General features: G+C 32.2%; 4 protein-coding genes and 2 long non-coding RNA genes across 7 annotated transcripts; 2 read left to right on the top strand and 4 right to left on the bottom strand.

The window, feature by feature from the left end:
* The first annotated feature begins 2,393 nt into the window (after positions 1 to 2,393).
* On the top strand, positions 2,394 to 5,728 carry LOC145328778 (E3 ubiquitin-protein ligase HUWE1-like). Of its 2 annotated transcripts, XR_013882627.1 has the most exons (5): positions 2,394 to 2,526; positions 3,962 to 4,110; positions 4,668 to 4,804; positions 5,086 to 5,268; positions 5,636 to 5,728. XR_013882627.1 is itself a non-coding variant. In XM_080172633.1 (3 exons), exons 1-2 carry the CDS (start codon positions 4,040 to 4,042, stop codon positions 4,777 to 4,779), a joined length of 183 nt encoding a protein of 60 aa, XP_080028759.1. In that variant the 5' UTR covers positions 2,870 to 4,039; the 3' UTR covers positions 4,780 to 4,804; positions 5,086 to 5,225. The 2 variants fall into 2 exon arrangements, 1 of the variants encoding a protein (XP_080028759.1); XM_080172633.1 differs by lacking the exons at positions 2,394 to 2,526; positions 5,636 to 5,728 and having other exon boundaries at positions 2,870 to 4,110; positions 5,086 to 5,225.
* A 569-nt stretch (positions 5,729 to 6,297) lies between these two features.
* On the top strand, positions 6,298 to 7,221 carry LOC145328779 (uncharacterized). The gene is made up of 2 exons (XM_080172634.1): positions 6,298 to 6,425; positions 7,008 to 7,221. The coding sequence occupies exons 1-2, from the start codon at positions 6,400 to 6,402 to the stop codon at positions 7,162 to 7,164; spliced, it is 183 nt and encodes a 60-aa protein (XP_080028760.1). The 5' UTR covers positions 6,298 to 6,399; the 3' UTR covers positions 7,165 to 7,221.
* A 7,473-nt stretch (positions 7,222 to 14,694) lies between these two features.
* Positions 14,695 to 20,829, bottom strand: LOC145327827 (cathepsin L-like proteinase). Its single transcript, XM_080171374.1, has 11 exons — positions 20,182 to 20,829; positions 19,826 to 19,901; positions 19,504 to 19,600; positions 19,335 to 19,420; positions 19,173 to 19,271; positions 18,742 to 18,886; positions 17,404 to 17,561; positions 17,151 to 17,224; positions 16,822 to 16,914; positions 16,406 to 16,442; positions 14,695 to 15,306 (listed from the first exon to the last, which is right to left on the bottom strand). Exons 1-11 carry the CDS (start codon positions 20,328 to 20,330, stop codon positions 15,238 to 15,240), a joined length of 1,083 nt encoding a protein of 360 aa, XP_080027500.1. The 5' UTR covers positions 20,331 to 20,829; the 3' UTR covers positions 14,695 to 15,237.
* Positions 20,830 to 29,280: 8,451 nt separating this feature from the next.
* On the bottom strand, positions 29,281 to 37,626 carry LOC145327828 (uncharacterized). The gene is made up of 3 exons (XR_013882253.1): positions 37,547 to 37,626; positions 35,654 to 35,785; positions 29,281 to 30,168 (listed from the first exon to the last, which is right to left on the bottom strand). It is a non-coding gene; the product is annotated as an uncharacterized LOC145327828 (long non-coding RNA).
* Positions 37,627 to 37,870: 244 nt separating this feature from the next.
* On the bottom strand, positions 37,871 to 51,455 carry LOC145327488 (uncharacterized). Its single transcript, XM_080171035.1, has 6 exons — positions 51,450 to 51,455; positions 51,206 to 51,322; positions 50,440 to 50,590; positions 38,575 to 38,644; positions 38,006 to 38,085; positions 37,871 to 37,908 (listed from the first exon to the last, which is right to left on the bottom strand). Exons 1-6 carry the CDS (start codon positions 51,453 to 51,455, stop codon positions 37,871 to 37,873), a joined length of 462 nt encoding a protein of 153 aa, XP_080027161.1.
* A 27-nt stretch (positions 51,456 to 51,482) lies between these two features.
* LOC145327489 (uncharacterized) lies at positions 51,483 to 52,754 on the bottom strand. The gene is made up of 2 exons (XR_013882179.1): positions 52,194 to 52,754; positions 51,483 to 51,597 (listed from the first exon to the last, which is right to left on the bottom strand). It is a non-coding gene; the product is annotated as an uncharacterized LOC145327489 (long non-coding RNA).
* Positions 52,755 to 72,089: the final 19,335 nt, after the last annotated feature.

Consider the following 72,089-nt stretch of genomic DNA (forward strand, 5'->3'; position numbering starts at 1 on the left):
GAAAACTGGATATAATACGATGCTAGACATAGTTTTTTCGTATTCATAAGAACCGGTTCCTTTCCACCGGATTCATATGAATACGAAAAATTGTTATATCTAATGGTTCAGAAACGTAAAGGTTTTGTGATTTTATTATTTACATTCATATAGTTATTTAGCTGGTTGTATAGTATGTCTGTAAGAGTTACTAGCGGCTATTATCTCAGCTTATATTAGAGAGCTAAAAATTTTTGTGCATTTACCCTATTTGATAATGAATTTTCGACCTGAAGTGAGTCAAAGTCAAATTTCACTTCCTTCACCCTTTTATTTAACAACCTTTATTTTTAGGTCCTTTTTTACTTAAACATTTCAAACATTTTCTTATTTTTGAAGCTAAAAAACAATTTTTTCTCAGAAAATGTTTATCTTCATGTAAAGGGGGGGGGGGGGATGTGGTGACTCGTCACACGACATACCAGCAATTTTATTTTGGGTGCTTCTCCCTTAGTTTTAGAGATAATTGGATGAAATCTTTTGGGCTGGGTCACTAATTACCCCAACTATTGGTATCTTTAAAAAAAACGGCGGCGGGACCGCCGCTCCCGCCGCCCGCTGCCGTTTTCCGCCGCCACAAAAATTTTTTTTTATTGCATTTCCCAGGTTCTACGAAGTACCACAAAATTTCACCCTTTTTACCGGAAAAGTGGTAAAGCTGGTCAAGCTGGTAAAATTTACCAGTTTCGTGGTAAATTTTACCAGCAAAAATTTTAGCCAAGAAATTAGTAAAATTTTACCATTTTTTTTGTAAAATTTGACGAAACAAAAAACCCCGTTTTTTGTGTTTTAAATTAATTACAGCTCTTCATAATCAATTGTAGTACTTTAAAATTTTCTATACAATGAAGCCTAAATTTAAATTTTTTTTTTTTTTTAAATTTTACCACATTTGGAAGTTTTACCAAAAATGTGGTCAATTTTACAACTTTATTTTTCAGGTTAAGTCCGAATTTTCGGACTTAGACAAAAAACGCAATTTGGTCAATTTTTACCAAAAAGTTGGTCAAATTTGACAAGGTATTTTTTTGGACTCTGACAAAAAAATGAACTTTGTAAAATTTGACCAACTTTTTGGTAAAAATTGACAAGGTAAATTTTTAGGCTAAGTCCAGATTTTTGGACTTTGACAAAAAAAAAACTTGGTAAAATTTGACCAACTTTTTGGTAAAAATTTTTACTTTTTATTGAATTTTTTCGCATAAAAGAAGCTAACTTTTTTTTAAAACCTTGAAAATTATTTCATCATTTCTTTTAAAACATCCTCCCGCATCGTCAAAAATATATCAAATTTAATATTTACTTATTAGAGCTAGCTTCATACGAATTAAAATTAAAAGAAAAAAAATCCAGGTGTGTGTGTACGCAGATGTGCCGTGTGCATTTGAATTTATCGATTTTTCATCTTTAATATAAATATAAGCTTTCGTATATTCCCCTGAATGTTTCTAAAAGAAAGACAGAGATTTCGAATTATAGAGTAATTTCGCTACAAAACTTATATTTTTAAGTTTTGAAATTTATGGCACCTCTGTGCGCGCATGCGCACTATTGATAAGCTTATGATTATTTGAATATAGAGTGCCAAAAATAATTATTAGTTTTGATTCAATTTAATCAAATATTTTGAATCAAGAAGTAAATTACTACTAAATTTTCTCTAAATATTTAAATTTGTAGAATTTACAATTTGTTTGGAAGATTTTTTTTAAGCAAGATGTTTAAAAATGTGGCAAAATTGTGGAACAACAATGTTTCATGATTTCTATATTTATGTTGTCTTTGCCAACCGGAAATACCACCGAGATGGGTTTTTAAAAGATGAATGCCACATTTTTTCGGCGTTTTTTAGACATTGATTGATTGAACGTTGACGATAGAATTTCAAACAGAGTATATAACATAAAAATACTGAATTTTAAATTATTTTTTAAGCAATTTTTCTAATGTCTAACACAGCTCTAAAAAGATGCATTAATTAATATGCAGCAAAAATGGATTGAAGATAATCTTTTTTTTTCTATGAAGGCCGTACCATCAAAAGCAAAATAATTAAATAAATCATTGTATACTCTTTTAGATTTCGCGAATGTCGCGCTTGTTATTCATAGCGTAAAAAATGTCGAAAAAACGCGGCATTATCTTTTAAGAACCCGGCCGGAAGTAGATTCATATATATGGTTAACAACTATATATATTTAAATATTTTTTTTAATATTGAATGCACTATATTTTTTTTATATTCTATCGAATATATTTTATATGTCATTACAAAACTATATTACATTCAATATTAACATTAAAAAAAAATAACATCAATTTAAACTTTCGTAACCCTGTAATTGGTTATTGGCTTCAGTAGTTCAGTTCTATATAAACCACGGTCCACGCTTGAGCTAGCATCACCAGCATGGCTCTGCCTAGGCTTATAATTAGAAAGGCCAGGGTATTATTATTGGTTGAAAAGTTTGTACATTATTATTACAGGTATTGTGTCTTTAAAGGGACTGTGAACGTAAATTTTTCTCATCTTAATATCAAATCTTAACATTATCTCATTCATAATATCTCACAGATAGAGCAAAACGCGCTTTTGTTTGCTTAAAAAACGGCTTTTTCCGACGATTTTTATAAGGTACAGGGAAAGGAAGAAATTTTCCGTATTATATAAAATGTCCATTAAATTGATTTTTTCTCCCATTATAGCTAAAATTAAACTTTTTCACATAGTTCTAGATTTTTCCTAACAGTTAAGCTGACTTTTAACATAATCCTTGCTTTAAACCAATGTATAGTTACTTAGAAATTGATAAAATAAGCAATATTTTTTATTGAAAACCAAATACAATAACAAAGCCAGAAACAGGTTTTTTATTATTATCCAATTAACTTTAGATGGCCCATCTCTTGCCCACCTTTAATTACAAATTTGTAAATAATAAAGACGCTATATTTTTTTATAAACAGTCTGATAAAAGTGTAAACTAATTCTCCAAAGTGGGTTATTTATTGTCCAACACAATAAAAAAGGATATTATTATTTTAAATAACCTATGAGATTCAACCCTTTGTAGACAGTGAGGTATTTTTTTTGTCAATAATACGAATTTAAAATATGTCTTTATTACCTAACTACTACGTTATAAAAAAACTAATTGGCAATTTTATAGCATAAAATAAATCCTTAACAGTAAGTAAATTGTTTCAACTATATATGACAAGTTAAATATCCCTACAAACATTATAAGAATCAAAAACGTTCAGATTTTCCCTGTTTTTTCCTTTTTCCCTCTCAAAATACCATAAAATCAAGGCATTATTCCTGGATATTTTTGTTAATAGGACGTTTTTGGTTGATCAGTGTAGTGAAATGTGCTTAGTAAATGTTAAGATTTGATAATCAGATGAGAAATTTTTACGTTCACACTCCCTTTAATGGCTTTTCACATGTCTTATTTTATAAAGTAGGAAGGCTTTTTTTTGTCTGAAGCTTATGATCTCGGAATTTCACCTTGCATAGAGCATTCATAAAATGTACTGGGGTGCCCTTTCTTTACTGTTTAGTTTTAATAAGAATTAAAAAAAAAACAATATTAGGGTTACTTTTCCTAGGAGTGAGAATATATATATATAGTTATAAACATTCCCTGATCTTATGAGAAGCTAATTGAATAGGAGAACCATACAGATCGATCCAGCGGTTTGTAAGCTCAGCATTGTTAATTTTTAAAACATGCATTTTTAAACTCTCTTTACAAACTAGAATGGAAGAAAATAAAACCAAACAAATCAAATACATATAAGACCGATCTTTATTTATCCATCTTTCTTTATTACTTTAAATATATAATATTTATTTCCATATTTTTATTCTGTTCTTTACTTAGGAATGATAACTTTTTAACCTAACCAAAATATTCAGGGTCTGCTGTATTCCGGGCTGTTCCTGTACCACCTGGCGTCGTATGAGAGCGGCGGCGAGGCGCTGGTGTCCTGCGGCATGTTGGAGTCACTCCTTAAGGTCATACAGTTGGCCAGCAGTGAATTGGAACACATTACTTTTGTTACTAGGTATGTTTTTCATGGTTTGATATACAAGTATTACACTGAAAGCTAGGTAAAAAAACAAGGTTGACATCATCCATAATGTATATCATAGAAATAAAGAAAAATACGCACAATTTATAAAAATAAGTTTCTTTGTCTTTTAAAGCATGACCGACGGACGTAGTAAATTATATACTGGTTTCTCGCCGTCTGTCTTGAAAAGGATTGCATGTTAAAGATTGCATCACAGACGTATAAAGCGGACAAACAAAGCGTATTATAATAAAGTAGATTCTTTATAATAAGAAATATATTCAAAAGTTTAGAAAAATTAGTTTTTCATTCTTTTTCCAGCGTGGCTTCGAAACAAATTAAAATCGATTAGAAACGGTTCTCAGCCATAATGATAAAACATGTATACTGACCATTTTCCAAATAAAAATCATAATACAAGTACCAGTTTTGGTAGCCTAAGCCTTAAGCCTCTCAGGGCTAACAAAACTGGCTTTAATTATATGATTTTTATTTGAATATCCACAGAAAGCTATCTATAATACGATGGAATAAAAAATATTATTTAGGGCTGTAAGAGTGATAGATCTAATCACAAACCTGGACATGGCAAGTTTTTCAGACCCACGCGTGACTAACAACCTTCATCAACAGGCGGGAGTTAGAGGTGGACCACTGTAGGAAGCATCAACCCTTCCAGATCCAGGTATAACTTATTCCAGTATGGCTTCGAAACCGTAATATCTGGAGGATTAGAACTGGTTTTCAGTATAAGACTTTTCAGTAATTGAGAAAAAATCTTAGTGGGGGGACGGTATGATCAGGAATAAAACAATTAATTTAGACTTTTCATGGGTATGCTTCATGTCATCAAAAATTTAAAGATTTATATGTTTGGTACAATACCCCTAAGCGGCATAATAGTTGTGCCCTTATATTTTCAATTTTGAAATAGATGGTTTTAGTACATAAACAACAATCTTGTAGGTTGGAACTAAAGAGGAACGACTAACCAAAGTTATTGAGGAGGCAGAAACTATTCATGACGTAGCGGCCATAGCCGCTCAGGAGGAGCTGGCGGCGGCTCAGGATGCGGATGCTGTTGATCCCATTGCTGGTCCTAGTGGCTCAGGTTCTAGCTCTAGGCTAGCTTCTCATCTTATTCAACAGGTATGCATTGTTTATTTATACAGGGATCTTAAGGGATAAGACAATGGACGATAAGTTTTTTAAGTTGCAAGCCAACGAATGAGAGATGTGTTGATTAAACCTTCAAGACCAGTAAAACTTACAGTCCAGTGTAACTTCCTTTCCTGGCATTTATAGAAGTTGAATAAGAAATGATAAAATATTATAAAGATATGCGAAAATGTAAAAAAGAGATAGGATATATGAAGAAATATTGATTTTAATCTTATATTGTATAACACAAACTTTGCTTAAATAAAAATAAAATCCTATAACGTAGCCCTATACTATTGAAAATAGTTAAATGTAACAAAACATATTATTAATATCAATCTATCTGATTATTTAGGACGTACCCAAGCCTGGTTTGACCTGCCTACCCCAGCGGGCTGCCTTGCTAAAATCTATGCTCAACTTCTTAAAGAAGGCTATTCAGGAATGGGTTATTAAATTATTTAAGACGAAGTAAAATATTGTTTAAGTTTAAAAAAAGATTGTACTAAAATAATTTACGTTTCTGTAGACACAATGGGAAACATGGTTCTTATGGGATAGGACAAAAGACGAAGTATTGAAATTAAATCAAGATTTACCTAATAAAAATTAGGTACTCAAAGTTTTTGAGTTGACGAATAAGTAAACTTGTTTCTGAAACTTTGGATACCATTATGATATTTACACCATTTTACCCTCCCTGCCTGGGGTTTAGGTCTAAATTTATCTAATATTAGTACTTGTTTGGGACAGGGATCTAAAGGGACAAGACAATGGCGGATAAATTGATGTACATCAGCAATGATGATACACAAAATTACCCCTTCTGTGGAGTATAATTAGTTGTTGAAAGCTTTAGACACTTAACTTGATTAATCAACCATTCAAAATTCAATAAAAGTCCCTAGAGTTGTTAAAGCAACGAAGAAGAAAATAAAGCTTTGGGGACTAGTGTAATAAACAGTCCACTTCCTTCCTTCATTTAATCCTCCATAACTTAGGACCCCGTGTTCAGCAACTCCATACGCCACGTGATGGAGGGAAGTTTGCCCAACAGTTTGAAGCATATAATCAGTAATGCCGAGTACTATGGCCCCAGCCTGTTCTTGTTAGCCACGGATGTTGTTACTGCTTATGTTTTCCAGGTAAGCTTTCCCTTTATTTTTTCTCGTTCTGCGTTTTCAAAGATGTTTAGTTAGATAAGTTTGCTGATTTTTTTGCCACGTGTCAAGATGCCTGTAGGAAATGAATGAGGGGGGAGAGGGGGAGTCGAACCTACACACTTTTATTTTTGCTTTCAAAAGAAAAAATTTAGGTGTGAGAGTAAGGGGGGGGGGGGGAAGTTCTGACACATTTGCGTAAACAGCGAGTATAGGCTTTATCTTTGGGACGGACGGACAGACAGACAGACATCGTTCTACTTTGTATTATAGATTAGATATTTAGTAGGGAGGGATGGGACATTGGGCTGTAAATTACACTAGCCCCCAAAGTTTTCAAATAACATTTTCTTATTCTTTGGCCTAACAACCTTGGGTACTTTTATTGATTTTTTATTGGTTGGTTCATTAAGTTGAGTGTCCTAACATTTCAATCACTTATTGTAATCTACAGAAGGGGTAACGATGTGTATCATCATTAGAGATGAACATCAATTTATCAGCCATTGTCTTATCCCTTTATATCCCTGTAATTATCTAATTAACTAATGAGCAATTTTATTCCAGGTTGAATATCAGTGATACGAGGGAATGGGGCCGGTGCCCAGCAAATCCAGGAGGTTGCGCAACAGTTTTCGGCCAGAGCAGTAGAATCAAGAACACTTGTGTGTTTGGCGGCGCACCCAAGGGTCCTCAGCTGCGAGACATTGAGAACGGCTGCTGATTATTAGAATTATTATTTTATGTTCAAGTTAAATAAATATAAAAATACAACAAAAAATTTTATAATTTTTTCTATTTTTAAAAGCGAAGCTTCTCTATAATTAGGGTCAGTCGTTTTTTACCACTTTCTCACGATTTTTACCACCCGATTTTACCACAATTTTTGGTCAATTTTTACCCGATTTCCGGTAAAATTTTACCAATTTAGGACAAAAATATTACCAGGTGTTGAACAGTTTTACCACTTTTTCGGTAAAATCTTACAGAAATTTGCGGTAAGATTTTACCAAAAAAGTGGTAAAAATTGGTCAAAATCTGGTATAAATTTGCGTCCTAAAATGGTAATATTTTACCGGAAATCTGGTAAAATTTGACCGAAAATTGTGGTAAAAAAAGCTGGTAAAAACCGTGAGAAAATACCACAAAAAGTGTTTTTACCACGGTTACGGTAAAATTTTACCACCTTTTAAAACGTAAAGGCTGGTAAAATTTTACCGTAAAAGTGGTAAAAACTAGGTTTTTTTTCTGGTATTAATTCAGTCCTGGGTTCTCGCCGAATTAGGCCATTTGGAATCATTTGAGACCATGTAATACAGTAATTCTCCTGTGATTTTGAAGATATTGAAACAAAATCTTTTTAGGTTGGTAAGTAAAAAATATTTGAATAAAGAAAACGGCGGCGGGAACGCCGCTCCCGCCGTCCGCCGCCGTTTTCCGCCGCCACAAAAAAAAATTTATTGCATTTCTCGCCGAATTAGGCAATTTAGAATCATTTGAGACCATGTTATTTTTTTCAAAAATTTTTCCCCCTGCGTTTATGAAGGTATATCTTAAATACAGTATGCTACTCCCTTAGTTTTAGAGATAATTGGATGAAATCTTTTTGATTGTGTCACTAATTACCCCAAGTTTTGGTATCTTTCAAAAAAACGGCAGCAGCACCGCCGCTCCCGCCGTCCGCCGCCGTTTTCTGCCGCCACCAAAATTTATTTGCCGAATTAGGCAATTTTGAATCATATGAGACCATGTTATTTTTTCAAATTTTTTGGGGGGGCAGTGGCGGAAAACGGCGGCGGCGGATGGCGGGAGCAAGGTTGCTTGTAAGGGGAAATTTTTGAAAAAAAATAACTTTGTCTCATATTATTCTAAATTGCCTAATTCGGCGAGAAATGATAAAATTTTTTTTTTGTGGCGGCAGAAATCAGCGGCGGATGGCGGAAGCGGCGGTTCCGCCGCCGTTTTCTTAATTCAAATATTTTTTACTTACCAACCTAAAGAGATTTTGTTTGAATATCTTTAAAAGCACAGGAGTAGCTCTGAATTTAAGATATACATTGATAAACGAGAATTTGAAAAAAGTCCCCCCGCAGGGGTGCTTGTAAGGGGAAAATTTTTTGAAAAAAATAACATGGTCTCAAATGATTCCAAATTGCCTTATTCGGCGAGAAATGCATTAAAAATTTTTTTTTTGGTGGCGGCGGAAAACGGCGGCGGACGGCGGGAGCGGCGGTCCCGCCGCCATTTTTTATTCAAATATTTTCAAATATTTTTTTACTGACCTACCTAAAAAGATTTTGTTTCAATATCTTTAAAAGCACAGGAGTAGCACTGAATTTAAGATATACATTGATAAACGAGAATTTGAAAAAAATTCTTGTAAGGGGAAAAATTTTTGAAAAAAATAACATGGTCTCAAATGATTCCAAATTGCCTAATTCGGCGAGAAATGCAATAAAAAAAATTTGGTGGCGGCGGAAAACGGCGGCGGGAGCGGCGGTCCCGCCGCGGTTTTTTTTAAAAGATACCAATAGTTGGGGTAATTAGTGACCCAGCCCAAAAGATTTCATCCAATTATCTCTAAAACTAATGGAGTAGCACCCAAAATAAAATTGCTGGTATGTCGTGTGACGAGTCACCACATTCCCCTCCCCCCCCCCTTTTATAGTAGAAGTATCAAAACATAAATTTCGGCGGCTGCAGCTGTACTTGGCAGCTTCTAGCCGCCGCAGTCGGCGGGAAAACGGCGGATCTTAATGAAATTTTAATACGTTATGTAGACATGTAAGAAAAGCTTAAGTTTAAAATTTGAAGTCTCGTAAGTTAAAAATTGCGGCCACTGGAGCCTTTTAAAGATTTCTGGAGACCTGGAGGATCATACCTGGAACCTGAAATTGACTTGAACACAACTATAGAATATTATAGTATTTGGTAAGATAAAATGCTTTTTTTTAAGTCAAAAAAATATTTTTGCTCTTTACATGGATGACCTTGCCAGGTTTGCTGGCATCCTGTGCCCGCCAGGATGGAGTTATTTAAAATTTCCAACTCTCAGTTATGTGTCATACCCACACTTAAAAAGTCACGCAGTTTGGGCTCTTTATCTTTCACATACAGAAAATGAGATAGAAAAAACCGCAGGGGGGCCTCCCCCCCCCCCCTGACCGTTAAGGGTTAAGGAAGTTGTCAATGTTAACCTTGTTCGTTTTGCATATTTGTTTTTTTTTCTGTCCATCATTTACAATTTTTAATTATTGGAACTGAAACTTGGATAAAAGGAAGATAAAAACACAAAGAATTCGGCGCCAATAACCAAAATACCATCTTGCCCTCCACTTAAAAAAAATAAGAAAGGGGAAGAACTACCCAACACACTTTAGGGCGAAACCCCCAGAGGCTTTTGGTGAAGCTATTATTAATGTAAAAACGCAAAAAAACATTTATACCCCTTTATTAATATTTATAACAAAAGGTTTAGTGATTTTATATATTAAAAATGGATAAAAATTATAAAATATTGTTTTCAACCAAAAAGTTCTAAAAATAAAATTTTGTTGCTAGGTTGGATTCCTCTAGAGTCAAAGTCCCCAAAAGCTGAGTGCGAAGCCACTGGTTGAATATAAGCAAGGATGAACAAATTACTGAAAAGGATAAATGATAATCGTTATATCCTATTATACAAAGTAGTAAGCATTTTTTTGTCTGAAGCTTAAGATATCAAAAAACTATTCAACCGATTTGATTCTCTATTTCAGGTAAGGTTCACATATGTCCTGTTGTGGTTTTAGGTTATTTTATTTTGGTTTGGTTTCATGCTATTTTTCATTCCGATCTCTGCCACTTCTAAAGAGACTCCCTTAGATGATTGGGGCGTAGCCGCTAGTTAATAATAATAATATTGAACTAACTGAGAACAAAATTTTGAACCCAAGCTCTATGATTCTTAATATGATTTTTTGTTTAATTTACGTATTTGTAGAGTGGCTACACTAAAAAGTATGTCTATTCATTGTAAGAACAATTACATTAAATGAAAGTTAGGTGTCAAAAATGATAAATTATCAGCATTTATTTCTATAGTAGACCAACGTACTGTTTAATAATTATTAAATAGTTGCCACGCCTAACGTCCTTAAAGTTACAGGACATTCTTTAAATATTAGAAAATATTTGAAATGATATTGTCATATTTTTTCAAGTACGGTTTCGAAACCGATTAATATCAGCTGGATTAGAACCATTTCTTAGCCTTGCTGAAAAAATTTTTTACCAATAATATCTAATATTATATTTTTTTCATTTTAATAATATCCGCGCGGGTAAGCTCTCATTAATATAATGTGATAAATAACTATTATTTTAAGAACTAAATAATACGACCTTTATAAAGCAATTTCCTTTCATTTTGATATATTTTGCCTATAATAAAAATGTTTATCTGGTCAGGGGCGTAAAAATTTTGGGGGGGGGGTAATCGGCCCCATGACCCCCCCCCCCTTGGACGCCTATGAGTAGCGTGAGGTAGAGGGGCGTCAACACCACCCTTAAAATTTATCTTGGAAAGTCCTGTCTTCCGCCTTTTCGACCCAATAATGGTTTCACACCCCCTTGATCATTCGCTATGCACGCCACTGCATCCAATACCAGAGTGAAAGAGAGGGGACATTAGACTGTTTATTACACTAGTCCCCAAAGTTTTATGATAACATTTTCTTTTTTCGTGGGGATTTTTAATGAACTTTGATTGTTTTTTTTTTATAAAGGTGAGTGTCCATACGTTTAAACCTCCAATTATAAGCTACAGAAGGTTTTTATGTGTATTAACATTTTCAACCGTTGCATTGTCTTATCCCTTTAGATCCCTGATCCTATACCAATCTTGTCCTTTACACTCATTTTTTATTATTTTATGCTTCTTTGACTTTAAAATAGCGTTTAATAACGCGCGTAAAAAAAAAGAAATAATTTTCTATAATTAGGGTACGTCCGAACGTAACGGATAGCTCTTATCGATTTGCAAGATGATTTCTGTAACAGTTAGGTACAATTTAGAACTCATAGCAACACAATAATCTCGCAGGTTCATCCAAACATGTTGATTTTAAACTTTTTTAACGTTAATTTTTACATTTTAGGAGTATCATATATCATATCAATATTAAACTTTGCAAGATGATTCCTGTAGTAGTAAGGTACAATTTAGAAAGCATAGCAACTCTATAATGGTTACTACAATGTCCGTGCGTCTAATTTAAACATGTTGATTTTTAACAACTTTGTATGTGATTTAATTATCCGAATTATCTAATTTTTGGAATACGGAGTGAAGCATCTCTATAAGAAAGTCAAAAATGTAAGTATGTTCTTAAAAATAATCTTTTTAACAAAGTTATTTACTGGTTGCTCATTGAAAAATAAATATATTTTTAATAGCAGCAGAGAAAATAAAATATAAAGAACTACTTTTCCTTTCACTATAAACATAAAGTCCCTTAGAATGACAGGAAATATAATTTTGATCCTATTACCTACAAAAATTTTAAAAATAGGACCAAAAACACCTAACATAAGTGAAATAAGTAAAAAAAGCTGCTTTAAAGAAGTTCTAGCTTTGAATGGCAGCTGAGTAAATTTCATTTCTGCCATAGCATTACAGACTCATGGATGAACTGATAAACGGACATGTGGACAAAGTGAATCATAGAATTCTTCAATGACTTAAGGGGGGGGGGGGGGAGGGCTAAAAAGTTAACATCTCCAATGGTGATAAAGAAATTTACCGCTTCTGTAGAATAGGATTATTGGTAAAAACGTTTAGACAAATCAAAATTTAATAAAAGTACCAAAAGTTTTGGACCCTACAAATCTTTTAATGTGATTTAAAAACTTGGGTACTGGTATAATGAACAGTTTAATTTTACTACCTCCCTGGCAAAATTTAAAATAGGATTAAACTAGGATGATAACATACATAAAAGCAAAAACATAAAATGATTTGCCAATATTTAGACTAAATTAACAATGGCAGGGCAGCCACAGTGCAATCTAGTGGGACATCCAAAAAATTTAAAATCGACTTTTATCTATCCTAGGAATTAATAATGGCTATAAGTAGACAGCTAGAAAAGAAATTTTTAAAATAAATTAATTTTTGACGGATTTATGCCATTTTTTTAAAAAGGTAGTGAAAAACTTCTTGTCAGTTTTCATGATTTTCCAGATTATTTTACCCATTTTTTTCAAAGCAACAAAAAATACATTTACATTTAGCTTATGCAAATATTTTTTTCGGGGTGTAAAATTACATTTTGTGAGAAAATTTCACCAAAAATATTAAGATTTTAACTCCAAAAAATAAGTTTTCTATATTTTACCCAAAAACGGCCAGGAGGCCCCGGGTTTTGCAGTAATAATATCAATATGCAACATGTATTGTGTATAAAACAATTTTTACAATCTGGGGCCTCCCGGCCGTTTTTGAGTAATTGAGCCTTTTACATTGCATGGTTTGAACAATTTCTTTCTTGTTAATTTCAAATTTTCCCTTGTTAAAGGGTGAAGGAGTCATTTTAGAGCCAAAACTCATCTGTGCAATGTTTTACAACTTTTTTAGGCGGATCTTTCTTTACTTCTGCATTATTTGCCTCCGACGAACCGTTTCGCCGTTATTTGCCGCCATTGGCGTGATTTTTAACGATTTTTGCCGTTCTCGCGGTTTTAATGGACATTTACGTGTTAAAGGAGTCGTTAAATAAAGATGACTTATAAATACTTTTATTTTAGCAATTAAATTTGCTAAATTTCATATTTTCAAGAAAAATTTGTATTTGTAACCAGTTTCGGTCTAGACGAAATTCAAATTAGCGGATTTTTATAATATTTGCCAAAACCTTATAATATATGCGTGTGAGAGAGAGAGAGAACAATATGCATGTGAGAAGTAATTATGTTTATATTTTTATACAAACTTTAAATGAAGATAGCTAGACTTAGAAAAAAGCTATTAACACAAAATCAAAAGTTTAAAAAAAAATATGTTGTTGTTGTTTATTTCTGAAAAAAAATTATTTGAAAATATGCCATATAAGTGTCCTATTTTACTTATACTGGACCTACCTAAAAATGCCTGGACTCGAACTGGGTGCACCTATATTCTTATTAACAAACATTGTTTGCATTGAAGAAATATTCACATAGACGTTTATTTTGTTAAAATATGCCTATCCTAACTAAAGTTATGAAGGTTTATAGATTTTTTAAAAATAGGGTAGCTTTGCTCCTCTAAAACAGCAAGACGTACTTACCAAATGCACAATAGAAGTTAACAGAGGCAAACTTAAGCTATTTCCTAGCTAAAGCAAAAAAATTTCATTATTTCTTCAAATACAAGCTTATTTATGGAAGTTTACTTTTGTCTACTCTTAATGTCCCGATTTTTGGCAAAAGATCGCACTTTAATTGACCAATGGTAAGCCAGTATGAAGTCATTTTTTATAGGCACTTTAATTGACCAATGGTAAGCCAGTATGACGTCATTTTTTATAAGCACTATTAAAAGCTCCCATATGAATCTTTACACACAATTGCAGTAGACAGTAAAACAGCGGAGAAAAACATATATCTAATGAAACAATTTGATGAATTCTAGAGCAATACAGTCATACAGACGGACAAAGCAAAATAAAGTTTAGCTGTGCATTATTTCACCAAAACTGTCTAAAATCTTAAAGGGCGAATATAGGTTTGATATAACATGAGCTTATTTCAAAGGTGCCATTATATAGATTATAAATAACTTAATGACATTGACATATTTAACTGTATAAGTCTGTTTCTAGCCAAAAACCGATCCAATTCGTCGAAAGAATTACGTCATTTTGTGTAACCAATGTAGTTCCCTAAGAAATCCAAACATCACTGCATCACACAAGGCTGTGTCTGAAGGTTGAATTATAAAGCTTCTGTTCAATCATAGTCATAATGAAGAGGAAAGGATTTGACAGACATTGGATGCTGCAACTTTAACTTTTGATCAAATAAATTTATCATAAAATAATTATGTAAAGTACATTGAAAAAGTAAGGGCTGAACCACTAATTTCAAAAAAATATTTCAAAATTAAAATATTATTTTTTTTGCTAAAAGTTGCATCATGTTTGTGTGTGTGTGTTCGTGTTACATATCGTAATTAGGGTAAATATTTCATAAGGGATTAATCACAGATCCTCATAGAGAAAATAAATTTTAAAACGTATTATTTACCCTTGATGCTATATTTGAGGCACTCTTGCGTAAAATATTTTGACGGAAATTAAAAAATTAACAAAATAATATACAATTAAAAGAAATAAACATTTAAATTATCATATAAGATACATGCCAATATAACAATCAAATTAATTTAAGAAAAATAATGAAAAAAAGGTCCTATAATGGTTAAAAAAACTATTTTGTTGACTATCTGATTTATCATATGTTGAAGTGAACGCAAAAATTGTAAAATCTACTTAAGAATTTTTTGAATTTTTAAATTTAGCATAGTTATTTTAAAAGTATGTAATGGCACCTTTCATATAAGCTCATATCATATTGAACCTATATTTGCCCTTTAAATGGTAAATGAAGAAAATGAAAACAAAATGCCTAGGATATATTTTTTATGTATTTTTTAACATTTTGAACATTTTTCTGTTATTTTGTCATTTTTGTATTTTTCTTAATTAGCAAATAAATTAATACGCAATTAGCAAAGCTTGGGAGTTACAGCCTCATCAGCTGGGCAGCAATGGGAAGTCTTCTATGGAATTTTGTAAAGACCAATAGGATAGGTTGCTCTATACAATATTCCACACATTCCACAAACTGTCTGAAACAAAACTACTCTGAAAATAAGAGGATGATTTTATCCAGTATTACTACGAAACCGATTAAACTCTGGTGGATTAGAACCAGTGCTCAGTCAAACGGAAAAAGTATGTATAGCATCATATTATATCCAGTTTTCTACTAATATAAAAATGTACAATCATAAATTTAAACCAGTTTTCTAGCCCGTGCTATTGGTTTTAATATTATAATTGTACATTTTTATATCTGCAGAAAGCTGTCTGTAATTCATTAATCCAACAAGGATGACAACATCCATAAGTAGCGAAGCACAAAAATTCGTGGATGGGACTGACGGGCATTGTTGTTTTCTTCTAACGACGGGAAAATAAATTTTGATATCTTTAACTGAAAAAATGTTGAAAATCGATCCATAAACACCAAAAATATGAGAGAAAATGTAAAAAATATAAAAATTGCCAAAAACCTGCAAAAATGCAGTCTGACCGTCATTGTTGATTTCTTCAAATGACGGGAAATTTAATTTCGATATCTTTAACTGAAAAAAATTTGAAAATCAGTCCATAAACACCAAAGATATGGGGAAAAATTTATAAGATATAAAAATAGCCAAAAACCTGCAAAAAGGCAGTCTGACCGTCATTGTTGTTTTCTTCAAACGACGGAGAAATTTAATTTTGATATCTTTAACTGAAAAAATTCTGAAAATCGGACCATAAACACCAAAGATATGGGGGGAAATGTAAAAAATATAAAAATAGCCAAAAGCCTGCAAAAAGGCAGTCTGACCGTCATTGTTGGTTCTCCGAACGACGGAAAATTTAATTTTGATATCTCTAACTGAAAAAATTTTGAAAATCGGACCATAAACACTGAAGATATGGAGAAAAAATATAAAAATAGCCTAAAACCTGCTAAAAAGCGGTCCGACCGCTAATGATGTTTTATAGTCAATTGTGCTCCTTAATGATGGGAATGTTGTCAAAAAATTTCAGCATTCTATCTTTTTCTAGGAGCTGAGTAAATCCCATTTCCCCCATAGCGTTACGGATGGACTGACGGACTGACGGACAAAGTGAATTATAGAGTTATAGAATTATAAATATTTTAAAAGTTACCTCATTACTAAATAACTTCTGGCCACATATGTTTTCTCTATAATATTTCAAATATAAAAACAACAACATTAATTTATAGTTGTTTTTCATATTTTCTTTATCATATTCAATATTTTACATTTAAAGCATGTCTTATAATAGAAATTTTAAAATAAGTTTTCAAATTTTTTTCTTGTTGGATTTTTTTAAACCTTAGTTTTAAGTAAATGTTTAATGCCTTTTCTAAAATAGATATCTAATAACATGAAAACAAGATTAGTCTTCATGAAAAATTGTCCAGGCTTGATTATTTGGTTAAAGAATTGTAAGATTCATTCATCTAGCTTTACTATTACCAAAGTTGGAGTTCTTGAAAGAAATGAAAACTAAACCAATATTTTCTACCAAATTAGTTTTTCTATAAATATTTAAATTACCTAGACAATCTGAAGTACCCTTCCTCTCCCCAATTTTTACCCCATGAGTTTCTAATTAACCAGTAATCTCCATATTTGCTATCTGTACCATATCTAATATATATTCATTGAAATTATTTATTGTATAATTGAAATTTCTTATACAAATCTTTTGCTTACTGTTTATCTAAATCTATGATCAGACATATAGTTGAAAATTGGATTTTATAGATCTCATCAATCAATAAAATTTTGTTAATCCATTGTAAAAATGCTTATTGTATGTAAGTAGATATGTAAAAGAAAAGTTTAAAGTATAGAAAAGTTTAATGTTCATGTTTTATTATTACCCTACAATTTGGACAGCATGGCTGAACTTTATTGGTTCATCGAAGTTACACTTAAGTACTCCACTTTTATAATTCTAAATAAGAACAAAAAGAAATGGTTTTAAGTTTCATATAAATTACAAAATCTAATAAATAATATATTTTTGAGGAAGAAAAATTTTTTTTCGTAATGATATATTATATTTCATGCTACTAAGTTTAATTCTAAAAGATTGAAATAAAGTCAGGTGAGGTATTAATGTTTAAGTCTTACGTGTAAAAATTTAGCTCCACCCATCTGAACCCCCAATGGACCAACATTTGCAATATGGTTTAGGACTGCATTCAAATCATTACTTTCAAGTTCGCCAAAGTCTTGGATACCAATAGCTGGTTTTTTAATGTTATGATTGCAAATTACCATATCTCTATCTGTGGCACAGGATTGGCAAATATTGTTGAATCAAGTAAACATTTAATTGACACATATCTCTACCAATTTTTTTTTTCATAGAACATAAAACTGATTATTAAACTGTTTTTAACCTATTTTTAAAATGTATATCAAAAATATACTATGACACCAGTAGAATCAGACTGCAGACTCCAAATTTGAATTAAGTCCCCAATAAACTTTTTTAGGGGGATTCAAAAATTAATTATTAAATAAATGGGTTTTTGTTTTCTTGGGGTAATATTGTGGCTTAGAGAACAATTTTATATAATTCACGTTATATTGATACAATAACAAAAACATTATTCTGTTCAATGGAAATAATTTTTTTTTCTAAAACAATTAATTTCAGTGAAAAATTTAACATAATACAATAAAACACATAATGCTAAAGTCAAACCAATAAGATTTCTTGTTTCATTTCAATTCTTTATAATTTTCGAAAGAGTGTTTTCACAAACTGACTTATTCATAATGTAGTTAAATAATTTTTATTTAATTAAAATGAAAAGAATGAAAACTATACACGTAAAAGATACATACTTTTTAAAAATATTTAAAAAAAATAAGTTTGAATAATCTTATTTGATATCATATTTGTAATTGTGACAAAAATAATTTTGTTTTATTGCATAAACATTTGTTGTCATCTTGTCATGTTGTCATCAATTTTAACCTTTTACAGCCAATTTTTATGTGTTTAAAATAGGTGATAGAACACAAACATGTTAATGTTAATTCATTGGTATATTGTAAAGATTTAACTTTTTAGTGAATTTTTATAGTAAAATCATAAGGCCTAATTTTACTCTTTACCAGAATACAATATTTATGAAGCAAAACACTCTAAAAGCTACGAATTTTACCCAAATAAAAAAAGACCTTTTGCTCTGGTCAAAATGACCACGGCAACAGTAAAAATTAATATTTAAATCCCCCCAAAAAAGTTTATTGGGTACTTAATTCAAATTTAGGCTCTGCAGTCTTATTCTACTGGTGTCATAGTATATTTTTTATATACGTTTTAAAAATAGGTTAAAAACAGTTTAATGTGTTGATGTCTTGGTATTTTACCAACTGGAATTTTCACATATCTCATCCAATCAAACATGATCTTTAGAAAGCTATGAGGTTACTTTAAGTTCAACAATGTGATACCTGGATTCACTAGTGATGAGGTGTATGGATACTGTTCAGATGTGGAAATTCCAAATAACTTGACATAATTATATGCCAACCAGTCATTACCACCTCTACAACCTCCAGACGAAATATTCCTTATGTTTGGCACACAAGAAACAAGCTGATTTCAATTATATTTTTTAACCATAATGTAATTTGGCAATCTGTAACAATGAAGTCTCTTTGAGAAAATTGAGTGTTTATCTTGCTAACATATGTCATATGAATGTGACAAGGATAAGCAGGTAAGAGGTTTTGTGACATATCTGCTTAGTATATTGATTTAATTGTCAGTTAGGCCAGTATATCCCTGTATAAAACAATCTTTTTTTTAACATCTGCCTCAAGCAATAAGTTGTGTAAAATCCTATAGTAAAATTTTAAGGATAAAAAAATATTTTCATAACCTCTTGAACGCTCAACTCAGCTTTAGAAACATTAGCTAATGCAGCATAAGATTCAAGTTGTTCTGTTGCTCTAAATGCCCAACACGAGCCACAAGTACCCTAGAATATGAAGAAGAAAATTTAAACTTATAATTCATTAATTAAAGTGATAACTAAATTTACCTGGTCTTTAACTTTAGTGACTACCCCAGATTGTCTCCAATCAACTCTGTTTGGAATTTTCTCTAAAAAGCTTTCAGAAATCCTTTCTGCAATAAAAAAAAACAAATTCTAAATTTTATCCATGCAATTTAAATTACCTTTGAAGCTTGAATAAGTATAGAATTCTTACTTCTACTTTGTTCTCCTATTGTTGAGTCAAAAGTATCAATGTTGCAGGTGTATGTTTGTTCAAATTCTTCATCAGTTAAATCAGAGAATTGATTCACCTAATACATTTTCATTTAAATCATACTACTTATTCAGAACAATAATTTTTTTTATGGGGGAGGGGGTGGAAGGTAGTAATCATCCTTTATATTGATCAATACTTAAAAGTTGTACCCCATTCTACAACTTAATCAGACCCCTTTTATCCTAGCAATCAACACCCCCCCCTTCCTCTAACCTTTAAGGGTTAATGAATAAAATATGTACTTCATTAAAATACAAACCCCCATTGTCCAAGTTCTGTTTGGATTAGAGTTGTGGTAATTTATCTTAACTAAGTTGCTCTGGAACAATTTGAACCTGAAATTGGTATTCTGATGCCTATTAGAGATATCTGTGATAATACTACAATTAAATTTATCTTATCTTGATAAATCAATAAATGTGTAATTAAAAGGTCTTGAAATATTTGTTCCTTTACAGGGTCCTTGGTTTAGTTATATATCAGAGGCTATCAGATTATTCAAAGAAAGACTTATTACAAATTCAGGGTCATAAATCATCATAAAATATTTTAATACCTTTAGAGTTAAATTTTCAATGGTTCTGATAATATAGATAATGTTTTAACAGAATTTACCTTTTATAATTCTCAAACTTTCCATAGAATTTTCTGTAGGTTTTCTTAAAATCTTGAAACTGCATTTGAGCCACCCTGAGGAAGTTTGAATGATACCAAGCAGGATGCTGAGTATGTTGTGAAATACTGATATCCATGTAGAACAACATAATTGTGGCTGTTAGTAAAATCTAATAATATCACACAAGAAAATCTAATTTCATTAATGTCAAGATTAAGAAATGTAAGAAAAAAAGGGTCATGGAAAGAAAACAAAGTAGCGGGTTTTCTTCGTATTTTCTTAGTACCTTTTGATAGGTTATTTTTTAGGTTAGGTAAATGTTAATGATTGTCCCACAGGGTTAAGAAATAGGCCCCGCAGGTCTAGAGTCATAGGGGCTAGAAATAGGAGAAAAGCTACTGTGAAAATGCGACAAAACACACTACTGTGTTTTCTTTCCATGATCTGAAGAAAAATTTAATAAACCTATGTAAATAAATATCTTTTTTATATTGGAGTTTTTCATAAGATTATCTTATTTTATCATTAAATTAGCATTATACAAACCAAAGAAGATACAAACTTAAAAAAATTTTAGTAATAAAATAAAATATGAAATGATTTAAGTGTGAATATTCCTTCATTGTGATGTGCTGGTCAAATAAAGACTGAACACTTTAATTTACATATTATTCCAAAACAATCCTTTATAGTTATCCATTAAGCTATAAAAATTGAAAAGGATTTTAATGAATATAATAGATTTGAAATCTGCATAAAATTTTAAGGAATTTTTATAAAATTCAATTTTTGTATAATTCTTTATCTATAAGCGCAAATACAAATTAAGTTAAATAATTTTGACATCAGTGATTGGTGGATTGAAAACTATCTGCGCCCTGATTGGAGAAGCTTAAGTGACGTACAGTATTCAACCAATTAGAGCGCAGGTAGTTTCCAATCCACCTATCCTATTGGTCGAAGTTTATAAACTTAAATTGGATTTGCCCTTTTAAATAATAAATTATATAAAAAACGAATTTTATAAAAAATCCTTAAAATTTTATGCAGATTTCAAATCTATTATATTCATTAAAATTCTTTCCAATTTTTATAGCTTATTACTCATAGGGTAAGGCGAGGTGATCTCTGTATCGGGGCGAAGTCTGTAATTTTTGACACACTTTTATTAAATGACATTTTTCTCCATGTTCTAATCGACTGACAGAAAAAACAAATTTGTTCTTTATTAAATTGCCTACAAAAATTTTGATTTTTTTTTGTCTGTAAGTTGGACAAAAACTGGTAAGAGCTAGAGCTTAGACGTCTTGAGGGGACTTATTAAGAATCTAATGGGCTATCCATTTTCGTCAAAAACTTTAAAAAAGCTTGTATAGTTTTTTCTCAAATCGAATTTTTATGAGGCTGGGCGAACTCTGTTTTTTCATTTTTTATACTAACTTTTTCAATTTTATATAAAAAAAGTGAAATTTTCCAGAAAAAAGTCAAATTTCGCGTACTTCGGAAAAATTATTGTGCATGCTCTTTATTACATTTAGCAATTTTTACCTTTGGGGCATGCTGTAATAAAATCAATACGTCATCGATGTTTTGAAGCTTGAAAATGCTATACCGACTTCGCCTCGAGGTGGAACGAAGTCTGTGCCGTTTTTGAGATCAATTTGGACAAACTTCCAAAAGTCGTAGGATAATGTCCTTTTAGGACCTGTTAGACTTTTCCGAGATCTTTGTAATGGTCTTGGTCCAATTTAAAAATAATAATTTTTACCCCCATTTTTTTCCCAAAAACTGAAAAACACCCGAGTTCGCCCCGTCTTACCCTACAAAAGGATTTGTTTTAGATATAAAATGCTAAGTATATTAAGTAAATATCAAAAACAAAAGAGATATTATGAAAATTATTTAATATCCTTATTAGATTTCAATATTCTAAAATATGAAGGAAATTATGAATTATTATGAATATCAGTGTTTTGGATGTTACTTTTGATGTTTTCAATGATTTGTAGAGAATGTTTGAAAATATTGAATTTAATTATTCATAATATGATTGATATGTTATTCATTTCATAGACGTCCAAGGGGGGGGGGGGGGTAAAGTGGGGGTGCTCCCCCCCCCCCCCAAAAAAATAAAAAATCTCTAACAGATTTCAGGGGGGGTAAATACCCCCCCCCAAAGCAAATTTTATACCCGGGGTAAAAATTTTGGGTGGGGGTTAAAAAATATTTGCGGCGCGCTTTGCGCGCCATTTCCCCCCCCCCCTTAAAAAAATGTTACCCCCCTCTGATTTTTTTTTGAAGAATTCTATGATTAACTTTGTCCCTCCGCCCATGAGTCTGTAATGCTATAGCGGAAAAGAAATTTACTCATCTGCTTTTAAAGCTAGAACTCCTTTGAGCCTTTTAAGCAGCTTTTTAGCTTTTTTGACACTCTACTAATGAAAATGTTGGTTTGTCCTACAATCTTATATTAGAGTATTGCCTTTATGGATGTTCTCATTCTTGTTTAGTTGACAGATATTTTTAGTTATTTATAATCAATTTCATCTTAAACTAATGGACTACAAGTATGACGTCATTTTTTACAGGCACTATTTGCTGCTTCAATGAGAAGTATCCTATGTACAGTACACACAAGTGTTAAATAAAACCCAACTGAGGAGATCGGTAGCCTCAGCCGCATAGCCTCCTCATCTCTAAGCTAAAGCCACCCTAACCGTAACAACTTTTCAGACCAGCCATCATTATCCTTAGGTGGATTCTAACATGTCTAAATTGGCGTTGAAAAAATCAAAAAATCAATGTGTTATACATGGACCTACGGACGTTTTGGTAACTATTTTAAAGTTGATAAGCTTACTAAATCATATATAACTAGCGGCTTCGCCCCTAGCCTCTAGGGGCTTTGCCCCAAGAGGTATTATTACATGTTCTATTACCTACCCAGCTGAAAAAAATGCGAAAAATTCGTAAAATCGCGAATTCGTAAAAATTCGTATTGTTCTACTTTGTATTATTGACTAGCGGCTACGCCCCTAGAATCCTCTAGGGGCACTGGTAGGAGGGGGAAAAGTCGACCTCATCCCATTTTAAATTTGAGTTTCAAAAGAGTTCTAAAAATATTTTTTTTTGGGGGGGGGGAGGGGGATGAACACACCCTCTCTAAAAATAGTTTAAAACCTTCCCAGGACCTATAAGAAGCTTCACTGTAAAGGAGAACAAAATCGGTTCAGCGGTTAGCGAGATCCTTCGGGACAGACAAAAAACGCCTTCTACTTTATATAATAGTAGAACCTTCCCAGGACCTATAAGAAGCTTCACTGTAAAGGAGAACAAAATCGGTTCAGCGGTTAGCGAGATCCTTCGGGACAGACAAAAAACGCCTACTACTTTATATAATAGTAAAACCTTCCCAGGACCTATAAGAAGCTTCACTGTAAAGGAGAACAAAATCGGTTCAGCGGTTAGCGAGATCCTTAGGGACAGACAAAAAACGCCTACTACTTTATATAATAGGATTGTTACAGAATTATGTTGTCAAATAGGGTACGAACGTACCCTAATTATAGAAAAGCTTTGCCTTCAACACAAGTTATTAAAGGCTATCCTAAAGTCAAAGAAGCACAAACTAATAAAAAATAAGTTTAGAGTACAAGGTTGGTATCAGATGTAGTGGCGTGGAAGACAGGACTTCCCAATATAAATTTTAAGGGGAGCGTTGACACGCGCGTTACTGCACGCCACTGATCAGATGAATTCATTTTTATTTTAGGCAAAACATAATTTTAGAAGAACAAAGGGGAAATTGCTTTATAAATGTCGTATTATTTAGATCATAAAATAATAGTTATTTATCACATCATATTAATGAGAGCTTACCGCGGATATTAGAATGAAAATTTGTTGGTTCTAATTGGTCGAGTACAAACTTTCCATCAATAAATAAATTTTAAGAAGGCACACTTTATGTTATCATCATTGTTTATGTATACATCAGTTTATTTATTGCCCATTGTCTTATCCCTAAGATCCTAAATATAACCATAATGCTAGAAATCAATTTAGATCCAAGACATAGAAGGGGAAAACTATATCAGGGCTCGGCAGCCGCAATCAACAGCGCGGTTTCAACAATCCGGATCTCCAGTCTTTAAAATCATCGTTTTGTATGGATGTTGTCATTCTTGTTTAGTAGGAAACTGTGATGTTAAACCAGGCCCAGGTCGCTTCGATAGCCGCATAATTTTGTTTTGCTGTTCTGGCAGATTTATTACCAATTAACAAGGATGACAACATTCATAAAAGCGAAGCTTTGAAACATAGGAAAAACGAATATTAACACTTGTAGAGTGTCAGAACTGAATAATCAGAATATAAAAGCACACACTTGAACAAAATTGTAAGTAAATTTGTTAAAAAACTGCTTACATGCAGGAAATTGTTTCAGGACATCCTTCGCTTATAACATTAAATATTGTTATCATAGGAATCAGTATTCCAAAAATCAGATCAATCCACATTGGGGCAAATCAACCAAAAAGGGGATTTAATTATTTAGTACCCTTAAAATTCATCTCACAAATTACTTTTTTGTAGGTAATTTAACAACAAACAAATTCGCTTTTATGTTTTTTTCTGTCATTTGAAAGGAACATGGAGATAAAGGTCATTTTATGAAGGTAGATAGAAAATTACCAGATTAACCCCTCCCGAAAATGGCCCCCCCCCTTACCCTATCCATCTATCTATCCATCAATCTATCCATCTATCTATCCATATATCTATCCATCTGTCTATCCATATGTCTATCCATCTATCTATCCATCTATCTATCCATCTATCTATCCATCTATCTATCCATCTATCTATCCATCTATCTATCCATCTATCTATCCATCTATCTATCCATCTATCTATCCATCTATCTATCCATCTATCTATCCATCTATCTATCCATCTATCTATCCATCTATCTATCCATCTATCTATCCATCTATCTATCCATCTATCTATCCATCTATCTATCCATCTATCTATCCATCTATCTATCCATCTATCTATCCATCTATCTATCCATCTATCTATCCATCTATCTATCCATCTATCTATCCAGCTATCTATCCATCTATCTATCCATCTATCTATCCATCTATCTATCCATCTATCTATCCATCTCTCTATCCATCTCTCTATCCATCTATATATCGATCCATCTATCTATCCATAAACTATTCATCTCTTTATCCATCAACTATCAATTTATCCATCCATCAATCTATCCCTCTATCTATCCATCCATCTATCCATCTGTCTATCCATTTACTTATCCATCTATCTATCCATATATCTATTCATCTACCTATCCATCTATCTATCCATCAACTATCTTGAATTTCGTGTTTAAAATGTCTAATTAGGGGTTTTGGTTATCAGAGCAATATGAGAATTTTTTAGTAGCGCAGCTACCCTATCACTAGCTTTTTGGGCCCTTTAAAGTGTAACTAGGTTAATTGTAGTCCGATTTTAGTGTTCAAAGTGTCAAATTTGGGGTCATGGAATTCATTTCAGTAGGAGGGGAGGGAATGGTGTAAATGGGGGTGGATGGGGATCCTTATTTTAGCAAGCTACAAGTTTCACTTTATTTTTATGTTTAATAAATTCATTATAAATGTGGGCATGATTAACATAAATTTTTATTAACTAATATCTATATTTATAATGATATTATGATTCTTGTTTACTGTTTATATGTATACTAGCGGCTTCGCCCCTAGCCTCTAGGGGATTTGCCCAAGAGGTAATTAAACAAGGATGACAACATCCATGAAAGAAGTGAAACTCTGAAATAGAAGGACAAACGAACATTAACACTTGTGAAGTGTCAGAACTGAATATTAATGCATGTCTATACAAAATTGTAATTAAAACTGATTAAATACATGTTACTGTTTAAGGACATACTGACGTTTTTAGGACTTGATTATAGAGATGCTTCGCTTATAACAATAGACGTTATTGAAATAGGAATCAGTATTAAAAAAAATCAGATGAATAGGATATTTTTAACATTCAAAACCATTATTTGTTGTCAAAAAAGTAAAAATCAGCTTGTTATAAATGGATGTACGGACTTTCTGGTAACGATTATAGAGTTGCTGTGCTTTCTAAGTCGTACCTAACTGTTGTAGAAATCAGCATGAAAAGTTTGAGATCGATAGGACAATTCTAGCCTGTTTAAGTTAAGTAAAAGAGCTAACTGTACCAGACGTACGGACGGACCGACCCTAATTATAGAAATATGAAAAAATTGAGGGGGATTTTTATTTTTGAAAAATTTCTTTAAACAACCACAGGACCAGTAGATATATTCCCTGAAGAGTAGAATTCAATCAGTTTAGTGGTTAGCGAGATCTTAAGGGATGGGCGGACAGACAAACAGACATCAAGCTACTTTGTATTATATATTAACACCTAGGGATCTAAGGAACAAAACAATAACCGATTAATATGTACATCCCCAATATTGATACATATTTAATAAATTATATTACAAAATTATTTGTCTGTAGATGACAATTAGTGGTTGAAAAGTTTTGACACTCATCTTAATGAATCAACCAATAAAAAATCAATTAAATTTCCTGAAGTTCTTATGCAAACGAATATAAAAACGTTATTATAAAACTTTGAAGTTTGGGGACTAGTGTAATTAACAGTCCCCTCCCTTTCTAAATAAAACTGCTGACTTTAAACATGAATACCCTGTAACTACATAATTAAAAAACAAAGCATTACCAATAGACAGACAGATAGACTACTTGCTAATTCCAATTTAGAATGATTATAAGAACCTCACGTTATTTGGGGACATTGGGCTGTTTATAACACTAGTCCCCAAAGTGTGTTCAAACGTTTTAACTACTAACTTTAATCTACACAAGGGGTAATTTTGTGTATTATCATTGGGGATGTACAACAATTTATTGACCTTTGTCTTATCCCTTTAGATCCCTGATATTTGTAATAATCTATAGAAACGATTATTTAGTGACATTAAAACATCAAACATAAAGAGGTTTAGATTTAGGTTTAGCCCCCCCCCCCTCTCCTCACCATCATTTAGTGCAATAGAACTTGAAAATATTTATTATTAACTTTAATTCTAAGTCAGAATAAATATTTCCCAATATGTCTATGTTTTTGTGTCTTTTATTTATTTGAATTATATCTTAAGTTTTGACTTTAAAAGCGCATTTAAACGCCTTTTCTTACAAGCTTTTCGTGCACCCACGTTCAGAAAACAGTCTAAAAACCCCTACGGGGGCGCGGGGGGGTAAATGAAACCAATACTGGCCATTAAAATATGTCTTTGGGTAATCAAATATCGTTTTTTTAGCCGGCGACACCCGGCAAAAACATGTTTCCTCTTACTGTCTTCTTAAATGTTGATTAAAAAACAAACAAATAAAAACTAAAATCTTGACTTAAACTAGAATTATTTAGGACTAATTTCTTCAATTTGTGTTTTTTTCTTTTATACTGTCAAAATATATGTAATGCATGACTCATCAGAAGTTATTTTGTCTAATTACGTTAATTCTAAGAGATTTTATAATACTTTTAAAATTGTTGGTGAAACACAAAAAGTATGCCTTTTTGTGTAAGAAATTTTTTGCATTTCTTGACTTCCATGCATTAGAATGCTTACTTAAAAAGCGTATTTTTACAATTCCTTTGAAATCTGATGTACATTGGGTATGATAATACTCATAGAATGTTTAAAACTTGATTTGGGGGTGGTGAATTGTTGCCCCTTGTTGCCCCTATGTGCAATCGGATAATTACAATGCATTAATTTGATGTTAAAAAATCAACATGTTTAAATTGGACGTAGGGATATTTTAGTAAATTATAGAGTTGCTACGCTATCTAAATTGTACCTAACTACTACAGAAATCGCCATGCAAAGTTTAAAATAGATAGGACAATTCTAACATGCCTAAATTAACGAAAAGAGCTAACCGTTACAGACGCACGGACTGACCATAATTATAGAAAGGATCTTTTAACAACAAAGGCGACTTGAAGAGCTGCTACGTTACACGTAATTACAAATAAGTCAAGAAAATTAAATTAAAATGCATTTATTTTTCTAGATGATCACTACAATTACATAATATAATTAATAACTGTCATCTAATTATCTATCAATTTATATTTTTTTTATTACAATCTTTAAAGTCATATTATTCAGTTAGATGATTAATTGAAAATATATCCTTGATTTAAAATATAAATCTAGCTCTAAGTACTATGTCTTAACCTAGCGGCTACGCCCCTGGTGGCCTCCAGGCGCAATTGAGGAACGTTGGAGGGGGGGGGGGTAGGGGGAGGGGAGAGTTGACCCTCCACTTTCCATTGTACTTTAAGGAAAAAAGTAAAAGAGGAAGTATCCCAGCTTATACCAATAACGAAATTAATTCGGAAAAAAAATCACGAAACCTATATGAGTTTTTCAGCTGTCGTTGGGGGGCAACACATCGTAAAATTAACGAACTCTCCATTTGCTCCCAAATATTATTTTAGATTTATTTCGCTTGTTGGTTATACCTTGTTCCTGTAAGTATCCTCCCCAAAAATAGTTTTAAACCTTCCACAGATCTAAAAGAAGCTTCACTGCAAAGGAGAACCATATAAGTTCAGCTATTAGCAAGACCTAAAGACAAACACACATCCTGTTACTTTTATAAGGCTTCATGTACGAGCAACGCGCTATTCAGGCTGATTTTACACGTGTTTTCTCTAGCCGCGCACTCCAAAGATTAGATAAATATTTTCAATTTTTCAACTGTTAATTATTTGGCAATTTATACAGGAAAATTTAAATAGTATCTTTTTTTCTGCATGTATCGAAATTTAAGGATTCCTCTATACTTTTTTTTGAGATTCTATTATTAAGGAATAATTCTAAAATGTTTGAAAACTTAAACCAACTTTTTGCCCTTTTGTTAAAAAAAACTTCAAAATATTAACTTGCTTGAAAAAAAGGGCAAAAAAAAATTCTTAAAATTTTTTTTTTTACAAATGTTGCTATTTTTTGTATATGGCACATATGAATTTATTATTGTATTGAAATGGAATAAAATAAATATTTTTGATTAAATCCAATCTAAACTTTATAATATCATCGTGTAAGACTAGATTTAGACAATTAAAATTATTTTTGAGCATAAATAATGTATTTTTTGCAAAAATTATTAAAATTTCTAAGGGCTGGTTTTCAGCAATATTAGTTGAAAAAAGTTCAAGATTAATTAACTTACATTCCCCAAAAAGTTTACAATCTCAAAAACAATCCAAAAATCCAAGAAATATTTTAATAAACCTAAAAGTATTGGAAGGATAGGTATAAGATTATCCTATTTTTAACCCCCAAAATTTTTCGTACCAACCCACTCCACCAAAAATTTTTTATTTACCCCCCAAAAAAGCTTGAACGGCATAACTTGTAGACTAATCCAAGGGAAGAATAATTATTTTACAATCCAATATCCTAAACCAAACTTCTAGGGTAAATTAAATACTAGGGAAGGTTGTAATAAATAGCTGAAACCCTGCCCTATAAGTATATATTTGTGAAATCTATTACTTTAAATTGTATAACAAAATAAACACAAGAGTAGATGTTTATAGTACCCTAGCAAAATGGGGATAGATGTCACTGCTTTTGGCCTACCTATTCTATTGACGCCAGTAAACACCCTATACCCTATCTCTTTTCTTGGGAGTTTCTTTCCCCCTCTTTCCCACTACTATGACTTCAATAGAATAGGTAGGCCAAAAGCAGTGACATCTATCCCCATTTTTCTAGGGCACTAAATACAGCTACAACACAAGATTTAATTTTATTGAGATGATGGTTTTGATGTATTAACAAGGAGGTTTGGTAGAAAAGCAGCGGGGTGTGGAAGGTGCTGATTTAAACCCTGAAAAAAGCATTGTTAAATTCAAAGAAAAAGGTTTTTATTCAAAAAGTATTAAAGGAAAAAGTAGGTTGCGGGTAAAATCCGTAAAGGTTGTGAGTTTTAAGTTAAAAACAGTAGTAGGACGATAAAGTTTATGTTAACTTTTAAAACATTTTTTTTGTCTATAGTTCTTTTCAATATGGAATACACATATAACGTGAATATTGTCGTTATTATCTAATGAATATAATCGTAATGCCTTAAAGCTCACATTTTTACGGAATATTAGCACAATCTACCTCCCCCTTTATTTACAGCAAAGTTTTTACACGGAGAAAAGGGCATTGGACTTAAAATTAACCTAAGGTGGATTCTTAAAAAAAGTTTGCCCCACTAATCGCTTAGTGGGGCAAAATTGTTTTTGTGAAAAATCTTCCAAAATCACTAAGCGATTAGTGGGGCAAATTTTTTTTTAAAGAATTCACCTCTAATCTACAAAGTTTATAAACACATTCTCTCATTCGTTGGCTTCAAAACGTTGGGGACTTTTTTTGTTAAATAAATTAATATTTGTTACTTAAGGTCACTTTGACCTGAATGACTTTCGATAACGATTGATAAATGCTTATTTGATTTGATAGAGTTTAGGTTAATAAACTAAACTACGTAAAAAAGAACTTTTTTCTGACTCATAAATACTTTTCTATATACATTATTAGTAATTACTTTTTTATTAACCCTCCCATTTTTTCAAATAAATTTATGATAAGGAAATGAGAAGGGGAGATATCTGTGTGAAAATATCCAGTTGTAAAATGCTAAATATTAATATTACTAGAGGCCGCGTTCTAAAAATATCACGCGATTGGCTAGATTTATTCAATGTTTTATTTACTTTCTATTGGTTTTTCAATATAAAATACGCTCTATATTACTATAAAATCTTTTCTTAAATTGTATTTTGTATTAAAATACCCGTATATTTTTACGTAGACCTCTTTTAGTTTCAGATATAGCAAACCCCCCTTTTTTCCCCTTCCAATTAGGATTTCAAAGGTTATCCCCCCCACTCCAAACATTTTATTACTGTAAAATCTATTCAACAAATCGATAAATAACTGTTGGATGGAGCAACATATTTTCTCCTACTCTAATAAAATGGTCCTTCTGGCTGGCTAATATAACAATTCCCCCCCCCCCCCCATCCATCCTTTTTATCCCATCTCCTACTCTCCTACTGGAGGAAAGTACTAATAAATAAATGAGAACTAAAGTCGTAACATAAATTTACGAAAAAAAATTCACTGTCATAATATCCGTGTTTATTATTTCCATTATGTAAAAATTATGCTCACTAAACCTCCGTGATTAACACAACATGTTCAATTCCAATTGAAGTAATAAATAATTAAGTATACTAAGTTTTTAACACAAACCATCCCTCACATTTTTTAAAAAGATTCTTTAGTTATGAGCTAATTTATATGATATTTTACAGATTTTTATATATGAGTTTGCAAATATTTCAAATATACAAACTTATTTATTACCTCTGTTTATATTATATTTTTTTAATGTCTAGAGAGAGAGAGAGAGAGAGATAGAGAGAGAGAGAGAGAGAGAGAGAGAGAGAGAGAGAGAGAGAGAGAGAGAGAGAGAGGGAGAGGGGGGTAATGTACGCAAGACTTAAATTTGACAATTAAATAACTTATCTTCAATAGTGTAGGAGTTAACGTTTTTGAAATTGAATCAGAAAATACCGAGATAAAATCTACCTATGTTAATATTTTTACAATCCTTAAAAGTAAAAGGATGTGTGTATATTTGTTTGTTTATCTGCACCAAAGGATCTCGCTAACCGATAAGCTGATTGATTCTCCTTAATAGGGTAGCATCTCATAATTTCCTGAAAGTTTTATAACTATTTTGGGAATGGGTACCACCACCTTCCCAAGAGAATTCGCCCCTAGAAAAAAATACCTACCCTCCTACAAATTTTTTTATACTTTTTTTATGAATTTTAATTTAAAAATGGGTTTTGGGATTTAACTCTCCCCTCCTCAAGTGCCCCTAGAGGCCTTCTGGGGGCGTAGCCTATAATATAAAGTAGTGAGAGTTATTGTCTGTAGCAAAGGATCTCACTAACTGCTGAACCGACATGGCTCTCCTTTACATTGAAGCTTCTTATAGGTCATGAGATTGTTTTAGGCTGTTTTCTTTTTATAAAAAAAAGTCTGGGTATGGTATTAGGCTATTTTTCTGCCCTTCCATATACCTTTGAATATAGATCCCATAAATGCTGGGGGCGCATCGGCTAGTTTTAATTAGAGAGAGGAACGGAACAAAAGGGGTATTGTACATAATAGTTAAATTTTAACTTGTAAATTCTAGTCTTCTTTGCTGTAGAGGTTATTGTACAATTGTTGAGTTAAGAAGGTTGCAAGTTCAAATCCACCTGTATAAATGTTTTTACAATTTGAGAGAGAGAGAAAGGGGTAATGTACGCTTGACTTAAATTTTACTGTTTTATACCTATTCCGTGCTAGTTGGAAGGTTTCGAGTTCAACTCCATTTCAGCTAATATTTTTTTGATTAGAGAGAGAAATGTTTATGAAAATGATTATGTAGTCTTTTTTTTGCTATACTTATATAAAAAAAATCACCATACTTTAATTGTGCCGCTGTGGTCTTGGGCCAAATTTTATGTAACCTATCTAAGAATTCCAGTTCAAATCCCGGCAAGTAACTTAAAAGATTGTAGCTATCATCCATATAATAAAGTAGCAGGATGTTTGTTTGGCTCTCTGTTTGTTTGTTTGTACCAGGGAACTTCACTAACTACTGAAACGATATAGTTCTCCTTTACAGGATAGCTTATCATATTTCCTGGGAAGGTTTGTAACTATTTTGAGAGAGGGTTCCACCACCCTCCTAAGAATAAATTAAAACCAATTTTTGAGCCCGTGCCTTCGACATTTCATGACTAATGGCTTTGATCTTATTATTGTATATATTTATATCCGCGAAAAGCTGTTTATAATACAATGCATATCTCCATACTCAATGTTTTTCTCATTTTTTTTGGATATCCTTAAATTTTTTGGAAAAATTCCTTTCTTTTTTAGTCTGGTGGTTAGCGTCAAAGTGTTGTATTACAATGGTTGCAGGATCTAGACCGTGCAGGAAAAATTATTATTTTATTGTGGGATAATTGACATCAAGTAGTTCTTTCCTTTAAAAATAACATATAACAGTAGTGCTTCAAAACTGATTAATGTTCGTTGAATTATAACTGGTTCTCAGCCATACTGAAAAATTATGTGCAGAGTGAGGGAGAGAGAGTATTTTATTCTATACCTAAATTTTCATTTAAAAAGTCTAGTCTTCTTTAGTGTATCGGTTATCGCGCTATGGTATGGATAGGAAGATTGCAGGTTCAACACCTACAATGTTTAAGTTTTACAATTAGAGAGAGGGAGAGAGAGTATTGTATCGAATACTTAAATTTTCGAGTACAAAATCTTGTCTTCTTTAGTGTAGGGGTTATCGTGCTAGGGTATGGATAGGAAGATAGCAGGTTCAGCTCCTTCAATGTTAAAGTTTAACAATTAGGGAGAGAGAGTATTGTATCTTATACTTAAATTTTCATGCATAAAATCTTGTTTTCTTTAGTGTAGGGGTTATTGTGTTAGGGTATGGATAGGAAGATTGCAGGTTCAACTCCTCCAATGTTAAAGTTTTACAATTATAGAGAGAAAGAGGGAGAGAGAGAGTATTGTATAGTATACTTAAATTTTGCATATACAAAATCTTGTCTTCTTTAGTGTAGGGGTTATTGTGCTAGGGTATGGATGGGAAGATTGCAGGTTCAACTCCTTCAATGTTAAAGTTTAACAATTAGGGAGAGAGAGTATTGTATTTTATAATTAAATTTTGCATGTACAAAATCTTGTCTTCTTTAGTGTAGGGGTTATTGTGCTAGGGTATGGATGGGAAGATTGCAGGTTCAACTCCTCCAATGTTAAAGATTTACAATTAGAGAGAGGGAGAGAGAGAGAGTATTGTATGGTATACTTAAATTTTCATGTACAAAATCTTGTCTTCTTTAGTGTAGGGGTTATTGTGCTAGGGTATGGATGGGAAGATTGCAGGTTCAACTCCTCCAATGTTAAAGATTTACAATTAGAGAGAGGGAGAGAGAGAGAGTATTGTATGGTATACTTAAATTTTCATGTACAAAATCTTGTCTTCTTTAGTGTAGGGGTTATCATGCTAGGGTATGGATAGGAAGATAGCAAGTTCAACTCCTCCAATGTTAAAGTTTAACAATTAGATAGTTAGATAGAGAGGGAGAGAGAGTATTGTATCCTACACTTAAATTTTCATGCATAAAATCTTGTCTTCTTTAGTGTAAGGGTTATCGTGCTAGGGTATGGATAGGAAGATTGCAGGTTCAACTCCTTCAAAGTTAAAGTTTTACAATTAGAGAGAGAGAGAGAGAGAGAGAGAGAGAGAGAGAGAGAGAGAGAGTATTGTATACTATACTTAAATTTTCATGCATAATATCTTATCTTCATTAGTGTAGGGGTTATCGTGCTAGAGTAGTGTTAGGAAGATTGCAGACTCAACTCCTCCAATGTTAAAGTTTTACAATTAGAGAGGGAGAGAGAGTATTGTTTAGTATACTTAAATTTTCATGCACCAAATCTTGTCTTCTTTAGTGTAGGGGTTATCGTGTTAGTGCATGGATAGGAAGATTGCAGGTTCAACTCCTCCAATGTTAAAGTTTTACAATTTTATCAATTGTCATGATATCTACTCTCTAAACAAATTATAAAAAAAGCTTTTTTTAATATTTTAAGTGACTGTTGTTATAATGTAATTTTTTAAAAATATTTTTACTTTTACCAAATATTACTTGTTGTCTCAGACATTAAAAAATTATATTCAGTGTATGGATAGATTTGAACACACAACCTTCCTACTGGAACCTCACCTCTACCCCTGAGCTAAGATGACAGACATGAAATTTTAAAGTATACAATAAGAAATAAGTTTTTGTCTACATTGTCTTTTTTCACCTCTGATAATTGATTTCCTTCATAGCTCATTTATAGAATGTTGGTTTTCTTATCCGTGAGTACCGGGTTCGATTCTCTCCGAGAGGGGCTGGGTTTTTGTTGATGTTAAAAATTGGAGGAATTTATAGAATAAAAGTTGTCGCAAATATAGGTATTAAATAATAACAACACATTAACATTGAGACAGGCCTAAACAGATAAATTGTAAGGTAGCCTTTCTGTAATAGTTATATCACATTGTATTACAGACAGCTTTTCACGGATATTAAATTGAAAAAGATTAAAATCAATTTTGTTTTCCCTAATTGGTAGAAGGTCTTGGCTTTCAAAACTACCATACTATTCATATTTTTTCAGTATAGATGAGAATCAGATGTAATCCAGCGGATATTAAACGGTTTCGAAGCCATACTTGAAAAACTTACTTGCAACAAGGAAGGTGGAATCCCAAAGGGCGGCCTTGGCATGACTGGTAACGAAGCTATTCTAATCCGCTCCATCTCGGATTCCTGTAACCGTTTCGTTTTCGCCCGCCGGTTTTGAAACCAAATTTTTACCTGAAATTGGATTTATTATTACCAGGGATAAGGGATAGGAAACCTGGCCATAAATTAGGTCTCGGCCTGGTTTTGAAAGGGATCATGCAACTTTTACCATTTGCCTAATTTAATGACCTTACTGGCGGACGGCTCATATTGGCTACCGCTCTAAACCAATAGTGTTCTGTGATTTGGGCTTGTTTTGTATCAACCAATCACCAATTGGCTCCGCCAATTGGTGATTGGTTGATACAAAACAAGCCCAAATCACAGATGGCGGAAATTTTAGAAGCAGACAATTATAGAAAAAATAATGATTTTGTCTGCTACGAAAAAATAAATATAAATGGTGTTCGATCACATTAGTTTAATTATTAAATCTGCTTAGAGTTAAACATTAAAAAAGGGCCACATAGAAAAAACAAAAATAACGGGATTATTTTTTTTGGAAAGAAGGTAGCTACGAATTTTCATTTGGTAGTTTATAAATTAGATGTTGTATTTTGAATTTTAAAAATTTAGTATGGAATTGATACAACACCTTCACCCTAATTTTTGTACAATACAACACAGTACAGATATATCATTACATTATATCCAGTATAGTATCCAAAGAACTTGATAGAATGTTACCCAAGTGCATAATATTTATTTATTTATTTTGAATTTTAATTAGCAATGAAATTTTCAAATAAAATTTTTACTCATTAATAAAAATGCAAATAATACAAACTAAAATCTGTCTGAGGGAAACCCAACGATAGCTTTCTGACAGTTCAAATTACCAAAGTAAAAGATAAAAAATTTTGGGAGAGAAAAAACTTCATTTTAACAAAAGCCATTAATATATAGGTTTATAAAAAGTTATGTTTTTTACTTTAAACTAGCTACCTGAATTTGATTCTATACTTTATCTACACACATACACACAGCTTTTTCATTAGCATTTTATACGAACCACTGCGCTATCCCAAAACTGGTTTATTAGGCTAGAAATAGGCCTAGGCTTGAAATAGGCCTGAAATAATATTTTCCTACGTTTCCCATCCCTTATCCCTGATTATTACTTAGATCTCACATCATATGTACTCTAATAAAATCAAACTAAACGGGCTAAAATAAAGATATCCCTCTTTTCCCCCATCCCCCCCCCCTACTGGATGATTGAACTGGCCAATAAATAATATTTAAATAAATAGCAACCTACATTAACGACCAACGAGAACCTATCTCTCCTTTTCTGTCCAAATACCCAGTGTATTAGGTCAAGTAACGTCCCAAATTAAAGCAATTATCTATTGAACGACCTTTGGCTGAAAGTTCTAACTATTTATTGTAATGCGGCTGTTTTAGGCCAAGGCATTTCCCCTTTTATAGCCCATCTGACATGTAGTAGCAGTAGGAATCATTTAAAAATTTTTACTAATAACGTGGTGTTGAGCTGAGATTTTAACCCATGCCATCCCCGACTACGAGTAGATGTGTTAAGACTCTGTTGTTAGTTTTACCCAGGGATATAAAGGGATAAGACAATGGCCTATATAAATGTGTACATTCCCAATGATGATACACAGATTACCCCTTCTGTAGTTTAAATTATTGATTGAAACGTTTGGACACTCAACTTAAAGAAACAACCAATCAAAATTCATTAAAAGCCCCCAAAGTTGTTAAGCCAACGAATAAGAAAACGTTATTATAAAACTTTGGGGACTAGTTTAATAAACTGCTCGTTGTCCCCTTCCTTCCTGGGTTTTACCTGTGTTTCTGTAGTTTTACCTGTGTTTCTGTAAGTTTAAGTTCAGCGGAGAATTCTGCTCTCTCAGAGATAGTTAAATATTGTTTCTCCCTGGAATTTTATCAAAATATTCATTATTTTATTGTGGTACTCATAAGAGAATTCAAGAACGTCCAAATTTTAAGGGGGGTAAAATGAGGAGTTTCAAAGATTTTAGTGGGGTAATCTAATGTATTTTTCTTTTATAGATTTTGAGGGGGATACAATGAGGAGTATCAAAGTTTACTCCCATCATTACCTTGGAGGTCTAAGAGAAAGTCATTAGACTTTAAGTTAATGTACATAACCAATTATGAGAAACAAAATTACCTCTTCTGTAGACTAAAATTATTGGGGGATAGGTCTGAAAAATTTATCTTTTTTTATTAAGATTAAATAGAAGCCACAAACATTTTTTAAGCCAGCGAATGGAGTGCAAGGAAGTGATAATATTTGTCCACTTGCATAAGATAATGAATTTTTCCTGTATTTCTTCTCTAAAGCGCTCAACTGTTGATTTGTAAATGGAGTTCGTGGTTTTCTATTATCATAAATTTAGTTTTCATATATATATGATCTGCTTCAGTCTGTACGTTTGAAGCTAAAGCTTGGTAACTCTCTATAAAAAGTCCTTCAAGTTGTTGTTTTTTAGGAGAGGGGGGGGGGGGGGGTAAGAGGGGATAGGAAGCTATAAAAGAAATTTTAGCCACCTAAGATGAACTAAACACTTTCTTTTACAGGATTTCGAATTAGAACAATTTAAACGACCAAAGTAGAGGGTAAAAACACTTAAAACGTTGAAACACATCATTTTACCCCCTTCAAAATTTATTAAAATAGATTATATTACTCCTTCAAACCTTAAAAACCCTTCATTCTACCCCCCTCATAATTAAAAGCTTGGACGTCACTGTAGAACAACACTCTTTTTATGTCTTAACTCTTAATAGTTTTGCTGTTTAATTTTCTGTTGGTTTACTAAGCCCTACATATTGTCTTAGCAATTCTTTGATAGTTGATGAAAACTTTCCTGTTAGGTTTATGTTTTCTTAATGTACACCGCAGGGGTACCTGTCCACCTGGAGGTCGGAAATTTAATTCTGAAAAAAAAATATTAGTAAATTAGCAGGTATTACAGATCTTAAGGGAAAGGACATTGAAAATAAATTATAACCAACAATCAAGATTTTATCATAGTCCCCAAAGTCTTTATTCTTACAAATGAGAGAAAAAATACCAAAACACTGGCGGCCAATATCAACACTTTCTCTTCTTTAAAGGTCTTGCTGGGGACTTGTGCCCTGTTCACAAATAACTTTTAAAGGTCGACCGATTTTTTCTGTAGGTCAACCTAAACAAGTAAAACCCACAAATACCTTTATAAAATCGGTCAACTTAAAGCTTCTATTGGTTGACCTAAAATTGCCAGAGGTCGACCGGACCTTTATATTTTGTGAACTGGGCTTTGATCTCTTAGGGTCAACAGCAACTCAAGACATTTATGAAGCCTCCTGGAGAAACACAGCTCTATTAAGCCAGCCTGTGCTGTTAAAAGCATCCTCAATACCTGGATTACGAGATCTCTACATTATACCCTCCAGTTGTTCTTTAAAAAAATTAGGGCATTACAAAAGTATTTTTGATATTGAAATATGGGGTGAAGGTAGTCCCTATGTCTTAACCCATGCAGGGGTACCTAACCTACAGAACATAACAGAAACTAGCCTGACCTAAAGTAATATAACAAACATGAGTCTACCTCTTATTTTCCTTTTATGTAACAATAAGGGGTTGGGTGGTCTTAGTTCTTAATAAGGTACTAAGTATCGACTAAAATTGTTTAATAACAGTACAGAATAAGTACAATTTATTGTAAATAAATACCGAAATAAGTACACAGAATTGATATTTTACTAGCTTTAATACCTATGCATCCAGGGGACATGACCTCAAATTTTTATAAATTGCATCAACAAAATGAACCTTAAAGGGACTGTCCATTATTTTGATTCTTAATTTTATAGAATTATTAACTTATTTAGTATTAATTTTTAAAACCTTGAATTTCAAATCCCTTAATAAAACAAGAAATATGTAAGAAAAGGATAATATAAAAACAGAAAATCACGAAACCTTTTATCTTCACAATAAAATCCACAGTCCAACTTAATTAGCAGCCGAAATATGATATTTTCACCATAGCTTTATATAAGGACAGACAAAATAAAATTATAGGGTAGCTTCCAGGGCTCAGCAACTGCGCATCAGCCGAGACTAAGGCTCAAATTCAAACCCGTTTGGATGCTTGAAAAGGATGATTTCTCTGAGGCTTACAGACGGATGTCGAGCCCCTGTAGCTTCAGTACAAAAAAAGAATTGCCAGGAGTGTCCTCTAAATCTGTTGCAAACAATTTCTAATGATTATCCTCAAATTTCCGTTGCATTCCAAAACTCATTCTACATAGTCCCCTTTTTCTCAAAGCGAGGCAATTCTACATTTGGGATAGGTCGTCCGTCTGTACATATATCAAAAACATTTTTCTTGGGGCTATTTCTCATTGGAAAGTGGTGGTACCCTTCGCAAAAATAGATGTAAACCTTCCAAGGACTAATGAGAAGCTATACTAAAAAGGAGGTCTAAATCGGTTCAGTAGTTATTAAAATATTAGGCTACAGACAAAAAAAACCTTACTACTTTTATAATAGGATATTAAAAGCTTATTTATGTCACTACAACGTTTTTTTCACGTTTGATTGACCATTTGTTTGTATTGTTCGCTTCGCCTTTAAAGATGTTGTCATCCTTGTTTATAATTAGAAAATTGACAAAAATAATTCCGTGAAACATCGTGAAAATCCGATGATCCATTTTAGTTATATTTTGATGGCCTCAGTAAATTGATTTCTACATTTAGTTGTCACGAAAGGAGTAAAGATATAATTGAAAAGCATGATTGCCAGTTTTTTATTAATATGTTTTGCGACATTTTAAACCCCCCCTCTCCCCACAACCCCCTTCAATTTCTTGTTTATTTAAAACTATCCAGGGAGGGTGGGGACATTGGTCTGTTTATTGCACTAGTCCCCAAAGTAAAGCTAGCATTTTCTTATTCGTTGGCTTTATAACTTTGGGGACTTTTATTGAATTTTAATAGATTTGTTCATTAAGTTGAGTGTCCAAACGTTTCAACAACCAATTGCAATCTACAGAAGTTGAAAACTTGTATCATCATTGGGGATGTACTGTACATCAATTTATCTTTCACTGTCTTATCCCTTTCAAAAAACAAACCTTATGGTGAAGTTCTATATGTGAATGTTAATGAGTTGTGCCTATTTAAGGGTACCAACCTAAGGCATAGCCTTCAGACAACCAACTCGCGTCTGCAACGTTCTAATTAGAGGGTCTGCGGGTTCGAATCTCTGCACAAACCGCGTCATAACTAAAGACGTTAAAAGCTGTTCCCATTGATGCTAAGTCAAATGTGCAACATTAATAAAATAACAGGGGGAAAGCCTTGGCCAAAAACAGGCGCAACTCATTACCATGCACAAATACGACTTCCTGACAAAGACCGTGCAATCAAAGGTTTAAGCTGTCTCTAATAGTAGGAATATAAGTACCTTGGGACCTACTACCTATAAAAGGTCGGCCCTACGTTGTTATCAACGGTCCCCAGAAATACAGGTATGACAGACAATCAACTATTTAAAATTTAATCTGTAACATTATTAATATGCCGAGTTTCTTAATGATATTTGTGGGCCACAACCTTAATTGAACAATTAGCGTGGAAACTGAGCATGATTAGAACTTTGATTGGAAATTACATCATTTCAATTATTATTTTGGAAGGAAAGGAAAATATTTTTCCAATCAAAATATTGAATTAAAAGGAAATTTGGTTTTTGTCCTGTGTTGTCTATTATTCAAGCTGTGCATTCAGTTCCGCATATTAACACATCCGCGGGGTGTTTCGTATTTGCAAAAAAGACAATAGTAGTTAAAAACAAACCGCAAACAAAGTATGGCGACCGCAGCCAGCGTCAGTCGCGCTGCTTAGAAAAGCCTCAAAAATCAGCCGCACACCTTTCTCAGCCACTTAATAAAGCTTCAGACTTAATCGCAGCCGCGCAGCTTAGGCCACTCGAAGCCTTGTAAGCCGCGCGGCTGAATGTGGTTGCAGCTGCTTTTTCTGCTAGCCGCGTGGCTGATTGCAGCTGTTGCTGAGGGTGGCTAACTGTTGCTTATGGAAGGGCGTACTGCAATAATTTTGCGATTTTAATATTTTTACATGTGCGGAAATGTAGGAACTTTTTAGTTTCATTGTTTCAATAATAATAAAAATCTATTTAAAAAGCAAATTTGTTCTACAGTATAGAATTTGTCCGTCCTTAATAGATAGATTTGGTTGCTAATATAAGGAAGTCTGTCCGTCCTTAATAGATAGGTTTGGTTGCTAATATAAGCAAGTTTGTCCGTCCTTAATAGATAGGTTTGGTTGCTAATATAAGCAAGTTTGTCCGTCCTTAATAGATAGGTTTGGTTGCTAATATAAGCAAGTTTGAACCGTCGTAATCATTTCTTTTTTTGGTAATACATCATTTTTTACCAACATGATTTTTTTATTATAAAATTTCTCAGTTAAATTTGATTTATAAAATATTTTGATTTTATAAATGTTATCATTTATGACTTATGTCTTTGTAAATAATAAATTGTTTTTTCTTTAAATTTTTATAACTATTTATCCTATGTATTATGGGTTTTTGTCTGAAGCTTAAGATCTCAACATTTACTGAACTGATTGGGTTCTCTATTTTAGATAAACTACACATAGGTCCAGTGATGGTTTTAGGCTATTTAATTTTCAGCTTTAAGTCTTGGGATACTAGTTTAAAACTATTTTTCTTGCCCCTATGAATAAGAGCCCCTAGATGCTAGGGGCACAACCGTAAAAACATATTGTAATATAGAAAAATTTATAATTATATACTTAATTACAATTTTATTAATATCTTAGTTTTGCTGAAACGTTTTTGAGTGATGGGTCTTAGGGTGGTTTTAGGCTATTTAATTTTTGAATTTAAGTCTTCTGATTTAAAAAATCATTATTGGGAGGCAGCCGCTAGTCTAAAATAAACAATACATAAAGTTGTTGCCCTTCAAAATATACAAAATTTGGGGAAAGTTTTAATGATCAATTAATCGAATCTAGCATAAAAATCCAAGAATACTGAACAATTAAATCTAAGGATACCAGGGCTAGGTAAATGGCAAAAATAATCTTGTAAATTGTGTTCAAACATCATACATAATTTAAATTTGCAAGAAAGTTTTTTTTTTAAATGTAATTTTATATAACATTATCAGGATGTTTGTCTGTCTGTCTTTTGTGGTTCTCCTTTGCAGTAAAGATTCTTAAAATTGATGGGAAGGTTTATACTTATTTAAGGGGAGGTTATCTCACCCCATCCCAAGAGAAATCACCTTAAAAAAGGTCCTAGAACCAAAGGTTGTCAAACTTATAGTCAGAAAGTTGATATCAAACAGGGAACATGCACAATATTTTTAGCCCTCTAGCTTTATTAGGAGCTGAGAAAATCGATTAATATCCAGAAGGGGCCCGACGGTTAAGGGTTAATTTAAAAGTAAGTAATTATTTTCCTTGAAAACTTTTAATTATATACATTTTGACCTTGGCAATGCGTTTGATTTTCCTCTACTTACAACATCGAAGATGATTAAAGTCCCTCAACAGATTATGATGTAATAAAATAACCAATGACAGGCCAGCATAAATTTTACCTTTGGTCAATTACAGGGTATACTGGCCCCTCATTGGCTATTCTATCGTATGAGGTCATAATCTGTTGAGGGACTTTAATCATCTTCTACAACATCTGATTTTTACTACTTATCATTAAATGCCTGACCTGGAAAGTTATAGCAAACAACATTATGAATTTATCATGAATTTGCCACAGTTTTGTAAACTTGGCAGGGAGTGGACATTGGAATCAAATTTTTTATGCTACCTAAAGTTTAATAAACAAGCTCTCTTAATCGATGGCTTAAACTTTTTGTTCTTTTATTAAATACTAGCGGCTTCGCCCATTTAACTCAATTCGTGGTATTCTAGATTTAAAAGAATTTTTTTTTGGGGGGGGGGATTTTTCATTTTTTGGAGGGGTTGGGGGTGTCCCACCCCATCCAAGAAAATAGTTTTAAACCTTCCCGGGACTTATGAGAAGCTATCCTGTAAAGAAGAACCCGATCGATGCAGGGGTTAGCGAGATCCTTCGCAACAAACAAACAGACAGACAGACAGACATCGTTCTACTTTGTATTTGATATTGACTGGAAAGTAATGTCTAAAATGTAATATAACAAATATTTTAAATCATCATTTGGGGTGTACATTAATTTCTAGTCCATTGTCTTACCCCTTTACACCCCTTTAGTATACCAAACCTAATCCATCCAGGTGTAGAGTAATAGCACCTGAACAAAAATCCAGGTATAGAGTAATAGCACCTGTACAAAAATCCAGGTATAGAGTAATAGCACCTGAACAAAAATCCAGGTGTAGAGTAATAGCACCTGTACAAAAATCCAAAGTTTATTCTGTAAATTTAATAGACAATTTTGTATATGACATAGTTATTCTGTTAGTCTAATTTTTGGAATAATAATTCCTAGGACAACAAGGTACAACGTTATAAACGAAGCATCTCTAAAATGAAGTACTACAATGTGAGTATGTCCTTAAAAATTATCCTGTAGTTAGTCAACTTTCTAAAAATAATCTAACATTTAAGAAAATATTCAATTTTTTGTATTCTGTCATAGGAGATTTAGATATATGTATCATGTAAAATCCATGCTAATAACTTCATCCAAGTAATTATTAACTGGAATTAAATTGGAGAAAGTAAAAAGTACATTGTAAGTTTAAATAAACTTTTCTACCTACTGACTTTATTAAGCTAATGGAATTGAATAAGTTCAAACTAAAATTATTCTTTTCGTTATTTTTGTAAGCGCAGTTATTCTATAACTTATGTTTATCTGTACGTCCGTCTAATTGTCACTGCATCGGAGTTTCTAATGCCTTTAGGGGAATTTGAGGTGGGTGGGAGGAGGAGTTGGCCCTACCCATGTTTAATTTTAGTTTTAAAAAGAAGAGTTTAAAAACAATGAAGGGGGGAGGGCATTTTTCCCTGGGGCGATTTTCTTGGTGTTGCCGTTACCCTCCCCCGTTATAGTTATAAACATTACTTGGATCAACATTATAAAAGAGAACCATTTCAGTGCTTAGAGAAATTCTTTAGTACAGGAGACATCCTGTTACTTTTATATAAGGAACAGGACACTCATATTAAAAAAATACAAGGGTATGGTTCCTTTCGTTTCAAGGGGCGTTTCATCGTTATATTCACATTAGATTTAGATTATTTTAGAGAACCCAGTAAAAGTGTCGGACTGCTTATGACGTAAAAAAATAATTAGCCAATTAAAGGCCACTATAAATTTTACCAATGGTCAATAATGGCCCCTCATTGGCTAATTTTTTTTACGTCATAGTCAGTCCGACACTATTACTGGGTTCATTTTAGAAATAGGAGAAAAACTATTGTAATAATACGACGAAGCGCCCCTTAAGAGCCGTTGCCTCGAAAAGGACATTACCCAAACATACACATACTATCAAAGTATTTGATTATTTGTCATTTAAAACTTTATTTTCTTAACATATTACAGTATACTTTTAAAAAAAATAAAACTATAATATACTTTACTATTCTTTTTCCAATAATTTTGTTATTTTACTCCGCTGTTAATGAACGTAATTGTCATAGTATTTAAGCATTTTTAATCTTTACTTGTTCTGTAATTGATATATCAATTTTATGTTGAACTGGTTTTAGATTTTTTTTATCCCCCTTTCTTTTCCTAATCAATAAATGATTTCTCCTGCCAAATATAGACTTAAAAGATATAGAGGGTTGATTTAATCATTAATTAAAAAATTTTAAAAGGGCTTTCAAGTACTAATAACGAGGCATCTATTTAATTCACTTTTCTCTCTCTACTCTTACTCCATTGTTATTCAAGATAAACGTATATATTTTTTTTTGTAGATTCCCATGACAAATAAGAACATACTCTATTACTTTCTATGTCTGTTCGTCTGTTTCTATGTCTGTAATTCTGGTTTTCTCGGCTGCTAATAAAGAAAGATATCCTAATTTCATAATGTTTAAAGATGTTGTCAACCAAAATTAAAAAATTTCATGTCTTAGAAAAAAAGAAAACAGTAAAAGTGTCAGAAAAAATTAACAATTAACCAATGAGAAGCCAGTATTCACAATGGTAAAATATATAGCGGCCTCTCATTGGTAAATTGTTAATTTTTTCTGACGTCATAGTCAGACACTTTTACTGTTTTCGAAAAAAAAATGAACTAAAAATGATTAGACATATAGAGCAATCTATATCTCATATGTCTAGTATTGGAGTGCCTTGATTTCTTCTATGACACCTTCCTTATGCCTTAACCTCCCACTTTAATATACCATTCCAAATTTTATACCTCCCCCCCCCTCCGTGTTTGAATGTTTAATGTCAGGGAGAGCGGGGACATTGGGATGTTTATTACACTAGTCCCAAAAGTCTTTTAATAACTTTTTCTTATTTGTTGAATTATAAACTTTAGGGACTTTTTGTCAATGTTGGTTGGTTGGTTTATTTAGTTGAGTGTCCACAGAAGTGTTAATTTTGTTTACATCTTTGTAGATGTATGACAATTGACTGTTTATTGTCTTATTCCTTTAGATCCCTGATTTAATGCCATACCCCGCCCCCCCCTCACTCCGTGTTAGAATACTTAATACCTTGCCCCCCCTCGATGCTTATTGACAAGACTCATCAGTCATCCTAGTTTTAATCAGTACTTTCATATCTTTTTCTTCCAGGTTGTCACACACATATTTTACTTTTTATCCTCTTATATAAAGTAGTAAGTTTTTTTTGTCTGTAGCTTAAGATTTTTATTACTACTGAGCCTATAGAGTTTTCGTGCTTAACACATAGGCCCCGGGTTGGTTTTAGGCTATTGAATTTTAAGATTTAAGTCTTGGGGTGGATTAAGGCTATTTTCATGCTTTCCATGTCCCTGCGAATGCAGAGCTCCTAAATGCTAGGGGCACATCCGCTAGTGTAAGATATGTACAGTGAGAAGCTATCTGGCTCTACAGCTGCTATGTCAAACACGTGAAGATAATAGAAATTAGGAAGAATGCCTTAGCAAGCAAGCAGTGGTTCATTGCCAAACTAAGTTAGGTAGGTAGAATAAAGGGCTATAAAATTGCCGTATTTCGCATGTTTTTAAAATAAATCAAAACGATAAGAGGGGAGGGGGGAGGATGTTGTATTTTTTCTTTTGTTTGTGTATTACACTAGGTCAGTTTTGATTAGGCTATATTTGGTGGGCCTGCAGGGTTAGAGCTTTTTGCATTGGTGTGAATAGGAAAAAAAACAACCCCCATTATTTTCAATTATTTCTCTTGGAAAGGGTGTAGGTACCTTCCCCCAAAATTGATAAAAACCTCCATTGGTCCAACAAGAAATTTCACTGTAAAAGAGAACCATATCGGCAAAACAGTAAACGAGATCCTAAGCTTTAGACAGACACTGACAGAGAGACATCTTGTTATTTAACATAAAGATTAGTAAAGCTTCTGTAGTATGATAGTTTCTTGAAACCAAAAGCGGGCCAAAGCCTTAAGTGTGCGTTTTGAACCATGTAGGTTTAAATTACTCTTATAATATATATATCCTTATACTAAAGTAACAGGATGTCTGTGTGTCTGTCTGTGTGTCTGTCTGTGTGTACCGAAGGATCTCGCTAACCGCTAAACCGATCGGGTTCTCCTTAACAGGGTAGATTCTCATATGTCCTGGGAAGGTTTTTAACTATTTTGGGGGAGGGTACTACCACCCTCCCAAGAAAAATGACAAAAAATTGAAATTTTAAAAAAATTATGGGAGACTTCAACGTCAAATAAAGAGGTATCGTACGTAAAAAATTATCGTAGAAACTTTAACAAACAAAAACATTTAAAGTGCCACTAGATGCCTCTAGGGGCGTAGCCGCTAGTATATATATATTAAACTATCGGCTACGCCCCTAAAGGCGTCTAAGGGTACTTGAGGCTAGGTTGGGGTGGTTAAGTCGACCCTTAACTTTACATTTTAGTTTTTAAAAGAAAACGTAATGACTTTATTTGGTGTATGTGAGGGGGTTGGGGGGAGTTTAGGGGAAAGATTAGGGGTGATTTCTCTTGAGTGAAGAGAGGTACCCTCCCCCAAAATAATGAATAATTTTTCAGGACCTATAAGAACATTTACTGTAAAGGAGAACCATACTACCTTAAGTAAAACCTTACTAATTTATATGATACTAGCGGCTACGCCCCTAGAGACCTTTAGGGGACCTACCCCTCATTTTTTATTCAAAAAATCAACCAGGTGCGATAACTCTTGGTAGTGTTGTGGTACCCTCACCCGAAGTAGTTAAACCTTCCCTGGGCCTATGAAAAGGAACCATTTCGGTTAGCAAGATTATTTGTTACATACAGAGAGATATTCTGTTACTTTTACATAAGGAATGAATTACTTGTTAAATATATGAACATGAAAAAATATAATTCATTGAAACTAATTTGATTCTTGGAATACAACTATTCAAATTTACATGACGTGCAATAACTTCCGCTTACATATACCTTCAAACAATAAAATAATGTCTTAGATAGTATATTAATTTATCATATCGTTTTATAGACAACTTTCCGCGGATATCAAAACCAGTTTTATTGGTTGCTAGGGGCCAAAGGCCTGGTCTAACTAAACTGGTATTAATTTTATTATCTTTATTTTGATATCTATGGAAAATACATAATTTGCAGTTTGGAAAATTATTACTTTGTAAAAATTTGTATTCAAATCCAGTTTATTTCTCTTTACAATCGCCAATTAACCGATAATAAAGATTAAAGGCTAAAAAAATTAAGTCTTGGGAAGATTTTGGCTATTTTTCTGCAACCCTCAACTAAAACCATATCTAAAAAGCTAAAAATGTTTTTTGATTTTGTTTTACCCTATGAAACCTTGCTATTCTGGTTTTAGCAACTATATAAAAACAAGGATGACAACATCCATAAGTAGCGAAGCACAAAAATTATGTATAAGAATTTAAAAATTAGTTGTCAAAAACATGTATATTGGGGAAAAATCACGTAACCTTTTCAACATTTAAAAAAAAAAATAATACTTATATATCAGTACTATGACTAACAGACTGACGGTCAAAGTAAATTACATACTGGATGCTCAAAACAACAGAAAATTTAATTTGATATTTTTAACTAAAAAAAATTTGAAATTGGAACAAAGATTTAAGGAAAAATGTGAAAAATAAAAAATAAATAAAAAGGCAGTCTGGCCGCCATTGATGTTTTCTTGAAAAGACAGGAAATTTAATTTTGATATCTATAACTGAAAAATTTTGGAAATCGGACCATAAACACCAAAGGTATGGATAAAAATGTGAAAAATATAAAAATAGCCAAAAACCTGCAAAAAGGCAGTCTGACCGCCATTGATGTTTTCTTGAAAAGACAGGAAATTTAATTTTGATATCTATAACTGAAAAAATTTTGGAAATCGGACCATAAACACCAAAGATACGGAGAAAAATGTGAAAAATACAAAAATAGCCTAAAACCTGCTAAAAAGCGGTCCGACCGTAATTGATGTTTTATAGTTAATTTGGCTCCTTAATAATTGGAATGTTGTCAAAAAATTTCAGCCTTTTATCTTTTATAGGAGCCGAGAAAATCACGTTTCCCCCAAACTAAGACAGACGGACAGACGGACATACGGACAGACGGACGTACAGACAGACGGACAGTGCAAGTTATAGAGTAGCTTCGCTACTAAAAAGTATATGCGAAAATGATGTTTTACTTCAATTTATTTACATATATTTATTTGCAGTCCAAACTTTTATAAATTAAACAGTAATTTTACCCAGGGACTTTAAGGGATAAGACAATAAAATTAATTGATGTACATCCCCAATGATGATATACAAAATTACCCCTGCTGCAGATTAGTAGAAAGTTAAAAACTGCTAATCAAGATTTAAGTCCCCAAATATTTATTTGATAACATATAACTTTGGGGACTTTTACATTTACAATCTATTGTCCCCTCCCTCCCTTCCTGAATTATTCTATAATGAATGGCTTGCAAATGCATGGAAGTAATTTCAATATCATTACAACTTTTTAAACTAAAATCATGTTTCTAAGAATTTTGATGTATTTTTATTTGGTAAAAAATCACGAAACCTCGATTGTAAATATTTAATGAAAAATCACCAAACCTTTTAAAATTAAATTTTTCTGCATATTACATATAGAGCATGCAATTTTATGACAATAACTGCAAAAAGGAAGATATGTCAATGAAAAAAAAATAGATTTCTTAAGCTTAATTTCTAGATTTCTAGGCTGGCCAAAAAAATTTCATAGGGTTTGGCCATTTACGTCTACAACACATAAAATTAGTAAGGCCTACCTTATTAAAGTAAAACAATAGAGGGGGAAGGAGTTATATAGGATAACTGTATGTCACATTCCTAAGGACCCTATGCCGACTTTCAATTGGGTCTATCAATATTAGCCAATAGCGTCGGAAATATTGACACAGCTAAGTCACTACAAAAGAGGAGAAAACAATTTGCTAGCACACGAAAAAAGTCCCCAACACTGGATCCAGTAGTTCACTATGTTATACACCTATACTTTATACATTTATTCCTACCTTTATCAAAAGATAAGGGATTCAAAGGAAATCCAGATAGAGAGGTGGGTGGCCAGGGGGGACGTAGTAGTCCAGGTAGAAGGCCAGGATGGAGGCCTGACAGCTGTCCAGGCACCAGGGGGTTGCCCAGCAGTGGGTGAGGTCGGTAGTCCTACGTAGATTAATTGCAATTGTTAGATTATAGAACAATTAAATGACTCCTATAGCATTAGACAGACTGACAGACACAAAAATGTATAGACTATATGTGGATAAGTCATTGAAATCATCAAAAAAATTTCATCTTAATATCTTTAATAGTAGCTGAGAAAATCACACATCCCTTTAGTCATACAGACCGACGGACAAAGTGAATAATGATTTAACATCTTTTACTCATTAATGGTATTAAAAATGTCAACATAACGAATTTCTAATAAATTTTGACTTTATGCATATGATGTATCAAAAACTAAATTTCAAATACTAAAAAAAAGAATTAGTTTAATAAACAGCATTTAAAATGTAATAAAGCAAGAGTAAAACTTTTTTTTAGTTTTCATTAAATAATTCACTTAATTCGCAAATTACAAATATTTAAGATAAACTACATAGAAAGAAGGATGGAAATAAATCTATTTGATATCTTGAAATAGAGAAAAGCTAGATAGCAAGAGGTATAAATAGACATATATTCACAACCTTGAATAAACTCTGTCTTAAAGATATTCAATAGAAAGATAGTCAGATAGCAATACGGATAGCAAGAAAGACATATAATGTCTACCTTGGCGTGTTGAGAGTAAGCTTGCTCATATTCAGATTCGCTATCTTCATCTGAATCTTCTGCTATACTGTCCTGCGAGATTATACTCAGTTTTATACAAAAACATTTTTTTATTTTCTGAGATTGGGGGGGGGGGGGGGGATTCTAAATCTAATTTTGGACGTACTTGGTAAAAGAGTTTGTAATTAACAACTGAGTGTAGTTAAGATGTCAAAATATAACAACAAGAAAAAAAGAAAAAAACCTCCATCAAAATTTGATTCCATATTTTTTTTTATTAAAAACTGTTATTATATTCCTGATTGCTGATTGGATCCTCCTCTCCAATATCATTATCTCCTATATCCTCATTCTCAGTTTTAAGATCTGTGACACAAATATTCTCCTCGGAACTAAAAACCAGGGCGTCAAAAAAAAATTTCAAACTTTAGTAGCGTAGCTACTCTATCGATTAGTTATATCCGTACGTCCATACGTTTGACACTCCGTACGTCAAGGACGCCCAAACTTTTTTTCTTGAGGCGGCTAAAATGATTGGTTTCATAGGTTTGTTGGGGTGAACACCCCTTAACCCCCAAGGCTCTTTTTCTTTTTCGTTTCTTAATTTTCCATGTTAATTATGGCTTGAGATATAATATGATTGGCTATTTAGAGTAATAAATCTATTATTTAATAATTACTACATGAACATAAGTAGCTTCTTATAGAAACAAAGAAGGTTCTTAACTATTTTAGGGAAGGGTATACCCTCCCACACGAAAATTTGCATTTATGTCCTGTTAAAAATAAAATCAAAATTAGCGGTTTGACATTCCCATCCCCTTTCCTTACTGTGCCCCTCGAGGCCTCTATGGGGGCATAGCCGCTGTAGTAAAAGATTTAAAACTTTGCATATAGAGGTTCAACCTCTCACATCCCCTTCCCTAAACTGCCCCTCGAGGCCTCTAGTGGCGTAACCGTTATAAACTTGACATCTTAGTTGACGCACCCTGAATCTTTATCAACATTGAGCTCTGTAAATTCATCTGATGATCTCTTATTATTCTCCTTAAATAGGAAGCTCTTTATAGTTCCTATGATAAATAACGTCATACAATACAAATGACCAATGATAGGCCAATAAACAGAATAATTTACCAATGATAGGCCAATACACAGAATAATTTACCAATTGTAGGCCAGTATACATTTTAATTGACCAATGACAGGCCAGAATACATTTTATTTGACCAATGACAGGCCAGTATACATTTCAATTGGCACAATAAAAAGCTTCCTTAAATAGTTGACAAGTTTTGCTCTTTGCCAGAGCAGTTTCTTCTGTTTTCTGGCTCAACAGCGAGTCCACACTGAAGGAAAACCTTCGCTTCATATTACCACTAATTTTAATGTATTTTAATAACTTAATTTTTTTTCAAAGACATTTTTAAAATCACTTGAAATAGAATGTTTTTATCACTTATTAAACTTTAATTGTTTGTTAAATTTTAATTTAAAATTCCTTTTATTCACTTTTTTTTTGTTTGTACATAATAATCTATCAATTAATCTGATGTGTGTGTGTGTGTGTGTATCTATAGACTGGTTGTATCTAAATGTACTAATTAGCCTAAGTTACATTGAGCAGTGAAGCCTAATCACAGGAGTGCCTATTATGCCCCATTCCCCCCCTTTTACATTTCCCTATGAAATAATTTTAGATTGTATGGGAGGGGGGGGGTATTTTGTAGGGGGGGTAAACTTCGGGTACACACAAATAAGCACACACACACACACTCACACACACACACACCAGATTGTTCTCTGACTAGAGCAATTGAGTTAACTGGATTACAGGCCAATCCATCAACAAAAACTCAATCTTCCATCCCTTCCCCCGGTTCCTCTCAACCCTACTCCCCGTTAATAGAATTACATCCATTTCTCCCATATGTTACTCCCCTTTTTTTCTGCCTCTTAAAATAATTGCGCTCCTCTGATTGGACGAAATTGTTATTGTTCTTCTCTGATTGGCCAATGTTTCGGCCAATTAGAGAAAGTGGCGGCAAAAGTGTGATGGCGACAAATGGGCAATAAGAGTTTAGTTAAAAGATAGTTGTAGGGGTAAATACCGGGGGAAAACGGGGCTAACGCCACAGAAAAGAGGGGGGCAGGCTGCAAAGCCATTACATTCTAGATAAATTAGGACATCTATTTATGTAAATTAGTCTGTATTAAGCTAGAAACTGCTTTTACCTTTATTTAATTATCATAATTCTACTTGGGTACTTAATAAATACAGTTTTAGTAGCGAAGCTACTCTTTTATTATGGTTGTCAGTACGCACTTACCTTAACTTTTCCAGATTTTATAAACTAGTTGCTCTACCCCTAAAAATAGCTTAAAACAATCCAAATGCATTTATAAAGATTCTTTTAAAAGTGCAACCAATTTGGACGATCATTTTCGAACATATTAAAACTGATATTTTCTATTAAACTATAGGTTTAATCCCTAGCCTCTAGATGCTGTATTAAAGTTTGGTTTACAATTTTTTTAAATAACCAGCAAAAAGTGACACAAAAAATAACATTAAAAGTAAGATTGAATTGTTTTAAACTATTAAAACGTTCTAAAGCATTAACTACTGTTAATAATATCTTTGTGAGGTACCACAGGGCTCTGTTCTAAGCACACTACACAAGTATATTGGTACGCTATTGTGAGAATAATTACTGTTGATAATATTTTTGTGGGGTACCACAGGGCTCTGTTCTAGGCACACTACACAAGTATATTGGTACACTATTGCGAGAATAATTACTGTTAATAATATTTTTGTGGGGTACCACAGGGCTCTGTTCTAGGCACTCTACACAAGCATATTGGTACACTATTGCGAGAATAATTACTGTTAATAATATTTTTGTGGGGTACCACAGGGCTCTGTTCTAGGCACTCTACACAAGCATATTGGTACACTATTGCGAGAATAATTACTGTTAATAATATTTTTGTCTTATTCAATTAATTTCTGATACTATATTCATGAGCTCTACTGCTGTGTCTCATGCTGATAACAGAGAATATATTTTAATACAGCCATATTATTCATGTTAAACTTTATGTTTTCATGTTATTTCGACATAAGAATAAGAAGTTTTTTCGTTTTCACATCCATTGGCTCATAAACTTTGGGTATTTTTATTGAATTTGATTGGTTGGTTCCAAACAAGCAGTGGCCAGACTTTTCAAGCAATAATTCAAATCTACCAAAGGGAAAATTTTGTTTATCATATTTAGGGACGTATTTTGATTTATTGTACATTGAAATACATCACAAAATGTTGGATTTTAAGTCAACACAATGTCTCTTTGTCTAATAGGATACTTATATGATATGTATGTATCCATATTTTAATTTAGTTTTAATTTATGTATGTGTAATAGATAGAGTTGTCTTAATATATTGAAAGAAAACGAATATTTTTTGCTTTTTCTTCTTTTAACAAAACATTGTAAATATTGAAAATCTAAATTTAAATGTCCCTTTCAGACTAACAAAAAACTTCCCAGAGCCAATAACAATCTGTCATAAAATTTATAGAAAGCAGTTTTAGATATTTTAAGAAATACACCTTTCCAATCCTAGAAATAACTAATAACTTTAGTATTTAAATAAAATGTTGGATGAATAGTTTATTCTCTAAACCTTGAAATTAATTGTAAAACAATTTTTGTAAAAAATTTAGGAGTATATTTTGTAACATAATTTTTAAAACTTTTTGAAAAATTGTAGGCAAAGCAAAATATTTACTGTAGATATAAATCTTTTTCCATAGTATGGCTTGGAAACGCCTTGGGGCTAACAAAACAGGTTTTAATCTTTAAATATTTTAATATACTATCTACGGAAAGTTGTCTATAATACGATGCGATAAATAACTAACATTATTTACTTTTCATGTCAAAATACATTTCTAAAAGTGTCAATTTTTGTTAAGTTTTCTACAAAAAAAGTTTATTATTATCTACTTCAAAAGCCATTGAATCTAAATTCTTTGTTAAGACGGGTACAACTATATCCATAAGTAGCGTAGTTATACCAAAATTCTGAGAGAATCTTCAGAGGTCCCTAAAAAGAATAACTACCACTATTATTTTATTTTTATCTTTATTTTATCTTTATATAAAAGTAACATGATGTGTGTGTATGTCTGTCTGTCTGCACTGAAGGATCTTGCTTACCGCTAAGATGTAGCTTCTCCTGGGAAGGTTTTAACTATTTGGGGGCAGGCCCCAGGGTACCATCACCCTCCAAAGAGAAATCACCCCTAGAAAAAATAACATCCCCAATTTTGTTTTTCTTTTTCACTTAAAAAAAAAAGATTGAAAGGGGTTATGGTCCACTTCCCCCCCCCCCCACAATTCAACTCAAGTGCCTCTAGAGGCCTCTTGGGGGCTAAGCCGCTAGTTCTTCATATTGGAAAGACAAGTTTAGAATAGCTGTGCTACTAAAAACTGATTATTCTATGACACTGAAGTAATATTTGAATAAATCTTTGTTATTATATTTTTGTACAGGAATAAAGAATGTTGTTTTTTAAAATTTTAAAAGGAAAGCTTTTCTACACTTGGTTTTATGGATTAAATATACATTTTCTTCAATTCAGAAAATTCCTATAGATTTCAAACTCTATTTGAAGATTTAAAAAATCCATAATTATTAATCACTAGCGGCTGCGCCCCTAGAGGCCTCTTGCGTCACTAAAAATGTTTTCTTTTAAATCTGTGTTAAGATAAGCTGTTTACTAAAAACCTGCCCATGATCTATGAGATTACACTGTAAAGGAGAACCGTATTGGTTCAGGAGATCCTTCGTTACATACAGACAGACACACATATAATGATCCTGTTACTTTTTTTTAAGGATTTTTTATGAATTTAAACTCTTGTGATTCTTGAATTTGGTTGTAACTCTTGATATTACTGAATACCAGAGAAATTCTCAAGATAAAGATACAGGTTCCATATTATTATATCTATTATTATTACTCTTGATGTTAGTAAATACCAGAGAAATTCTCTAGATAAAGATACAGGTTCCATATTATTATATCCATTATTGTAACTCTTGATGTTAGTAAATACCAGAGAAATTATCAAGATAAAGATACAGGTTCCATATTATTATATCCATTATTGTAACTCTTGATGTTAGTGAATACCAGAGAAATTCTCAAGATAAAGATACAGGTTCCATATTATTATATCCATTATTGTAACTCTTGATGTTAGTAAATACCAGAGAAATTCTCAAGATAAAGATACAGGTTCCATATTATTATATCCATTATTGTAACTCTTGATGTTAGTAAATACCAGAGAAATTCTCTAGATAAAGATACAGGTTCCATATTATTATATCCATTATTGTAACTCTTGATGTTAGTAAATACCAGAGAAATTCTCAAGATAAAGATACAGGTTTCATATTATTATATCCATTATTGTAACTCTTGATGTTAGTTAATACCAGAGAAATTCTCAAGATAAAGATACAGGTTTCATATTATTATATCCATTATTGTAACTCTTGATGTTAGTAAATACCAGAGAAATTCTCAAGATAAAGATACAGGTTCAAGATTATTATCTTTTATACACAGAAAGGGACAATGATAAATAAAAAAACAAGAACGATTAACACCAATAGTAGGAAAGCACAAAAAAGCATGGAAAGACAAACAGACAAAGTTAGATATAGATCAGATGGTCAGTTGGAAAGAAAGGAGGAGAAAAAATAGAATACGCAACGAGACCTTTATAATAAAATTAGTTTTTTTTTATGTTTTTTGAACATTAACGATAGACATTAAAACAAAACAAAGTATAGACTAAAAGCGTAGAGCTATAGGAGTCTTTACTAAAAATTTCAGCAGTTTATCTTAATAAAAGCCGAGAAATTGTAGACTTTTAGACTGACCTACGAACGAATGGATGGACAGACGAAGTGAAATATAGAGTAGCTTCTATGACAACAAGCATTTGTCATAATAAGTAATAGTTCTTTATTTTTATTTTCAGAAAACATGTCTGATTAAATATGAATCCTCTTTCTGAAGACAATAAGTTTGATTTTTATCTTTTCCCTTCATTTTTTGGACTCTTTTTTATAATCTTTTGTTAAATATGTTTCTTTCTTAGATATGATAAGATATCCTTAGTATTATTTAATCGAATTATATTTTTAGCAGGATTTTTAGTAGCAAAAAATATCTTTAATTTTAATAGGTAAGAAAACATTTTTTTTGAACCAATTGCTATTGGAAACATAACAGGCATTTGATTTTTTTGTGAAGTTTTTCATGACCAAGGGTATTTTTTTGTATAACTCAATTTGACTGTCCGTCTGTTTGGCTGTTTTTTTCTGTAAATTAATTTACAAAATTTAAGCTACGCAGGTTATTGATGTTATAGTCCTTGTTTTTTAAATTTTACTTTTTAAAGAAATCCAATTATCAATTTATTTCCTAAAGCTAATAGATGTCTATAAATCACCCAATCAATATTCTTTTTTTCTCCTAATTTTTTACACAATCACACCAAATGTCGTGAAATCACAGAGTATTTTTACATCTCAACAAAGTCTCCAAAATGTACTTAAAGTTTATAAGCTAACAAATGAGAAAAAGTGTTGAAAACCAAAAAACATTTTCTCGTATTCATTCGAATCCGGTGGATAGGAACCGGTTCTCATCCATACGAAAAAACTATGTCTAGCATCGTATTATATCCAGCTTTCTACGAATATAAAAATGTACAATCATAAGATTAAAACCAGTTTTTTTAGCCGGTGCCTCCGGCACCTCGGGGCAAAAAAAACTAGTTTTAATCTCATAATTGTACATTCTATATCCGCGGAAAGCCGTTTATGATACGATGCGAGAAATAACTATTACAGTCTTATGTTCCCTCTGCTATTGAATGTGAATCTTATCTTCCATTTTCATATCCGTGTATCCATTTTAATTTTATGTAATTGTCAGAGATAAGACAATGAACAATAAATTGATGCTCATTCTTCAAGTTACCCCTTCTCTAGATTAGAATTAGTGGCTGAAAAGTTTGGAAATGTGTAGTTTGAACCAACCTATTAAGATTTAGTAGAAGTGCCCTTTGTTTTTTATTCAAAGAATTAGAAATGGAGCTTTTAAAACCAATGTAATTTACAGTTTAATTTCAACCTCCCTCTCTGATTATCGTTCTTTTTAAAAGATAATTTTGTTAATAGAATCTTCCTTCCAACTAGTTATATGAAGTTTTTTTTTTGTAAATAGAATCTTCCATCCACCTATCACTGTATCCCTGATAAATACAACCTAGTTATATGAAGTTTCTTTTTTGTTAATATAATCTTCCTTCCAACTATTACTTTATCCCTGATAATTACAATCTAGTTATATGAAGTTTCTTTTTTGTTAATATAATCTTCCATCCACCTATCAATATATCCCTGATAATTACAACCTAGTCATATGAAATAACAGATCTATAGTATAGATGTATATACAGACAACTACCTCCCTTTATTTTTCAATGATCTCTTTAGTCTGCTTTAAATTATTTTCTGCTACTTGGCTGTGTAATATAAGCGATACCATTGGTTGATTTTCAATGGCCCAATAGAAAGGTTGCACATGACGGTTGCGAAGGGGAGATACAGTTATTTAACCCTTTCTCCCTCCAATGTTTTTACTCTAATAATGAAATGTTTTTTTTTTAAATATTATCATCCACCTATCACTGTATCCCTGATAATTACAACCTAGTTATATGAAGTTTCTGTCTTGTTTTATCTGTCAGCTGATCTCTGTCATCTGTCATCACACCATAACATTTTCTGCCATTTTAAGTTTTTTATTTTTTTCAATTTTTTTTATAAAGCACAGCTTTTCTATAATTATTGTTGGTCCATACGTCTATATGTATCGTTAGGCATTTTTAATTGATTTCAAACTCTTAGGTAAGATTTAGACAGCGTAGCAACTCTACAATCGTTACCAGAAAGTCCGAATGCTCATTTAAAGTAAGCTTAATATTAACTTTTCGACTTCAACTTTTTGTATGATATAATAGTCCTATTCATTAAGGACAACAAGGTATATAATTATTAGCGAAGCATTAATATAATCATTTCCTTAAAGTACTTAAAAGTGTCACATTATTTAAATTAATTTTGTTATTTAACAGGCATATAAAGGGCAATGGCCGATAAATTGATATACATCCTCAATGATGATACACACTATTATCCATTCTGTAGATTACAATCAGTGGTCGAAATATTTGGACATTCAACTTAATGAACCAACCAATCAAATTCAGAAGTCCCCAAAGTTGTTAAGCCAACCAATAAGAAAAAGTTTTATAAAACTTTGGGGACAAATCATAAGGAAAAAGGATAAGAGGATGAATACTCACCCCCTTTTCATGGTAAAATACTACTTTTCCATCCCAAATTTTTTAAAGAAAATTTAGCAGACGAAAATCAAAAGCTGCCCAGGGCTTTTTGTATGTCAATCATAAATAATAATGTGAATAAAAAGAAAAGCGATATTTAGCAAACAGCCGTGGGCAGTCAGAATCAGCTGAATGTTTATTATGAAAAGAAATCCCGCCTTTTTTTAGAAATGAAAGGATTCATCTTTCATGCAAAATTTTTTTCAAATAAAAATAAATTCTTTGTAATTTTTAATTAAAACATTAAAAATGTCTAAAAGTAAAAAGTAAAAAAAAATATTTTTTTAGATGTTGTTATTTTTTTATATATTTAATAATAAAATTTTCTTTTTATTTTTAATTTAAATATTATATTCTAATTATTAAAACTTTACATATTAATTTTGTAATTCTCCCATTTGAAAAGTGGTGGAATAGCAATAAAATTTAGCGCGGCAACAGCGCTAATTAGGCCCCTGGGACCACTGCCTATTTTCGTCTTCTAGTTGCTTCGATTCCTCTCTTTTATTTTTTTTCTCTATGGGACAAATGTAATACAAAGCCCATTATCCAACCCTCCCTGGCTAGTTAAGCTGATTAAGTGCTATGTTTAACCCGATTTTGCAATTACTTCATCTTTTTTTTTCTCTGATATGCACTCACTTCCGCATTTTATCACATACTCAGAGTGTTCCCAAAATGACACAATTGCATATAAATTACTAGTATCTATGCCCTCAGAAGCCTCTATGGACACTTGAAAAATGAAAAGGAAAGAATTTTTTGGGGGAGGGGGTTCTTTTTCTAGGGGTGATTTCTCTTGTGATGATGGAGATACTCTACCCCAAAATAGTTATAAATTTTCCCGAACCTATAAGAAGATTTGCTGAAAAGAAGAACCATATTGGTTTTATAAGCTTACTATTTTATAAAATCGGAGAATGTGGAGTAATGACAATGGGGTTCTATATGCTGTTGTAATAATATGTAGTTCTGATGAGTTTATAATGTGATGTATTTGCGGAATTCATTAAATACCCATCTCTTTTTACCCTCTACTCAATTTATTTTAACCCCTTTTAAGGCAAATGAGCTATATGATGTAGAGTGCAAAATATAGAGTGTAAGTAATTTTCCAAATAGTTTTTATTTCTTTTTAGCTGCAAACCTATCCTTATAACAAAGTAATAGGATGTCTTTCGTATATGTGTCTGTTTCTTTGTACCGAAAAATCTCACAAACCGCTGAGCCGTCTTTTGTATGGTCCAGTTATTTCTAAACTTAGACAATTGCCATGTTATCATTAACGCAGATCAAATAACCTCTAAAGTCTAATAACTCTATTTATCTCTTTAGAAGTAGAGGAACCCTTTCATTAATAACAATTAAAAAGTGCTTTTTCTGTTGGTCGGCAAAGACTTTTTTTACTCTCTCTAATTAAGCACAGAGTTGGGGATACAGGGAGAGAAAAGGAAAGATTTTATTAATTTTGATTTCTGATCCTATCAATTTATCATAAATACAAAGTTATTATTCAATTTACTGTTTTTAAAAGCGAAGCATCAGTAGCAAACAGACAATGGAGGCGAGCAGACGGCCTTATACTCAATCCTGTGTAGATTGAATTTTTTCAATCTTACCCTAACAGTCAGCTCTTCGAAAACATGGCTTGAAAATTGTATGGGTACCCATACTAATTCATGTGTTGTTAACATGTACCATCAAAAATAAATCTGCCTTCTTCATCGAAAACAGTGAAGCCACCTTTTTTTTCTTCTGCAAAAAAAATCAGTCAAGTTATATGTGCGCTTGTTATACGATCCGATCTGGTCCTTCACCCCTTCCTTCTCCTCATCCCCAAGATGTAAGGTGACACAGGTGACCGCTGTTTTACACACCACACATGCACAATGGGAATATCTCGGAACTAAACAAATCATGCTGAGGATCTAATTTGTTGGTCGCTGCTCAATGTTTATCCTCTGGCTATTACTCAGGCTGTTGGTTTCTACCAGTTATTAAAATAAGTTAAAAGCATCCTTCATTGGATGTGTTGCGTCGAGCTGCAGACGACATGTTATCGTTTCTGGCATCTTCAATTTAAATTTTCCGCCAAAATAGTATGACAGATGAAAACAGCATTGTACAAACTGTAAATAGAAACAATAGCAAAGCAATGGTTTATACATCTTCAATCAATATTTCAATTTAGTGCATTCTATCAAGGATATTGAGTAAAAACTGTATCAGACTACAAAGTATAAAATATATCTGTGAATCGAAATATTATCAATCTACATAACACAGTGGCGTGCGAACCGAAGGGGGCACTTGGGGCAATCGCCCCCCCCTAGCGCCCAAAACGCCCCCCCCTGCCCCCCCCTAGCCAACGCCCCCCCTGCCCCCCCCTAAATGTTGAAAAATGCCCCTTTTTGCCCCCCCCTGGTGAACAAAAATGCCCCATTTTGCCCCCTCCCCTCTCCATAAAGCAAAACTGTCCCAATGTTTCCAAAAGATAAAGAATAACCAAAAAATTTTTGGCGCTTCGCGCAAATTATAAACCTATTATTTAATTAATCATACCATATTTGAAAATTCCCAATTATGACTAATAATTTCTTTAACTGGTGATCTTCTATAAAAGATAGTTGGCAACTTTTTGACGACATTCCTATAATCAAGGAGCATAACCAACTATAAAACATCCATGGCAGTTGGACTGTCATTTAGCAGATTTTTGGCTATTTTTATATTTTACATAGTTCCCCTTATCTTTGATGTTTTTAATTTAAAACTTTTTTTGGATAACAGTATCAAAATCATTTTTTCGAAATGTCCGTCGAAATGTCCGTCCGTCCGTCTGTCTGAGACAAAGTGGGGGAAACGTGATTTTCTCGGCTCCTATTAAAGATGATATATGCGCATCTAATCTATACATTGTTTTGTCCATCTGTATGTTAATTGGGGTGCTAGATTGATTCCTAGATTGTTTTTGTTTTTATGATTTTCTCGACTCCTTTTCAAGACAGACAACTGAAATTTTCAGAGATTAAGTAAATTTGCATCCTACATATTTTTACTAAGTTTCATTAAGATTTGTATATAGATTGGGGTGCTAGATCGATTCCTAGTTTTTCAAGTTTTCATGATTATCTCAACTCCTGTTCAAGATAAACGGCTGGAACTTTTAGGGATTATTTAAGTCAACATTCTACACATTTTATAAAGCTTTTTTTAGGATATGATAATTGGTTGGGATGCTAGATTGATTCCTAGTTTTCAAGTTTTCATGATTTTTTTCGACTTCTGTTCAAGATAAACAGCTGGAATTTTTAGGGATTAAATAAGATAACATTATACATATTTTCACTAAGTTTATTAAAGACTTGCTATTGGTTGGGGTGCTAGATTGATTCCTAGATTTCACGGTTTTCTTCTTAGCTTAATGCTTCAAAAGTTATTATACATTTTTAAAAGGTTTCATGATTTATTTCATTTATGTCTTTTTCTTTTAACATGCTCAAAAGATTATTTTTCCTGATGTCTATCAATAAATATTGAGCTTCGCTACTTATGGATGTTGTCATCCTTGTTTCAATTGTTCTTAGCATCCAGTATTCAATTTACTTTGACTGTTGGTCTAACATTCATTATCCAAAATAGAAAAGGGTTTTGTGCTTATTTTCTTAAATAAATCTAAAATAATCATCTACGTTTTTTTGTGCTTTGCAGGGATCTATAGGTAAAAGACAATGGCCGATTAATTGATGTACATCCCCATTCCCCAATGATGATACACAAAATTAATCCTTATATAGATTATAATTAGTGGATAGAACGTATGGAAACTCAACTTAATTAACCAACCAATCACATTCAATCAAGTCCCTAAAGTTGTTGAGCCAACGAAAAAGAAAATGTTTTTTTTTTATCAAACTTTAAGGAATAGTAATATAAATAACCCAATGTCCACTACATCCCTGCATATTTGAAAAATAAGTTGCACTTTGCGGCCTTTCAAATGATTTCTTCTGTTCATCATATGGTATATTATGGTGTTATTTATATAAAAACATTTGTAAACATTAAATATTTATACAAAAAGTTACTTTATGTTAAAAAAATTTGCGCGCTTCGCGCGCAAATTTATAAGTACTTTTCAATCTGCATTGACATTTATCTAGGTCTTTTTCTCAAAACTGTATGTCTGTTTAAACGAATAACAATGTATAAGTATATCATAAGATGTTCAGGAAAAGTTTATCATTTTTTTGTGTATATTCCCTTAACTAAAAGATATGTTTTTTTCCTAGCAATTTACATTAACAACCCTAATTAAAGCTCACAATACTCTATATTCTTGACTTGATAAAATAACACAACTCTTGTAGTCTTTAATTGATTTTAGTTTGAAGGTTGTGTAAAATTTTCTTAGTGCGCTTCGCGCACCACTCTAAAAATTCCATGCAAACACCTCTTTATAAAAGAGTGACAGATTTTTAAAATGCCATTTGAACTTTTTTCAATAATTTACCATGTCTGTCAGTCCATAACGCTATGGGGGAAATGTGATTTTCCAAATTTTTTCCAAAATGAGAATTTTTATCTCGCCCTTCACCTTATTTTCTAAAGGTGGGTTATCATTCTTTTGTATCATCCTCCCTCCCATGAAAAAGAAATTCATTCCATGTGGGGGGGGGGGGATTGGTAAATATTCTTTTTTTGCAAGATGCCTTTTAGCTTAAGGGATGGAGGATATAGATTGGAGTAGGGAGGGGGGAAGTAAGGGGGAAGGGATGGGGGGAAGGTATTGGGGAAAGTGATGGGAGGAAGGGATGGGAAAGAATAAATATGGATTAGAAGGCCCATAATCAAGTAATTCTACCCCCTTTAAACGCCCTTGTTTAAAATAGGTATACATAATAAAAATGCCCCCCCCTAAAGCAAAGTGCCCCCCCGGGGCACTTTGTTTTAGGGGGGGGCAGAATTTTGCAAAATGTTCAAAATGCCCCCCCCTAGACAAAGTGCTTCGCACGCCACTGACATAACACTCCTAACAGCTGAATACTATTGATGTTTTATCATTATTGTTATGATTATATTATTCACTGTTTTATCTATATTTGCATTATATGTGCTATCATGATTTTTAACTATTTTATAACATTGTGTCCAATGTTTTTCCCACTGTGGGACGTGGGTATCTATTTATTATGACAGATGTATGTCATTAACTATTAACCTGTATAATAATTCATTATTATAACAATTTTGCTATTTAATATTTAGTGTTGTATTAAATAGCTAATATGATTACACAGTAATTTTATATATATGTAGAATGTTTATGATTTTTATTTTTAATATGTATGATATCTTTTCCTAAAGTTGAAATATATCATTTAAAACACAAAAGCGAAGCATTTCTATAATTAGGTTGGGTCCGTCCAACCGTACGTCTGAGATGGATAGCTTTTTTCATTAATCTATGCATGTTAGAATTGGTCTATCGATTACAAATTTTGCATTGTGATTCCTGTATTAGTTAGGTACGATTTAGAAAGCGTAGCAACTCTATAATCATTACCAGAATGTCCGTACGTCCATTTTAAACATGTTGATTTTTTACATTTTTAACAATAAATTTTTATGTGACTTAATTATCCGATTGTTTTGATTTTTGGTATTCTAATTCCTAGGACAACAAATTACAATATTATAAGCAAAGCAACTCTATAATCAAGTCCTAAAAATGTAAGTATGTCCATAAACATTATCCTGTATCAAGAAGTTTTTCAACAAATTTACTCACAATTTTGCTTTGACTCTTATTCATTTATTTTCTGATTTTTCAGTTCTGACACTATACAAATGTTAACGTCCGTTTGCCCTACCGTTACAGTGCTTCGCTTTTATGGATGTTTTCATACTTGTTATATATCAAAACTATGAAATAAATTAAAACAAACATGAAAAAAGAAATAAACAAGAAGAAAAAATTTCTTAAATTAGTGAGTATAGTTATTGTCGCAACGTCTTATAGACAGATTATTTTAAAATGAAAAATTATAATATTTAAGCCAGCTTTGTTAGACCTGTGAGGTCGAAGGCCCTCGCTAATAAAACTGGTATTAATTTTATGAATTATATTTATATTCGTAGAAAATTGTCTAAATACGAGGCTATGCATGATTTTTCATATGTCTGGGAATCGGTTGCGGCTGCGTTCCTAGTATCTAGGATTAGGAATATTCAATTCGATACAGATACCTACAAACAATAGTTCGGATCTAGTACAGTTCACGGTCAATTTTGTCTGGTAAATATCATCTCCAAAAATCTAAAACTTAAAAGGCTGCTAGCTGCCAAACGGCTAAATAAACAAGTCCAATGATCCACAAGAAAAGCTTCACTGAAGAGTAACGACTATTTGCGATTATTTGTAGGCCTTCTTTTCGCCGTTGCCGTTAGCAGTCTTTCAAGTTTATTATTTTTTTTGGAGATAATCGTTACCATGAACATTTTACCGTGAACTGCACTAGATCAAATCATTCTTTTAAACATCTTTACCCTTTTTAACCCTCGACTAATTTAAAAAATTCGCCTTCCTGGTTTAACTATAGTTCTGAAGGCAGGTAAATTAGTGTTAGTTAAAATCCTATTAGAAATCATGTTCTCATTAAGTAGGGGGCAAGGAATAATTATTCTGAAAAACAAAAAAGTAGATTTAACATGGAAACAGTCTATAATTAATTGATATATACTTGGATCTTATTTGATAAGAAAGATAAGATTTTTTAAATTTCATCTAAAAAGTTATGAGGATAAAACTTTGAAAGGGGTAAATATAATGTCTAAAATTTCTTATAATATGAGATTAAGGCATATTATAAAACTAAATAAAACAAAAATCCTAAATTGCTAGAAATTCATATTTAAGTTGGATAGATTTTAGTGTCTTATTGAACATATAGGGTGAAAAATCAATCAATTTTATAAGGCAAATAATTCATTATCAAGTTTTTAGTAGCGAAGCTACTCTATAATTTTTGTTTTGTTAATAGTTTTTATCAAAGGATCTGGAAATGAAAGATAAACACACACACACATACAGCCAACTACTTTGTTTTTATAGGATACTTGTCCATTGGTTCGAATCCTATTTCAGACATGTACCTTCTAATTTCAGCTGGTTGTCGTGATCATTTTTAAGAGAAAAAATACTTCAATTCTAATTCTCACATTTTTACTAAATTGAATCATCTTATTTAAAATGGAGATTATTTTCGATAAATCAATTCCGAAAAGATAGATTGTCTGTTTAGGAATAGTTTTAGACATCCAGCTGAATTTTTAAGTTATAAAATGATGATTTCACTGTGGCCTACACGCGGCTTACGAACGGCTGCCGAGCCCTGCAAGTAGCAAATCGTTATAACAGAAGGTATTGTAAATAAATACCACTTTCCCTCATATCTGAAAAGGACCACACAGTATTTTATTAAGAAAAAATCCATATTTTTTTATGCCTAGGTTAGGATAAGGTAAGTAAATAATCCCATCGGGATAGTGCCCCGCCAGGCCCATCCGAAAGCTGTCTAAAATACGATGTGATAAATAATTATCTATAAAATTGTAATCCAGCCATACCGGACTACACCGTAAAACTGTATTCAAGACCCTAGATTACCTAACCTATCTTTCAAAAAAAAAAACTAATCCTAAAATTGTTTTTCTCTGTAAAAGACAATTAAAGAGGTTGAAATAAAATTGGAATTAATATATCTATTTTTACCACTATGACTTCGCCCCCAGAATCTAGGGGATCTTTTTTCCATGTGAGGGAGGAGGCAGAAAAATAGTCAAAAACATACCCAATACTTTAAATCTAAAAATAGAAAAGCATAAAAAATCTAAAGACTTTAATTTAAAAATACGATAGCCCAAAACCACAACAGGAGGTATTCAAAGCTTCCAATAAGTGAAGAACTTAATCGGTTCAGTGGTTTGTGAGATCTTAACCGGCACACAAACCTTACTACTTTACAAAATAGGATTTTACTCTCATGCTGAGAATACTCTGCTGATATTAACATAAGAATGTGCTGACAAAGACAAATTATAGAGAATCAGCGCTTCACATGAAAATTTTAAAAAACTTTTACTTTTTGTCTCCACCTCAGGGCCAAAGATTCATCGTTTTTACCACCTAAAATATTCCGCTTTTGCCGCCTACTTTTATGTAGTTTCTTTCCAAAAATGGCGAATTTCCTTCAAGCACTTTTAAACAATTTTGCCTTTTTAACCCTAAGAATTTTTACAAAAAAAACTCCGAAAAATTATTTAAAAATAATTTGAAAATTAAGAAAATTTAGATTTAATTTGTTTTATTGTAGAATAATTTCTTTAAAATTAAATTGAACAAGAAGTTAAAGCATGAAAGAGCCCGAGTAGTTATAGTTAAAACTTTAATGTCTTCATTTCATGCGCTTAGCAAGCTAGGCCATGGAGTGTTCAAACAATCTTACAAAAAGTTTTAATCTTAATAGGATATTGTATACAAATGAATTTGATAGATAATTGTGTATTAAAAATACTTTAGGCTTCCTATCATAAAGTAGGAAGGCCTTTTTGAATAATAACCTCTTTAAACATTGACCCGATTGAATTCTATATTTTAGGAAATATTTATTTATGTCCTGGTATGGTTTTAGACCATTTTTGCCTAAACTTACTAAAATATACCTAGCCTAAACTGTTTAATAGCTATTATGAATGGATATAGAATATACGTGTATAATATGACAGGGTAAAAATTGTTGTCAATTAAGGTTGCTAATATAGACAATATCTATTGGTCAGTTCATTTATCCAGTAGGAGGGGAGGAGATAGACTAAAAGTGTTTGAGTTGGGTGTCGTTATTTTAGCCAGCTACAAGTTTCCCTTTATGTACAGAAACAAGAGTACATGAGCTAGGAATAATTTTTTACAGTTTTGTTAAAACCCCTAGGCAAGTCCAAATTCAGCAAGAGTCAAATTAGGCTAATTTTAGGTGGTATTTCAGACACTTTCGTGACCAAAATTGCTTAGAAAATTATACTGTAAAGTGTAGACCTAGGCAAGCTTAAGGGTTTCATTATTACAACATTTTCTGCAAGTCAGTTGGTGGATTTTTTTAACACATAAAAAAACGAATTTTTAAAGCTTTAGGTTAGGATAGGTTAGAATAGCCCCGCCTTTAGTACTCCGTAGAGTTAGGGCCCGTAAGGTCAGAGCTATAGGGCTTTATAGACAGTTGTCTGGGAATACGAAAAAAGAAGATTATAAAAAAACAAAAAAAAATAATTAAAACTATCATTCTTATTTTCTGTTTTCTTGTATTAATTTTGTGATGAAAGAAAAGATTACAATAAATCAAATTGAGATTATTTAATAAAAACTTTAGATTCTTAAAGTTTAACTCAATTTTATTCAAAGTAAAAGTTTTATTAATAAATAACCTATAGCAAACTCGAAAAAAGCAAATTTAATTTTTTTGGGTATATATTTATGTACATATATATAAATCAAATTGTTATTTTTAAGTAAAGATAGCTTATAGCGCAATTGCTACGGCATTATAATCCAATTTAAAACAGCTACACTAGTATTAAATTGTCCTTTTTTTTCAAGGATGGTGGATTTTCTGCTAAAAATATTCGTAAACACACACACACAAAACGCACCAATACACACACAAACTTGGTTTAAATTATTTGAAATTGGCCTATCTTCAACCTAAACTGCAGCATATTATACCAAAGGTTTAACCAATTATTTAATTTTTATGAATTATATTGAACTAGCCAATGCGCCCCTAATCTATGTATATATTCCATAAATATTGAAATAAAAATAATGAAATTAAAACCAGTTTTAAGCTTATGATTTTTAATTTTTATATCTGCGGAAAGCTGTCTATAATACGATGCGATAAATAACTAATATCATTAAATCAAAATCCAGATACCATAATTCTGGCAAATACTAATTGCAATATTTATACTAATTTTATTTCTATCCTGTATCCAAATTTAAAATTTCTAGCAGACCTCGGCAGCCACACCAAAAGCGCGCATAAGCCTAAAATCTAAACCCGCTTTTGTGCAGGAAAAGAATTCCGAAAAGATGTATAGGATGTTTATGAACAGGTTTAGACATCCAGCTGAATTTAAAAGTTATAATATGACGACTTCACTAAGGCTTACACGCGGCTGCCGAGCCCTAGTTTCTAGAAATATTTAAGGTTAAGAATATTTCTGTTATTTGGCAAAGAAAGTTGTAAGGGAGAAGATGTTTAAATTAGGAAAAAATTATAAAAAGAAAGGGAAATGAATATGGAAAAACCACTTAGAATCGGAGGCGTGACAAATGGGGTTATATCCTAAACAAGTATCTAATTCTAAACGCCCCCCATAACAGCCACACAAAATTGAACGGGGGTGGACACTTAATGGGGTGTATATCTGCCCTTCTGACATTAAACTAACATTCCTCTTGTTGTCTGTATTACACATCCTTACTATTTTAGATTAAGGGGGTATCAAAAATCGTTAGGGGGGTGGCAAAACCCACTGCTTGGATTCCAAAATTGTGAACAGTATATAAAATCAGATTATTTCAATTTTTTTTTATTATATTTGTTTTTTGCCCATGATGAAGAGTAAGTTATGCCTTGGCCCAGAAACAGTTGATAATTTTACAATAAAACAAAGGTCGTCCAATGTTTGTCTCTTATCCTATAATGTAAAGTAATAAGGCTTTTTGTCGGAAGCTTAAGATCTCACAAAATAAAAGTCTGAATTGCTTAAACTTTTAAGTAAGGCTTTACAGTATATATATTGGAGTGGTTTTCGGCTATTCACCACCCTCCACTGGAGGCTAGGGTTGAATCAAATAGTACTATTAAAAGGAGATAAATAATGAATTCTCACTTTTTTCTTCAAAAACATGGCCCCAACACTAGTGCAAATTTTAGCAGTTTGTTTTTTAAGTTGATCTTTTCACCCTTAATTGAGATAGAAATTGCAACATTTTATTCTAAAAAGTGTTCACATAAAAGTTTTGATTTTTGAAAGCAAAGCTTTTCTATAATTAGGGTCAGTCCGTACGTTCGTTTGTGACGTAACGATGTAATTGTTAATTTATGCATCTTAGAATTTTCTTAGTGATTTTAAACTTTGATTCCTGTAATACTTAGGTACAACACATATTTGTAGAATTATTATCTTATTCATCTCATTTTGCTTATAATTATTCCTAGGACAACAAGTTACAATATTTAAGCAAAGTTTCTCTATAATATTAATCAAGTCCAAAAATGTAAGTATTTCCATAAACAGTATCCTGTAATTAAGTAATTTTAAAACAATTTGCTATAATATAAATAATGCTGTTTTGATAAGCAACTAAAAGATCAAATTTAGTTTCGCCCCAATTAGATTTCACAGCCTAAACTGTTCCTCCAGTTTTGATAATCATAGACAGAAAGACCAGAAATCTAAGGGGATAAGACAATGGCCAATAAATCTATGTACATTGTACATTCTCAATGATAATAACAAAATTATCCCTTATGTAGATTACAATCAGTGGTTGAACCTTTTGCACACTCAAATAAATTAACCAACTAATCAAAATTCAATAAAAGTCCCCACTTGAGCTGACGAATAAGAAAAAGTCATTATAAGACTTTGGGGACTAGTGTAACAAACAGTCCAATGTCCCCTTCCTTCCTGTAGACAGAAACACAATTTACTGTTATTTGCATTTAAATTACATTATTGTCATGATATTACAAGCAAAGCGCCTCTATATGTAAAGAAAAAAGTTATGTGATTCTTAGGCAGTTTCTCTCATATTGCATTTGGACCACAAACGAACTTTAAAAAACCCCATGTTTTTTGTTGTTGTTACTTACTCTAAGTTAGGTTATGTAAAGGTTAAAAGAGAACAGCAAGTATAGGGATAGATCCCCGCAGTTAAAAAAGACACCCGAAGGGGGTTAGAAGTAATATATCTAAAAATTATCCTTTTTAGGTGACTGTGTGTATGTCAAGAATTAAACATATTAATCTTTAGCATTCAGTTTTAGTTGGGTTCGTTTTAGTCTATAAACTCGCGTAGTTAGTTAATTCGGATTTGAAACACCTTGTATTTACATAGCAAGAAAAATTATTTTGATTACTATTCATACAATATCAATGCAATGTATCTATAGCATACTTAAATTTAAAAAAACCTAACCGTCAAGGCTTGGAGTCGTATAAACTTTTTGCTTTTGATAAAGTCATAAAAAAGACCCATAAAAAAAGAAAACTGCTTTCATATAAATTGACCCTAAAAATATCGAAAGTGTCAAAT

Source organism: Acartia tonsa, chromosome 9 (assembly GCF_053477335.1).
Source record: "Acartia tonsa isolate MP-2025a chromosome 9, ASM5347733v1, whole genome shotgun sequence".
Classification (NCBI taxonomy): domain Eukaryota; kingdom Metazoa; phylum Arthropoda; class Copepoda; order Calanoida; family Acartiidae; genus Acartia; species Acartia tonsa.

Bases quoted from the DNA above. Each gene is read 5' to 3' on its own strand.
- LOC145328779 (XM_080172634.1), top strand. From the start codon at position 6,400: ATGTTGTTACTGCTTATGTTTTCCAG. The intron at 6,426-7,007 runs GTAAGCTTTCCC...ATTTTATTCCAG, and splicing joins TTACTGCTTATGTTTTCCAG to GTTGAATATCAGTGATACGA.
- LOC145328778 (XM_080172633.1), top strand. From the start codon at position 4,040: ATGTTGGAGTCACTCCTTAAGGTCATACAGTTGGCCAGCAGTGAATTG. The intron at 4,111-4,667 runs GTATGTTTTTCA...AATATTATTTAG, and splicing joins CACATTACTTTTGTTACTAG to GGCTGTAAGAGTGATAGATC.
- LOC145327488 (XM_080171035.1), bottom strand. The intron at 38,645-50,439 runs GTAGGAATAAAT...TTTTTTTTTCAG, and splicing joins TCCCTTATCTTTTGATAAAG to AATTAAATTTCCGACCTCCA. The intron at 38,086-38,574 runs GAAAGTTTTCAT...TTATGATAATAG, and splicing joins AGAAAACATAAACCTAACAG to AAAACCACGAACTCCATTTA.
- LOC145327827 (XM_080171374.1), bottom strand. From the start codon at position 20,330: ATGTTGTTCTACATGGATATCAGTATTTCACAACATACTCAGCATCCT. The intron at 19,601-19,825 runs GTTTGTATTTTA...AAAATGTATTAG, and splicing joins ACAGAACTTGGACAATGGGG to GTGAATCAATTCTCTGATTT. The intron at 17,562-18,741 runs GTATCACATTGT...CCTGTGCCACAG, and splicing joins CTCATCACTAGTGAATCCAG to ATAGAGATATGGTAATTTGC.